This window comes from Dendronephthya gigantea, unplaced genomic scaffold (genome assembly GCF_004324835.1).
Source record: "Dendronephthya gigantea isolate DGI-Jeju-01 unplaced genomic scaffold, DenGig_1.0 000060F, whole genome shotgun sequence".
NCBI classification, from domain to species: domain Eukaryota; kingdom Metazoa; phylum Cnidaria; class Anthozoa; order Malacalcyonacea; family Nephtheidae; genus Dendronephthya; species Dendronephthya gigantea.
In genome coordinates, this window is record NW_021163070.1 from 143,517 (window position 1) to 215,605 (window position 72,089).

Sequence of the window (72,089 nt, forward strand, 5' to 3'; positions counted from 1 at the left end):
TTAACTCTGCAAGTCAATTTCTATGGAGAGGTAAGGTAACAGTACTGTATATAACTTGAATTTGAATAATATTATTATAGTTATGAATAAACGGAATATGTATGAACAAAATATGTTGTTGTTGTTGCATGTTGTTTATTAATTCTTGAATTTATTAAAGGATTGGTGTCGACCCCTAGTATAGCGAGGTCAGTGTTTTTTTTTTACGTGTTGAAATTGGGGGCGTAATATGGCCGCAAAAATGATAAAATATGAATACAAAGAACAAACTTGCATCAAGAAATATACTAATTTTCTAAAAGACGTTAATCGATTAAGAAAGATTGTAAAATCTATTTTGCTCAGTGATTTTGCTGGCTTGTAAAATAGCCACCAGAAGCAATATGCGCCCGCAATACTAGGGGTTGACACTAATCCTTTAAATTAGTTATCAACAAAACAATTACAGTGACAACAGGAGAAAGAAATAGGGCAAAGCCCCAATTGACAATGTTGTCGTTGTTGTTGTTGTTGTTGTTGTTGTTGTTGTTGTTGTTGTTGTTGTTGTTGTTCCACTCCTTTTTATGGTTGTACTAATAGAAGCATTCCAACAAAAACTGTGGATCAGTTCATATCCTACCTTAAAGGAACACCTCTAAACTATTCCTTAAAATTTTGAAGTTTCTTAAAAACTCCCTAACTTCCTTTTTTTACTGTTTTGATCATACAAATCTTTTATTTTATTTTTGAGCAATCTGATTGGTCAATAAAATAGGAAGTTTGGAACTTTTCATGGAACTTTAGGGAACTTTTATTTCAGAGGTGTTCCTTCAAGTCAGGAAATGAAACAATGTTTCTAATGATGCGACTAACAGGTTGCTGGGGTAGCCATTTAAAGTAACACCTCCACTATTTGCTATGAGCATTTTGTGAAAAATTTAGTGTGCAGAAGACTATGGCGGGCCACGCAAAGAATTTTTTCGCCTGGTTCTGAATGCCATTAAGAGCAAGTATTTCAACAATGGTTTGAAAAGCCACATATCAGAAGATTATGAAGTTGTTGGCACCATCATGGGTTAGTTAGGTCTATAATAAGTACTTTGAGTGACATACAGTATTAGTGGCCAGATTTAAATATAAATTCTGATGCCAATTTTTGATTATGTATTGACATGGTTTGTAGACAGTTATATATTTATGGATACATGACTTACAATACGTATGTACTTAACATTAATAGAGTTTAGTAGTATAATTACATGTGTGAAAATTTTGTTCCCTGATTTGTTGTTATTCAGAAAATTATAATGGGATAATCACCCGAGCTATTTTCCAAATAGCATTCAATCAAAGCCGTTTTAGCAATTAGATGACAAAGAAATCTGTATTTTTTCTAAATAATCACTTATGAAATCATGCTCACACAATTTTATCCACCGATAACCACCTTCGGCAAATAATTGTTAATTAATTTTTGTAGGTCTTAGCATTCTCCAAAATGGGAAAATTCCAACATTTCTCAGTGATGAGGTGCTCGATGAATTATTTGGCAGCCAAGATCCACAACCATGTATTAAACACATGAGAGAAGGATTATCTAAATTGGGATTGGTTCAGGTTATCTTATTATGCACATTTTTAGCCACAGTTCATATTATGCAGCTGAAGATGAACTTAGAAATCATTCCAGGCCACAAAGGGTTTACCCTCACTAGTTACTACCACTGCTAATATGAGCCACAATCTAAGAGCATATATGGCATTCCATACTGTAGTTTTAAATCTTTATTTGCATAATGCACACACTTGTCATTGCATTTAGATTGTACAGCAGCTACCTATTATGAAAAACCTGTTCCATCACAAGGAAGAAGTGTTAACAGTGAAAAGACTAATCAATCTGTTTAAACCAACATTCAGTGAGGAAGGATCAAATAATCGTATACTGGAGAAATCTATATATGCAGTCTTTTTGAAGTACATTCGAGAAGTTGCAAGTAAGATATTAGGGTTTCGTAAATTATATCTGGGAGGAGATAATTGTCATATATTAAATGCAAAAAATGGCAAGAACAAATTTCGTAGACTTGTATATCTTATAGTATGTCGAAATTTTGGCAAGCAGAAGAAATGGAGGCACGTTTTACCATTTATTTATGTAGAGCAATTAGCACCCTGTACTATGCCTTTACTTAATTTATCTCTTTTAATTTCGTTCTTTCAGTAGGGGTACTGTACAGCACACATGTATATTTTTTACATGTGCGCTGTACGTTATCCCTACTAAAAACAACAAAGGAAAAACAACACTTATAATTATCGGCTTCTTTTTATTTTCTAAATTTTAGGTGGCAGACGAGGCAGGTTGTCTCTTTCAAATATATTAGAGTTTGGTACTTGTGCTGATCAGGAGCCTATACTTGGTTTTTGTTTGCATCCGACATTGAAATTTTTTGAAGTTACCACTACTTTCATCCCAACTGCCAATACATGTACCAATTGTATTAACCTCCCACGACCAACCGTAAATATACCACTTCCTGGTTCTGAGGAACTGTTCAATCTGTTTGATTATGCTTTTATGAACACATATTTTGGAAATATGTAGGTTCTTAATGTTCTTTGTTATACATATTGAATGATAAACCGATTGAATGAACAGAGGGCATTTGATGTTTGCGTTTTGTTACGAAACTTTAAATATACACCCTGTTGAGTAATTTTGTTTTGTTAAAGAAAACATTCCATGTTGCGTTGTGGATTATTGAAAAAACGCAGCATAAGTAAATATTTGAATGTGCGAAAATATGACCATGGTGAATAGATGTATTTTAAATGTCGGAATGGTAATGAGAGCATACAGTATTTATTTGTAATAGATCAAGATATAAAAACAAAAAAAAATCAATGTGTTTTTCTCAAAATACGTATTTTTCAGTAGGGTCCTGCAAAACTATGTTTTGAGTTTTAAAATTTAAACTAGCTTTAAAATTTAAACTAGCTGTGCAATCAAATGACAAGCAGCATTCATTCATTCCACATATTGCTAACAAAGAATCTATGTACACAACAATAGACCATACCCATTATGACGTTTCATGGCATAATTTAACTACTAAGACCAGGATGCTTTGCAAGCTTTTTCAGGCTTTTTAACTAAGAAACTAGCAAAGCATTCTGGTCTTAGTAGTTAAATTTTGCCATGAAACGTCATAATGGGTATGGTCTATTGACCTATAATGCTATTTGTAAGTTAGCCTTACTCAACGGCCATCTGAATAGTGCTGAATTATATCAATAGCTCTTAAGTATAAATCAATGCCATGGTTAGCTGATGGGGCTAGATCTGGAATGTCTCTTGCTAGCTCGGATAGGCAATTTTCACTCAACTCTATTTGTGGAGGATCCAAAATAGGCCTTTCATTATCTTCTGTTTCAAACAAAATTCCTTCTACACCATAGTTAGTTGCATCATCTTCAGTGGCTGTTTCGGAAAGGCCGACAGGATTTTGCATCTGGCTTGACAGCCACAAACGCATAGGGCTTGTTTTTGTCGTGCGCATTCTATGATTTGCCCATGCTGTCTTCCATAAGTCCAACTTTTCATTGATTCTTGGTAGAAATACATGGTGTAAAGCTGCAATGCAGATCGGGTTAAGTGGGTCCACAACGTTCTCATCCTCAAGAAAATGAAACAGTTCATAATAATATGACAGTACACCGGTAAACACATCTCGCCATAAGCGTTCAATTCGTTGGTTATGGGTGCTCTTTCCGGTTATCATACTACATCGGTCAGCTCCCCTTTTCTCGATCATGTAGTCAGCAATGAGCACGTTTTCCAACCCCTTATCCGACCGGACTCTGCTTGGAAGACCAAACTCTTTTACAGCTCCTGTGAAGTAATGAAGCAATGTTGTAGCTTTATTATTGTTAGAACAAGACAGTGCAACAGGCAATCGGCTAAAGCCATCGATGGCCCCAAAAACCACCATGTGCCAACGAATCAGCTTGTGGTTTGTATCGACATGCCATAAATGATTTGCCCCTTTCACATTATAGACACGCCGATGCAAACGACCCTCGATCTGTTAATAATTCCAGCTTCGTCAACTCTATGGAGGCTTTCGCGAAGGCGAAATCTTTGAACTATAACATCTTTACCACGTAACATTTGGCCTATCATATTCTCACCACAATTAGGAAAATCTTTAGTCAACTGTCCAACTATTTCGTCTAGTGCCTGATCGCTGATTGTCGAAAATATGTGCTTTCTTAAACCGTATGAAGCCATACGACGGTATACAGTTCTTTCGGAGACAGACAATAATAAAGATATTTCCTTGATAGAAAACCCATCCAGCAAAAGTTCCTCAATTACATTTTTGGGTAGGTTGTATTTCGGTGCTCCAGCTTCATTGTATATCTTGGTTGGAGATTGGCCGCCATAATTTACACATTCATTTCTCAACATCATCATCTCATTCGTGCATGTTACACACAAGCATTGCAAGTCATGTGAAGACAGCATTCCCACGATATTTGGGGTTATTTTCTCTCGAATAAAATTTTCCACAAGATATCCCATATTCAATTTCTTGAGAATGTTCGACATATCAGAATCTGTCGCCATTTTTTATTTGGACATTTGGGATTTGGCGCCAAATTTGTTTCGCGCTTGTTATATACAATACTTCGTGTAAGTAACGTTGAATGAACAACTAAGCACTTTACAACGACGTACTGTATCTAAGCACCACGCAACCAAGTAAGCACTACACAACGAAATAAGCACTACACAACGAAGTAAGCACCACACAATAAAATAAGCACCACACAATAAAATAAGCACCACACAACGAAGTAAGCACCACACAACAAAGTAAGCACCACACAACGAGGTAAGCACCACACAACGAAGTAAGCACCACACAACGAAGTAAGCACCACACAATAAAGTAAGCACCACACAATAAAGTAAGCACCACACAACGAAGTAAGCACCACACAACGAAGTAAGCACCACACAACGACATAAGCATCACACAACGAAGTAAGCACTACATATAATGACATAAGCACCACATATCAAGACAGAAGCGCCGCATATAATTATATAAGCACCACATATAAGAATAAAAACACCGCATATAATTATATAAGCACCAAATATAAGTATAGAAATACCACATATAATAATATATACACCACATATAATGATAGAAGCACCGCATATAACAAACAATGCACCACATATAATGATAAAAATACCGCATATAATGATATATACACCGCATATAAATAATATCAACGACTTAAGGCAGTCATGGCATTCCATAGATTATAACATCTTGAATTTGATTTGTGATATCGCTTATACTCCCCATCATAAAATATAAATAAATAATATCAGTTTTTCAAATTTTATATATAATTTTAAAAACACATACTAACATGACCCCATAATATTTCTACAGGTGTTTTATTATATAATTCATTCATAATTAGCCATATTTAGATAGTATTACGTCATAATTAGTCATACATGAATTATGAAATGTGACGTCATCCCACTGTAAAAATGCTTATGTCAGCAAAAAATTCCACTATAGGCAAGCTCATTGCGGTAGTATGAGGCGCCAAATGTGACAAAATATGTTATAGTAGTGTGTTATATATTATTTGAAATATACAGGTTACTCCTTTGTATATATGTATTAAAGATGCGTGATATATGTTACAAATTAAAACCTGCAACATGTATCACTATCTGTCATATATATCGTAATTACTGATATATATCACACCGTGTAATATATGTTACGCCACTCGTGATATATATTACGAAAAAACTCGTGATATATCATAGAAGTCGAAACATCGTGATATATATCACACGAACATCGAAATACTTCATCTTATCCCGTGTATTAGGTGCCAGCCAAGTTTGTGTTGGGTGCCTTAAGACAACGGAATATTCGGATTCAGCGATGGAGAGTGCGAAATGCAATAAGCATTGTGGATCCATTAAGTCGTGCCATGAGGCGAAGTGTAGCTATTCTACGTCGAGTTTACAGTGTCCCATGTCCCAATGCATTGTGGTGAGTTTATTTTAACAACTTTGTAAACGTGAGTTACATTTAACCCAGACTGCAGAGTGTGGCAACTGCGCACCCAATTTTTTTTTTCTGGAGCAAATTAGCGCACCAGGCAACAATAAGGGAAAAATTTCGCGCACCTTGTACTTCTAATTCTAAGTTTTATCACATATAATTCAATTTTTTTGGAGCAGCTTTTAAAATTCTGAGTCACTGATAATTTGTTATTGATAACAATTTATAAAAATATTATGGCGCCATGGCGCACCTAAGCATTTTAAAATTATTTGGCGCACCTGAGAAATTTTCATGGTGCACCTGAGAAGTTTTTGCGCACCCGCACCTAAATTCTGGTCGCTTGGCGCACCCAAGATCTTGACGAAAACTGCCACACTCTTCAGTCTGGCATTTAACATTGTAACCCCACAGCAAACCATATTCTGGCTTAAGAAATTGGCCTAACAATTTTTCCAAAGGGTGTATGGTGTGATAACTTTACAAAGATGCTCTGTATTTAATGAAGTATCTAGATTGTATTTCAGTACTCATAGAAAATTCTCTCTTTTTATGCTTAGGCATATTGATGGACACCACAAAATGATTCGTTGGCGTTTGGTGGTACATGGAGGGATAGATGGTTTCAGCAGGAGCATAGTATACTTAAAATGCTCCCCCAACAATTATGCAGCTACTGTCCTTGAATTATTTCAAGACGCAGTTCAGAGATTTGGCCTTCCATCACGGGTTCGTTCCGATTTTGGTACGGAAAATTTTGATGTTGGCAGGTTCATGTTACATCATCCTCAGCGAGGACCAAACAGGGGCAGCATGATAACCGGGAGAAGTGTTCACAACCAACGAATTGAACGACTCTGGGCTGACCTTAGAAGAGTAGTTGTTGCCTACTATATGAGATTGTTTTCCCATTTGGAAAATGTGGGTGCTTTAGATGCCCTCAATGAATACAATTTGCTTGCACTACACTATATATATATACCAAGAATTAACAGAGCACTCAATGAATTTGTAGAGGACTGGAACAATCACCCACTAAGTACAGAAGGAAACCGCACTCCTCTCTCAATATGGCATTCAGGTGTAACCTCTCTTCTCAACTCACAATATAGTGCAATTGAAAATATTACTCAGGGTAATATAAACTGGCACAACTTTGGGATTGATGAGGATGGACCTGTTCCAGACACCAGCACCGACAATGATATACAAATTCCAGAATTTCAGACAAACCTTACACATGAACAGTGGCAACATATAGGGAATATGGTAAATCCTCTAGCTAATGATGGAAACCATAACTGTAACCTATATTTAGAAACTTTGAATTTTATAAGTGAGTTTGTAAATAATTAATAGTTCAATTTTAAGAAACTACAATTCTTAACATTCCATTTTATTCAAGATATCCTAAAATTTTGTATCTAACACAGGAATAATGGTATATATACAATAACACAAAATATGAAATCAATGACAAAATGAACTATAGTGTAAGACATGCAAATAAACTATGATTGTAAAGAAAGTATTGCCTCTTAGTTGTCATTGCATAAAAGAATTTTAACTAAATAACAAACAAACAGTTAACCAAGTAACAATTTCTTAACTTTAAATGTGAGTATGAATTTGCTTATTAAAATTTGCCAAATGCAACTTTTCCATTAGCAATGGAAATATCCATTTTCTTCACAAACTCCTTGTACTCTTTGTGCACAGTGGGGATGGAGAGTTTATTAAAGCATGTGTCTGCCATTGCTAAATCATTGTGCGAGTCATTTAGTAAAAATCCAACTTTCATCTCATCTTTCAACATTGGTAGCAAAGGCCAGCCGGTCCAAAACTGCACAAGATCCTTTAGTGTTTCCTCCTCTAATGAAATTTAATTGCATGTAAATAGATGCCTGCTTTAGACACAATCACAATTTCACATAATTATTGACAATAAGACTTCCATTGCATCTTATACTGCACGTATAAGTTTTCAAGTTATATGTAAACAACGAGTTTGAGTGTTTCATCAGGGGAACTAAACACGAGAAAACAGTATGAAACACGAGCGCGCGAAGCGCGAGTGTTTTATTGTTTTCGATTGTACCAGTTAAGGAACCCAAATCTATACAATAGTATAGCCCATACTGTACATGAAATAATGTTTCTCTTACTTTGAGCTTTTTCTCGAGTATGAAGTTCCTTTAAATATCTTTCCATGAGCATTTTGGAATGCACTTTATCATCATCGTCAGCTACATCATACTTGAGGAGGTGCTGCATATCCTCCAAATCAATGGAACCATCTGCTTCTGGGAAGATTAACTTTTGCACTTCTTGGTGTAAAATGGCGACATCGAGTATAGTTGACACAATATCGTTTTCTGACTTCAAGCCACAACGGAGGTCATCAAGAACTGGAATACGTTTGGTGATAACTTCAGATATCAAGACACATTCATGAGCTAGCAACCTTGAATCAGGACGAACTTCAAGATGTGGAAAACCACCTGCTAATAATGCCTCAGATATATTGCTGTATTCATCGGAATTCATGAATTTTTGAAGTTCGCTATCTGGACAATTTAAAAGCTACAAATTTAAGAATACAACATGGATAAGACAAGGTATTATAAAATGACTGTTAAGTAATTGTTAAAATTACCCTGAACACCTGTATATAAATCAGTGTTTATCACCTGACACTCATATGTCGCCAATCATTAGAGAAAAATTCATGCATCCACAGTTGTGAGCAATCATTGTCGCCAATAATTGAGATGTATGAGAAACAGGAAGGGTTAAATGCCTTTTATTGAACCACCTACCTCGTCTAGATTTTGGCGCAAGCAAGGATCTGGAATGTCCTGAAGTGTGAGGTGTTCTAGCACACTATCCCGTCTACCACTGACAATGTAGTTTGAAACTGCTGGTGAAACTCCCTCCAAACCTCTGCATTTATTAAGGAGGGAATGGAGGACCATCTTGCCAACCATTTCAAAGAAATGAGTTGACACCAATTCGTAGTTATTAACTGGAAGCAAATGACCAGGTTCACCTTCAAAAATTCTAATACCGTTGAAATCTCCTCGAACCAGTTCATCCATTAATATGCGAAAGAACTCTCTCCTCGGTCCACCAGCATCAACTCCAGGTTCAAACATGCCTGAGCTTACAAACTGCACATTCAGGGGATTTCGAATTTTGAAAGATGGATTCTTGTACTTCTTCATGATTTGCTCAATCATGCTGCGTTCTCTTGCTATGACAAGGTCCATCTCAGGTGCATGGCTCACATTTACATTATCGATGAATGTATGTAAAGCATCCAGGGGGTTTAGCTTCCTTATTTTTGTGTGGGAGATAGGCATTGTCCATTCATCACTTTCAACACTGTCTATAATGTAAAAATACAGAACTGAAATTTAAAAATCACATTGAAGAAACCTATTAACTGGAAGTACTCCTACAATTCTATGTTAAGTAGTTAAACATTTTACTGTACTCTTCCATGAGTGAAATCCACAAGCATTATACTCATCAGTAGAAGCATGTTGCCTGTTAATGCAGTGCTGAAATATACTGTTCACAACCAGTGTGGTAACGTCGGTTCACATGATCCAATTCACTTCATGATGGAATGTAGTCTGTCATTGATAAAGCATTACTGCATTGCCTTTAGGTGATTTACAGCTCTTATATAAACATGCATCAGAAGTGAATTGGATCTGACTAAATTGTGCACAGACCTTGGCAGTATTTGTTTTTCTTTGTGCACAATCTGTAATTATTTGTATTTTACCTTGTATTTTACCTTATTTTAATGTGTGAGTAGAAATGCTTTTCTACACAATCTTATGATCACTGTCAGCCATTATTTCCCTATGTAATTACCTATGTCATCATTATCTTGGTTATCCAAAAGATAATTGATAGCACTTGTCAAATTTTCCTCTAGGAGGGCACGTTCAATCCGTTTGCTACTTTCATCAGGAAATATATTTTGCAGCTCTTGCTTTTTCCAGTCAGAGGTTTCATTCAAAGCTATCTGATTGATTCCAGGGCTATCTGGTGTATGTGAAAAAATACTCTGGAATCTAGGCTTTTCACTCTCTGCTGACTGTCCTTCCTCATCATTTGCATGCAACCTTGAAGCCTAGGACAAATTAAAATAAAACAGAAAAAAACAGTAAATATTAGTCTGTCACATTGCCACAAGCGCAAATCTACAGGTAGCATATTTTAAAATATCTTACATGAGTTACATCCTTGCTCATTAAAGCATATCAAAACAAATCAATTCCCTAAGTGCTGTAACTGCCATTACTGTATATTTATCTGCAAGTGCTAAATGCTATACTTTGATAGTATATCTCCAAATGTTCTCTGTTATAATATCACCATTTGCCATTAACATAGTATTTCAATAATTTGAAATTCATTTCAAAAGTTTCTAGTAATGCATAATTGCACAACCTCATACTCAGGATGATGCTCCTAGTCTTTTACTGTGGTTATTAGAAGACACAGGTTTGCTCTCTTTTGTATTTTTAAAAGCAAAAAGCAATAACAGTGCCAATGACAGTGCTTTTCACAATCCACAACCTGTATTGACTCCAATTTTTCAATAATCCATACACAAGTTCATGTACTTACCTTTTTCACATGATGTTGGGTGTTGATCATAATTGCACTTGTTCCTGCTTCATCTAAACAATAAACAAAATCATTCTTTTGATAGGCAACCTTAAAATACATGTATACACATTGCCAGCACCCTAAACCTCTTGGTTATTAGATTATAAGTGAAGCTATTGGTAAATAAAGTAATTTATATCAAATCTTCAGTCCAAATGTGCTATCAGCTTTTCAGACCAAATTAAAATAGATGGCCAATAACAATTCTAAAAAAAAATTATTAATGTGGAAAAGTTATTTTTACCTTCATCTGATGATTGACCTGTTTCTTCAGACTCCAAGTGACGCTACAATAATTAGAAATAGTTTGGTGTTGAAATTAAATAACAAGACAGATAATACCTCACAGATGATGGTACATGACAAATTTAGATCTATTTCAATATATTGTTTTAATACCTCGGGTATAAGCCAGACAGTCCTTTGCGTAAACAGCTTTCCCACTCTCTCACCATCTAGACTCTGACCTGGCATCAGGTTAGGAGCGACAAGTTCATTACCAACACCAATTACAATCTTAAAACTTTGATAAACTAATTTTAATATAAAATTTATACTTATGTATATTTAAATAATTATATTCAATTTTCTAGTTCTTTGAAATTGAGGGTTTTATTCACAATATTCATCACCGAGCCTGAGGTGAATAATTGTTTTACTGTAGTATAATTTTATAGGTGATTATTGGAGAAAAATTCATGGAAGAACAATTCATGTTATTATACCTTATAGCTTGAAGTTTGTCTTGGAATGCTGCACGAAGATGCCGATACACATCATCCTCTGTCCAATTTCGGCAAAAATCAAACGAGTTTATGACTTGTCCTTTCCTCATGAGGTCAGCTTTTCTTTTCCCCTTTACAACTGACGAGGCAGTGGGGCTGCTCAACAAAACTACCTCCCTTGTAAATGTCACATTCGCAGCTGGTTTCGACAGTGAACTGGAACTTCTGCGACCTCGGGAGTTATTATTGTTGCGAGATCTTGATCGCGATCGCGCGGTGTAGCTCCCTAAACCAGGCAGAAAACTTGCAACTGTTCCACCACCTTGCTGTTGTTGGCCGGTTGACGCCCCACGTCTAAAAATTGCATTGAACTCCGCGACAGGACTAGCGTAGGATGTTTGGCTACGACTGCTTAGACTCGTACTTCGATTCTGATGAGATTGAGTATTACTTGTAGGGGAAATTGATACCGAGCTTGACGAGGTGCTTGATGCTATCAGTCCTCCATTTGTCGTTGTTTGTCCTCGTGTAGTTGACGGCTGCTGGTTCGAGCTTTCGATCACATCGGTTATTAGCGAACGAAACTGTGGATTGTTAACCACATTCTGGACAATCGAATCTACATCTCTACATTCATCTTTATGCAAATCAGCCATTGTATACGTAATACGCTGACACTAAAGCTACGAAAGCATGCAAGAAAACGGCAAGTCGGCAACACGAGGCAACCCAACACGAGAAAACCACGGAGGCGGGAGACGAGGTTGCATCACGAGTGGGAAAACGGCGCGAATTTGCTTTTACAGGCCAATACTTCATATTGTAGCCTTGTATCTACCATTGAAAATAAATTTATGTCCCCCCCCGGTACCCAGCAATGTTATTTGGCTGGCACCTAATACACGGGATAAGATGAAGTATTTCGATGTTCTTGTGATATATATCACGATGTTTCGACTTCTATGATATATCACGAGTTTATTCGTAATATATATCACGAGTGGCGTAACATATATTACACGGTGTGATATATATCAGTAATTACGATATATATGACAGATAGTGATACATGTTGCAGGTTTTAATTTGTAACATATATCACGCATCTTTAATACATATATACAAAGGAGTAACCTGTATATTTCAAATAATATATAACACACTACTATAACATATTTTGTCACATTTGGCGCCTCATACGGTAGCACTTTTGAGAGCTGCCCAGTTTCCAATTCCCAGAATCTAAAAAAAATCAAGTGTAAAGTATAATTTTCAACCTTTTTTTCTAGGATACAAAATGGATTAACAGAAATGGCTCAACTATTACACTTTTCATACCTGTCTTCTCTCCTCGGCTCGCCAATACGTGAATTTGGCCTTTTCATGCTGCTCTGCCATTGCCATTAGATCCTCCAATTTCAAGCCGTACAGGGAACTGCAAAATTCAAGCGAAGTTGTTCCTAGATGATTAACAAAGACAGTTCATCATGTAAATACTTGCATTACTCTATTCAAAGTTTTTGGAGTTAAGGACTTGCTTTCATTTGCTTTGGAGAATCGACCAAGTATGCTTTCGCAAGTATCTTGTTTACCTTTTCTAGTATTTCCTGTAAAGTATGTTTCTTCACAAGGCAAATGTGTGAGAGTTTCGAGGTAAAAAAGTGAAAGCTAATTTAAATTTTTAAAAGCAATGCCAATGAGTTTAATGAATACCGCATTTTGATATGTGAAACTTTTTGCCCGATAGTTTCTTCACAATTTGTTTAATAGAAGCTTCCATATCCCATATATATATATATAATTGCGTTTTACACAGTATAATTACCTTCAAATAATCCGAGCGTACATTCGTTCAAAAACGTGATATTTGTTTGCTTAAATACAAACGGTCAACATAATATATAGTTCAGTAAAAAATCTATTACCATGCAGGACAATACCAATAGCATTGCTATTACAATAGCAATCCTTACTTTGTCCGCCTTCATTTGGCCATTCCTGACAGGGCGAAATCTCTGATGAGGTATGCAGAAGACACTGATTCGTATATTTATGAGATGCCCCAGTTTAGACTTAATCGAATTTGACCATGCTTATGGACTGTGATTCAATAATTATCAGCAAATTAGCAAATATTATTGCACCAGTAATGGTAAATCGAAACTTGCTTTCGACAAATAGATAGGGACTAAAATGGATGGGCAACGAACACTTCCAAAGCTCCTCAATTTCCCTAGAAGGAAGGACATATTACTTGAACGATATTGTAGAATTCGTGTCCGAACGGAAAATTTGTCAGGGAAAACTAATTAAGTTTTATGCTAAGGTACAGTAGAATGGCAATTTCATCAACGCTCTTGTTATTTTAATTCCATAACAATATTTCTAACTAATAATATATATGCATTTTGTCCATTCCGAATTTACTGTTGTCGGAATTGTTTTTCTCAGGGTAATTCATAATAAAACTGAAACTATAAGCAAGATCAATATTTGCACAAAGAAGAAAGTGGTTATTACTGTATTTGCCCAGATGTAATAATTGACAGGTCAGCAACGGCTATACAACAAGATGAAAATCAAACCTCTTCAAATTAAATACAAATATGTCAACAACCAACCTATTGAGGTGTCTGAACAGGTAACAGATAAACCGTAATAAAAATTTTGTCTTTCGATTACCTAAAAAAATTCTACAAAATATATTTACATCGTCATCAAACACACGAAAATTGCACATTACGAACTGTTATCTTTTTTTATCGGAAGCAACACAATTCCTTGCACCCCATAGAGACAAGGTTCTTACAAATGGCCAAAAACCAACAGCTATGGTCCCCTTGCTTGTATTCAGTGATGAAACCAGTGGGAATACCCCTGTTGCGTCCCAGGGAGGGAACAAAGTGTCAACCAAGGAAAACACGAGATAAAAAATAAGCTTTAATTCGTAAAAACCAAGGTGAAAACTATACAAAGAATGGAAACGAATATCGTAAAGAAATTACAAATATTAAACAGTAAGATTAACGATTTACGAACAAATACGACAACATACATACATCTATAGCTTTACTCCACTCCGATGAATAAGCTTTATGAAACGTAGACTTTATAATCTCTAGACTTCAATAAGTTTTAAGTTTACTCCAGCTCCTGCAATTTCAAAATGGTCGCCAAAACAAAATGTGACCTCTTATATCCTAAGGAGGCCTGGGACGAGTTCGACATAACGTTCTTACATCAAGTACATAACACTCCTCGCCCAAGGACGGTGAAACGTCCTTGCTACAATTGTTTAGCATAGAATACTCGACTATTAGGTATGCATTAAAGTAACAAGTTCACTAATTGGTCTGTAGTAGACTTTTTTCTCTCCGTCCTTTGAAATAACGATTTTTGCCTTTCTGACTTTTCCGTCTTCACTCGGTATCGCTTCGACGACTCTGCCAAGAGGCCATTGGTTACGTGGGCTTTGATCCTTCATGATGATGATATCTCCTTCTCTTATATTTGGCTGTTTTTTGTTCCATTTTGTTCTTCTCTGCTGTTCTTGAAGGTATTCTCGTTTCCAACGTATCCAAAACTGATCGGCTAAGTATTGTGATCTTCGCCAATGACGACGTGAATAGACATCCTCTGGTGTGAACACGCCCGGTGGAGGTAGAAGGGGTCGGGTCTTCATAGTCAAAAGTGTACTAGGTGAAAGTGGTTGGGGTTGATCGATATCGGAAGGTACGACGGCGATGGGGCGTGAGTGAATTATGCCAGTAGCTTCGGCCATAAGGGTAACCAGTAGCTTGTGTGTTAGTTGTGGACTTCCAAGTTCCAGGAACATTGCGTCCAGCACACGCCTAACCGTGCCGATTTGTCTCTCCCAAACCCCACCGAAGTGCGAGGCATGGGGAGGGTTAAATTTCCATTTGCAGTTTTGTTCTGAGACGTATTTCTTAATGTCCTTCTGGTTCATGGCGTTTAAGGTTTGATCTAATTCAGACTTTCCCCCAATGAAGTTGGTACCTCGGTCGCATCGCAGAAGAGATGGTGGGCCACGTAAAGCGAAGAATCGCCTAAGGGCACAGATAAACGAGCTCGTCTCCATCGATTCGAACACCTCAATATGGACAGCTCGGTAGTTGAGACACGTGAATATTAGTCCCCAACGTTTTGCGTTAGCTGCTCCTGCTCTTAGTTTCCGGGTCTGTATAGTCCAGGGCCCAAAAACGTCAAAACCTACGTTAGTAAACGGCGGCGGTGTTTCCAATCTATCGCGTGGTAGATTGGCTATGATTTGTGTTAATAGCTTCCCACCCAGTCGTCGACATATGACACAGCGCTTGATTCTCCTTGAAATCGTCCGGTTCGCTCCAATTATCCATATTCCCGCTTGAAGGATTCTTCCATGAGTAATCTGCCTGCCTTGATGATGGACGGTTTCGTGATAGTGGTTGATTATTAAATTTCCCAAGTGAGAATCTCTAGGGATGATAGCTGGATGTTTTTCCTCAAATAGTAATTCAGCATGACGTAGGCGACCATTAACTCGAAGTACCCCGTTGCCGTTGATGAAAGGATCGAGATTGTATAGGCTTGATTTCTTCAACGACTTCGATTGCTGTATACTTCTGATCTCGGGAGTGAAGGCGTCCATTTGCGCAGTTTTAATAATCAGATTTTCAGCCTGTTTCAATTCCATTGCAGATGGGTTTGTCAAGGGATATGTTGGGGTTGGAGGATTCGGTGGATTGCTGCGGGTATGTCTGGTGTTGCCTGTTGGCAAATTTCCTCCTCGCCGTCGGGCTTTGAATTGCTTTACTTTAATCATCAGGTTAACTAGAGCTCTGCAGAGTGTAGACCACTTTGAAAAACGATTAAATCTTTTCGATCCCAGGCATTCTACAAGTTGAACCTCGGATGAATAGGTTAACACGTCGGGGCGATCCTCGGGATCGTCATTTGTAATACCAAGTTCAGGGTCTAGCATGGAAGAGGAATTACCGTTATGCAGAAATTCTGGACCGTTAAACCATGACGATTTTTTGAGCTGTTTCGCTGGTTTACCTCGAGTCGCTATGTCGGCAGGATTATTGGTTGTTTCCACGTATCTCCACTGCGAGGGATCTGAAATATTGCGAATTATCTGAACCCTGTTCGCTACGTAGACGTAGAAGCGTCGGCTTTCATTCTGAATATAGCCTAATACAACTTTGGAATCGGTGTGGAACACAATTTCGTCGATATTTTCTCGCAGTTCGCGAGTTATCCACTTTACAGCTCGGACTGATAACACTGCGGCGCAAAGTTCGAACCTTGGGGTAGTCGTTGCTTGCTTTGGGGATAATCGAGCTTGTGCGAACAGAAGTGAGACATTTACTACTCCCTCATTGTTTTCTGGCTTAAGGTAGATTGCGGTACCGATTGCTTTATGGCTGGCGTCCGAGAATGCGTGGATTTCTGATCTTTTCGTTATGCCAAAGGTTTCGGGACGATAAGATCTTGGAATTCGGATGTCTTCTAAGTCGCGTAACGAATCTCTCCAGCAACTCCATCGATTTTGCAATGGTTGCGGAAGAGGGTCGTCCCATCCGAGAGGTGCTTCGTTACCCCGTTTTTCATTCCCAATTTTGACAAGATCCCGTAGTAATAATCGTCCTTGCAGGGTTACCGGAATCGCGAATCCCAATGGGTCGTATATTGAGTTAACGACAGATAACACGCCTCTACGCATACACGGTTTCTCTGGCAACGTGATTTGGAACGCGAAGGCATCCTTCTCCAAATCCCACATTACTCCTAACGACCGTTGTGAGGGAAGTGGGCCTTGTTCGATATGTAGATCTTTGAGGCCTTCGACTCGGTCTTGGTCTGGAAATGATTTCATGACTTCAATGGAGTTAGAAGCAATCTTATGAAGTCTCAAGTTTGCAGTTTCGAGCATTGCTTGCGTTTTCTTGATGAGAGATACGGTTTCTTCCGCTGTATCGCGTGATGTCAAACTGTCGTCTACGTAGAAATCTTCGACAACAAAGTTTTTAGCGTCTTGACCAAATTCTTTCTCTCCACTCTCTGCCGTTTTTCTGAGGCCGAACGTTGCCACAGCGGGACTTGATGTGTTGCCAAACAAGTGGACTACCATTTGGTAAGCGATGACTTCCTTTTCTCTACTGTTATCAGCGAACCACAAGAACCGTAGTAGATCTCTATGTGGTGGATGGACGTGGAAGTTGTGAAACATTTGTTCTATATCACACATCACACCAACGGCATTTCTTCTGAATCTGATGAGTATTCCCAGAAGACTGTTGTGCATATCTGGACCTGACAAAAGTTCCTTATTGAGAGATGTTCCTTTGAACTCTGCTGAGGAGTCGAATACCACTCGGATCTTATTTGGCTTGCGTGGATGGTATACGTCAAAATGTGGTAGGTACCAGATCTTTCCACTTTCGTTTGGTGGCCACGCTTTGATTGGTATTGGTACAGCGTGACCGCGTTTGAACAATTTTGCCATGAAATCGAAGTAGTCATGCTCCATTTTCGGATTTCTCTTGAATGAACGTAGCAGACTTTTGAGACGAGTTGAAGCTTGACTCCTATTATCAGAGACGTGTATGTCGCTGGATCGAAGGGGCAGTGGCATTTCCCAATGCCCTGTTTGGTTTTTGTGGATTTGGGATTCCATTATTTGGATGAAGCGTTGGTCTTCTATTGACATGGTGGTTTCGTTGTCACGATCCATTGTTTGGTACACGTCAGGGAATTTCTCTTGTATAACATAGTTATTTGGGCAGGGTGACAGCTTATGATATGAAATTTCTCTTGGGGTACTCTTCTCTAGTTTAGGTTTACAATCACATTTTAGAATACTCACTTCCTCTTTTTCGAAATGTGTCTGTGTTGGTGGATGGAAACAGATTGTACGGTGGGTGCTAACGTGGATGGGTTGACAGCAAGTACTTCTCTTTTGGTCCTGACATGCCGAGACCATCAGCCAACTCCGGACTAGTCATAGACGCGTTACTTTGCTCATCTACGATGGCATAGACTCGGAATTTCTTTTGCGCTCTGTCTGGGTGAAACACATCTAGAAGGGTGATCTTGCTGCAAGAAACGTTTCTGTCGGCGTTATAACCAATATTCATTCGCGCGGATTTTATTTCTTCATTGTCAGCTCCTTTGTTGCACTTCTCCTTATGAAGAAGTGTTGGGTGGCGTTCGCTACTACACTTCCCGCATTTCACCTTCGATTTGCATTGATGGGCCATATGCCCAGGGAGTAAGCACCGGAAACATAACTTCCCTTCCTTGATCCATTGCGTTTTCTCCTCGAGGGTTTTTTGAGCAAAGGCTTTACACTCAGACAACGTATGTCCGATGCATTTGTGGAACGGACAGTGCTTTTCTTTATCTTCCTTGTCTTCTGTTTTAGTTTCTCCCGCTAAGACCATATGCAAAGGGTTCTCCGGTGGGATAAATGGTGATGAAGGGGGTTTTCTCCGATCTAGCTTTCCTCGTTTCTCAAAGGCTGTGACGTTTGGGTGATTTTTGAGTAAGGCTTGCTTCTCGATCATGGAGGCGAAGACTGTAAAATCAGGATAAGCGTCTTCGTTTTTCAGAGTGTATTCGATGACTTGCTTGTCCCACCTTTTACGAAGAGATTCTGGTAAGTTGTAAAGAATAGGTCGAATGGTGTTTGGATAGTTGAGGCATACTAAGCCTGGGAGTTGACTGACTTGCGAAACAACGTCCAAGCACAAGTGAGAGAAAGCTTGGAGTTTCTTCTTATCGTTCTCTCCAAATTTAGCTGATTCTCGAAGTCTTGTAAGGAATGCGCTCGTGATTACTGCGACGTTACCAAAACACCTTTCCAATTCAGTCCACAGTTCCTTTAACAATGTCTCGGGGTCTTTATGACGCCTTTTCCGATAACTATTCACCAACTTTCGTGGCTCACCGGTCGTATACATACATAGGTAGTTCATTTTGTTCTCTAGAGTTATGTCGCAACCTTCTATCATTCCTTTAAAGGCACTTTTCCAAGGATGGAACATCGTAGCATCACCGGAAAATACATCTGGGTGGCATTTTGATAAGCTCAACTTCGCCAAACTTGCGGTCAACTTCTCATTCGTCCTAGTTATTGCTCCCATGCATTGTTGCACTGCACCACTAGGTTCCTCTGTTTCGTAAATTTGGTGTTGTTCTGATCGGTATGAGGTCGGATGAGGTAAGTTCTGGTTGAAGTCGTCGTTAGCTTCACGTTTAATCTTTCTCACGACGTCGTCTTCAAAGTGAGGTTGGCTCTCTACCCATGCTTTGGTGCGTTGCGACGGCGCTAAGCTAATTTTCTGGCTTGATTTTCCAGAATAAGATTCGTTTTCTTCCTGAATGATGGATCTTTCAATAGCTTCAAGCTTTGCTTGAGCTACTGCTTCCAATTTCCGAGCTGCGAGGACCGCCATATCGTGTTCGTGTCGGGCTTGTGCTGCTAATCTCTCAAGCTCGTCTTGAGCTTCTCTCTGCTTTCGATCTTTCTCCTTCTTAGCAATTAACATGTCATACTCCGCTTGTTCTTTCGCGGCAGCTGCTTCCGCCAACGCCCTTCGTCTTTCTGAATGAAACGATGAACGCGAAGATCCAGTTTTGTCCGAAGTTCTCGATCGTCTGGACTTTACGGAGGGCGGGTTCTCGATTCCAAATTCGCTACTTTCCAGTTTCTTCGCTGCCTCTTGGGAGACGGAGTCTACTGCTTGTAGGAAACTTTCAAAAGTTTTTCTAATTGTTGGTTCCACTTCGGTTGCTTCGCCCGACTTGTCCTGTGCGAAAAGTCCTTCGAGACCTTTGACAGAAGTTTCGAATGTTCGTTTCTCTTTTTCGAGCAAGTCTAGGGCTTCTTTTATCGCTGAGTTCTCTTCTATTGCCTTGTATACCAAGTCAATCGCTCTTTGTAGTGCTCTTGTTTGTTTATTGAATGCGTTTGTCTGACTTATAAGCGCGTTCTGGAAGCCTTTAAGTGTAAAAGTTCTTGTACGCTTCTCTCCATGTTCAGATACAACTGGGCTAGGTAGACTGTTGCCAGCGTCTTGCGCTATTTTGAGAGTCCACGTCTTTGTAAAGTTCGACCAGTTAATCTCTCTGAAAGAGCCAGATTTTTCACTGTTGCGTCCCAGGGAGGGAACAAAGTGTCAACCAAGGAAAACACAAGATAAAAAATAAGCTTTTATTCGTAAAAACCAAGGTGAAAACTATACAAAGAACGGAAACGAATATCGTAAAGAAATTACAAATATTAAACAGTAAGATTAACGATTTACGAACAAATACGACAACATACATACATCTATAGCTTTACTCTACTCCGATGAATAAGTTTTAGGAAACGTAGACTTTATAATCTCTAGACTTCAATAAGTTTTAAGTTTACTCCAGCTCCTGCAATTTCAAAATGTTCGCCAAAACAAAATGTGACCTCTTATATCCTAAGGAGGCCTGGGACGAGTTCAACATAACGTTCTTACATCAAGTACATAACAACCCCCAAAAAGTGGAACCGCAAAATTCTGGACCCTATAAATTGTAAATCTGGTAGCTAAATATTAACTAGCTAGTGTGAGCAATTAGACTACATTTAAGATTGGGCAAGTACTAATTAACAGCTAAAAGAAAAATAGAGAACATACATTTTCTTGCAACATCAAATATTGTGCCATCCGTACCCATTGGTAAATCTATAGCCAGAGACTTGGAAGGTTAGTGATACACAATCGCAGCATGTTGCTTAAGGTGGTAAAATTAATTGTCATTTATATTTTACAAAAAATATACATTTATAAACAAAGTTTAGTTACTATATGATAATTGCTCTCATTTCAGAAATCGAGGATGGCAAAATGATGTATGATGCACATTTAAATAGCGAGGCACTTGTAAAGGCCCCGGTAATGTGTCTTGGCAGAGAATCCATGTGCATCTGAATTTGAACATCATTTGGGTAGCTGCGCAAACAAGTTCTGTAGAAAATGCAATGTAAGTTATTTTTTTAAAAATTAGTAATGAGAGTAATTATTGCATCTCTTTTCTTTCACTGTATGAGAACAAGAAAAAAAATGAAAAGGTATTTCATCTGAGGCATAGGGAAACGTTAACGGATACTTACTACAGTGCGTAGAGTCAATCAGGGTTTACGTACGCTTCCCTCAGTTCCCTCGTATATGAACAGAATCAAGACTTGATCGGCATTTATTTCATTATATTTTTACACTGTAGGCGACCTTTTTCAATTCTACAGAGATACAATGGCTACGAAGTGATGAATATATTCAACAACAGGTTCAAGTAATACTCGATTGTCCGTAAGTGTATATATTGCCAAGTTAGTATCAAAGGTGGTATACCATAAGTAGATAAGAAATAGACAAATTTAACAATTCTCGATGTTTTGACCTGCAAGCCTTGATCAGGAGGATTAGTAAGTTCATACAAACTATCCTGACGACTATATTTAAATAGCTATGTGTATTCAACAAATATTTACTTTACATGTCTTTATCAATGCAAATATATAGGTCTGAAAAAGAGAAAAAGAAAAAACGAACTGAGTATGGGATAACAGAAATGGGTGGTGCATTTGATAATTTTGGCGGCGCAAAAAGAAGCGATTTCGTTGCAGAAATCGCTGGGAAATCAGCAGCAACAGCGAGACAGGAGACACATGAGAGCTCAAGTCAAGAACCAAGAAATATTTCTACACCAACAGCATCAATGCGGAAAGTTGGTAGTTAAACAGAAGATGAATACCAAGATCAAGGCAGTTCATTTAGCTATAGACTGATTGAAATGTCTAGTTTATTGAGTGCATTTCAACCCTTACATCAGTGTGATGCTGGAGGACAATTGCAGTTGAAAGATGACAAAGCTCGAAGATATGGAAATGGCTCGGTTCTTGAAATAGAGTGCTCCAAATATGACACTAAATTAGAACTTCAAACATCAGGAAACACTAATGAGACATGGACAAACAAAAGTTCAAAAGATGTCAATCGAAGAATGGTGTATGCTGCATCAGAAATGGGAGTTACTAGAGAAGCAATGTCAACAATGTGTGACATCTTCAACATGCCTCCTCCTTGCCTGCGAAATGCGTGGAATAGCCATGTAAATGCCCTGTATTATGCACATAAGAAAGCTGTAACAGAAAATATGCAAAAGGCTAGAGAAAAAGTAATTTCACTTCATCAATCAAATGATGCTGATGTGGTAGAGATTGCCGTCAGTTATGACGGAACATGGTAAAGACGAGGCTTTACAGCAAATTTTGGAATCGGGTTTGTAATAACTGTGGATACTGGTGAGATCCTTGATTTTGACTTTGAGTCAAAACTTTGCAATGAATGCTCATCAGCTAAGAGAGATCTTGGAGAGGATACAGCTGAGTTTGGCATTTGGTTCGCTGGACATAAGGAGAAATGTTCGCAAACTCACATTGGCTCCAGTGGGTAAATGGAGTGTGTTCCATTGCCAAGAAAATCTGAGGACGTTCAAATGAATTCGGTATCAAATACAAGTTTATGATTTTTGATGGAGATAGTAAAGCGTACAACAGCATTTGGGATACCCATGGCTGCTGTGAGTTATGTGAGAAGTGGGAGAATACCAACAAGCGTTCGAAGGAATACAAGAAATGGCTTGATAGTGATGAAGCTGAGTGTGCAAGAGCTATGAAACTAGATTGCACTGGCCATGTGCAAAAGAGGATGGGAACTCATTTGAGGGAACTAAGAAAAAAGGAAAAAAAACTAAAGATGGAAAATCAGTGAAGGGTAGTAACCATAGACTTACAGACAAAGCTATTGATAAGCTAACAACCTATTACGGTAATGCAATTCGGGCAAATGTGAAACCTGGAAAGCTCACAGCACAACAGCAGAAGTGCCAAATAAGCTTGATGCAACAAGCAATAATGGCAGTACTGTACCATTCCTGTGAGCTGAAAGATCCAAACCAGAGGCATCCATTTTGCCCGGATGGTGATAACAGTTGGTGCTCTTATAAGAGGCAGGGCACACTTGAAAGAAAAGATCACCATTTGGATCCTGTGTTCCCTAGATCTGTTGCTCCCAGAGTTCAAGTACCTTAGTCAGTACACCCTATTGCTTTGTTGTCTGCCAGGTTACTCGCAGAATGTCAATGAAAGTCTGAATAGTCTCGTTTGGAACAGAGCTCCAAAACATCGATTCAAAGGTCCAAAATCTGTGGAGATGGCTGCTATGCCAGCAATATTGCAATTTAATTCTGGTGCATCTTCAAGGCATCAAGTGATGGAGGCAGCTGGTATTCCTGCTGGAGAATTTACTTCGCAAGGTAGTGCCAGAAAGGACAACACAAGGATTTTTCATTCCGTCAAGAAAGCCACAACACGTGAAAAAGATAGAAGAAGGAAGATCAGACAAGCTAAATTGGCAGCAGACATGGGAGATGTAGGTAAATGCTCTTGCAGCAGTGGAACGTTCAATGAAGTTGATCCCCTTGCTCAAGTGGGCTTGGAACTCTAGAGTCAGATGACGAAGACAACTATCCTCTTGCTCGGTTGTTACTCAACAAGGATTCAGATAGTTCTGATGAAGATAATGTACCACTGGCTCAGTTACTTCACCAAGAATAGCTAAAATCAACACAGGGTATGACATCTTAGCTGGAAATTCTGTTTTTATGATATTATTCCAGTGACACTGGCGATTTGACTGCCGATTTCTCAAAACCCTGTTTTTCTATAGTGGCCGTCAGATAAAACCTTATAACTTGAGAACCAATGGACCAATTCGGTTAATTTTTTCAGGTTTTGTTCTTGGGTTTGGGTTTGACAAAATAATGATTGCTTTTTCATTTATGTTACAACCCACCTTATTTTTAAGGGAATTGCTATGAAGGAGTATAGCTCCGCAGTACAAATTATTGTTATGGAACCAAAAAGCACAGCTTCAAAAAAAGCATTCATTATTTTGTTGTATAGACTATAATTAATGTGTAGATATCAGTTTGATTCATCCATGATTAATAATTTTCGACTAGATAGCATGAATAGCCGGGGTACCATAAAATGTGTATTATCATGTTTGCAAGCTTTTTATTCCAATATATATAGCCATATCAGTAACTTGTTTGTATGCTATTTGTTTTCACCATCTTATAAGCTTCAAAATGGGTATATGGCATGATAACAACATTACATCAATCCACTAGGTATACCACCATTATTACAAAATACATTCGAAAATTGAGAATTTCAGGTGTGCGGCCCCCTTAAAACCAATCTTCCAATTGAAATGAAAACATCTTGTCAATATTGAAGTAATTGGTAAGACGACTGATGCATATTACTGTATATAATTACCGAATGCTTTCTCCTTATCACTGTCTGACCAAGGGAAATCACCTTTCAAGACTTCTTCAAGTGAAACACTTGATTGACCAAATGCATTTAACTTATCTACGACTTGCTTTCAAATTCTTTCTTTCATTGCTCATTTTCTTTCTCATGCTTGATCTCATTTTAGATCGATCTAATATATTGGTGTACATTTAAAAAGGAAAAGAGAAAGATTATGAAACTGCAACACCACATTCAAAACTACGCTCTGAATCCTAAATCAACTTACCAGCCACTTTCGATATATCACTGTCACGATATTATGAGGTGACGTCACGACGCAATTTTGATGGACAGGTGCAGCAGACGGCGTGTGCGAGACAATTACAAAGGCAGACACAATATAGTATATAGATTGTAAGCATTTTCACGATTTCTCGTTGAGTTTATAAAGTATCGTAATAAACAAACACGTTACATGGTGTCAGGAGTGGGATATTTGAAATAAAACAATGGTCGAGCCTCAAGGAGAAGCCCAAGCGCCACAAATGGCTCAGGCGCCACAAATATATGTAGCGCCATCGAACTTGCCACCGCCGAAATCGCTCATATTCGACGATAATTTGGCAACTACATGGAAGTCGTGGAAGAAATCATGGACACGGTACGAGATTGCAACTGGTGTACACAAACAAGAGGGAATTGTAAGAGTATCAACCTTATTAAGCGTAATCGGCGAGGACGGTGTCAAAGCGTACGACACATTTGCATGGGGAGAAGATGAGAATCAAAATGATGTCGATGTTGTCCTTCAAAAATTTGATGAGTATTGTTCACCGAGAACTCAAATAATCTATGAACGATACCGTTTTAACAATCGAAACCAAGCACCAGGAGAGAACATTGCAACCTACCTAACAGAACTGAGAACAATCGCTAGAAATTGTGCTCATAACACGATTACACCAGACGAAATTTTACGGGATCGGCTTGTTTTAGGCATTCGCGATGATCATGTCCGAGAACGTTTACTAAGGCTAAACGATCTCACCTTACAGAAAGCAGTGGACACTATCAAAGCCGCGGAACAAACACAACAACAAGTCAAGCTAATGAGCACAGGAGAGGATTGTGTAAACATGCTCAGGGGAACACAAGGAAAAGATACTGGTTTAGAAAGTAAACAATCCCGGAAGACAAAACCGCCTAGATATCCAATGCGAAACCGCCAACAGGAAGGATTGCTTAAGGAGTGTGGGAATTGTGGTATGACTCACGACGAACGAAATTGTCCAGCGTTCGGAAGAAAGTGTTTTAACTGTGATAAGATGAATCATTTTGCGCGGAAATGTCGAGGAAAAAATAACAAAGGAGCAGAAATCAACCAAACTAAGGAAGTCGATCAAAAACCCGAAGAAGATCGTTACTGTATCAGCTCTGTTTCGGACGGTGACGAGTCTAAAGCACGCAAAGCTGTGATTAATTTGCAAATTTCGAAGCCAGAGGCGGGAAACTCGGTTCAATTTCAAATAGACACTGGTTCGCAATGTGATATTCTCCCGACAAGCCTATATATACAAGTCACTGGTGACAATCAATTGCAACGCCTAAAACCCTGCAAGAAGGAAATCGTTTCATACACAGGTGAGCACCGTAAGATTACCGGAAGAGCTAAACTGCCTGTATGGTTCGGAGATCAGCAAAGAACCTTGAATTTTAATATTATCAACGGAGATTATCAACCAGTACTATCGTTAGATACAAGCATTGCTCTAGGTGTTGTCAATTTGAGTAAATGTGACATTCTGGCACTGACAATAAAGCATCCAAAGGACAAACCGCATGTTGCAGACGAGTATGCCGACGTTTTTGATGGCCTTGGCGAGATACCAGGAGCGCACACGATAACTATAGAAGACTCGGCGAAGCCAGTTATCCACGCCCCTCGACGAGTTCCAGTCGCATTAAGATCCCAAATCAAAGCCAAACTAGATGAACTAGTCGATCGAGAAGTCATTGTCCCTGTTACAGAACCCACTTGTTGGGTATCCAGCATGTTGGCAGTTGTCAAGCCGAATAAGATCCGCATATGCATCGACCCACGAGACCTTAATCGTGTTATACGACGCGAGCATTATCAACTACCTACAGTGGACGAAGTCACATCAAGATTGGCGGGTGCCAAGAAATTCACACTCTGCGATGCTAAGGACGGATTTCATCAAATCAAACTTGACACAGCCTCAAGTTATCTGACAACCTTCAACTCCCCTTTCGGACGGTACCGTTGGACTCGCATGCCCTTCGGAATCTCGAGTGCACCCGAAGTTTGGCAAAGGCGAATGCACGAGTTTGCTCAAGATCTCAATGGGGTTGAAGTCATAGCAGATGATTTCCTTATCGCGGGATTTGGAGAAACAGATGAGGAGGTCGATCGAAGCTTGGAAGCGAATGAGCGAGCGTTTTTCCAGAAATGTCGTGAGTGGAACCTAAAGCTGAATCAATCGAAGATGAAGAGATCACAGACGGAAGTCCGTTTCATGGGACACCTCATTACCGCTGACGGCCTCAAAGCTGACCCAGCAAAAGTTGAAGCAATCTTAGACATGCCAGCCCCAACTGACGTAAAAGGCCTCAAAAGATTTCTCGGGATGATAAACTATTTGGCCAAATTTTTACCTTTATTGTCGGACATGACCGAACCGCTGAGAAGACTCGAAGATAAAGACGTAGAATGGTGTTGGCTCGAACAACACCAGCAAGCGTATGACACTATCAAGAAATCGCTAGTCAAAACGCCGGTCCTAAGATACTATGATGTCAACAAGGAAGTTACTATCGAATGTGATGCTAGTGACACTGGTCTAGGAGCCGTCTTAATGCAAGACGGACAACCTGTCGTTTTTGCTTCGAGGGCGCTTACAGATACGGAAACTCGATATGCCCAAATCGAAAAAGAGTTACTTGCAATCGTGTGGGCAACAAGTAAATTTGATCAGTATATCTTGGGTCGAGAAGCTGTTACCATAGAATCAGATCATGAACCCCTAAAAGCAGTTTTTACCAAACCTATACATAGCTCACCCAAACGGTTGCAGAGAATGCTGCTGGCCCTCCAAAATTACAATCTCAACGTTCAATACAAAAAAGGCAAACTCATGTGGATATCGGATACACTGAGTCGAGCGTATCGAAACACAACTGAATCTTGGAGTCATGACACAACGGAGGTACGAGCCCTGGAAGAGATCGACCATACAGAGAATCTGTCGATTTCGCCGGATAGACTCGAGCAGTTCAAACGGGAGACAACGTCAGATAAGACCATGCAGAGCATCATCGACGCTGTAAAGAATGGTTGGCCTTTATCCAAGAGACAGTGCAGCCAGGACTTGTCACCCTTCTACGACAAAAGAAGTGAACTTGTAGTAGATAATGGACTAGTTTTCGCTGGAGAACGTTAGTAGTCCCCACATCAATGAGGAAAGCAATGTTGACGCAGATTCACCAATCTCATATTGGAATAGAAGGCTGTCTCCGAAGAGCCCGAGAAGTATTGTATTGGCCCTTAATGAACGCAGAGGTTAAGGATTTGGTTTCAAAATGCCCAACGTGCCAGGCGCATCAACCTGCACAATGTCGTGAAGAATTAAAACCATACCAACTACCATTTCGTCCCTGGGAAACGGTTAGTATGGACCTGTTTGAGCTTGGAAAACAGCACTTTGTCCTTCTCGTGGACCACTGGAGTGGATTCTTCGAGGTCCAAGAACTTACGAGAACTACCGCCGACAAAGTTATAATAGCATGCAAAGTCCAGTTTGCACGACATGGAATCCCGGACACAGTGATAACCGATAACGGACCTCAGTTTTCCGCCGCAGAATTTTCAACATTCGCAAATGATTGGCAGTTCAAACATGTAACGTCGAGCCCTCGCTACCCGCAATCAAATGGCCGGGCAGAGAATGCGGTCAAGACCTGCAAAATCCTGTTGACAAAAGCCAAAGCTGCTGGTCAAGACCCATTGCTGGCGATTTTAGATTGGAGGAATACCCCCACAGAGGGTTTGGGAACATCTCCTGCCCAACGGTTGATGGGGCGGCGTACGCGAACACTACTACCGACTCACAAAAATCTTCTCAAACAGCCAATCAGTGAAAGCACAAGAGATAAACTAGTTGCTCGGAAATCGCGACAAATTCACCATTATAACAAGACACACCAACCTCTTCAACCATTGAAGAAAGGTCAAGCTATCCGAATGAAATTGCCAAACGCAACAAAATGGACGCTTGGAACTTGTACCAGGGTTTTAGACAACAGATCATACGAAGTAGATGTGAGCGGTAGGAAGTACCGCCGAAATCGCCGACAACTACGAGCATCGCAAGAAAGACCTCCAACACCACCTGTTGCTGGGAGTGATCCTGAGTTTGAACCTGAGCAGAGCAGAAGGGAACCAGAGAACCGTTTGGTGGAGAATGAAGCTAACCCCGAACACACACCATCATTAGACAGTGCACCCTCGGCTGAGAACAGCGAAAAACCACCACGACGCTCAGAACGCGTAAGATGCAAACCTGGGTGGCACAAGGAATATGTAATGGAATGAACTGAAAGCATTGGACAATTCGAACTTGAAGTACCTTAGTAAGATTGTATACATATCTATTCCATAATTTATATTTTGTTTTGTTTTGTCGAAAAAGAAAAGGGAAAGATGTCACGATATTATGAGGTGACGTCACGACGCAATTTTGATGGACAGGTGCAGCAGACGGCGTGTGCGAGACAATTACAAAGGCAGACACAATATAGTATATAGATTGTAAGCATTTTCACGATTTCTCGTTGAGTTTATAAAGTATCGTAATAAACAAACACGTTACAATCACATGCTCTCTGCTGTATTGAAAAGTATATCATATCTGCTTTCCTTTGCAATTTTAAGATCGACTTTAGTATCAACTTTTCTTTCCCATTTTCAAGAAGCTTGTCAATGGATACTTGCTGGAACTTTTCTTTTATTTTGCTCAACTCCTGCTGCAACCCATCCAGTTGTGATGACTCCACTGTACTGCGCAATTCAACATTTTCAAGCAAGTGGCATTTTTGTCGATCCCCTCCTTCCATGGATGATTTTAATAATGTTGCATCACAAATTTGAAGATACAGTATAAAATAGTTTTCGGCGTCCCCATATTCTTGTTCGTTTTTACCATCCAGTATGGTAACAGTAGGTATACAATGTTTTTAGTAACAATGAATGGAAAATTGACGCTTAATTAAAATATTTTTGATTGAATATTTCATATCAAAATTTGGTTGCCATAAAGTATATCAGCTACAGGCGATGATATTTTCAACAAAAAAATTTTTCTTTTAAAGAATTTTTGGAGTCGAAGCGCAAAAGTATTACTTAGTAATTATTGGTACATGTTTCACACAAAAGAAGAGTAACTCTGAACACAGTGCTGTAAGTATTTGTTAAGTGTTTCGATGACGACTAAAATTTGATAATATTCGGTCAAAAACACACTAACCTCTTGCAAAGTTTTGAACAGTCGATTTCCACTCTAAAATATATTTTTCTTCCTTTCCCTGTAGGCCAAAATCTACAAGAGTTTCCTGTAATTCTTTTGTTTTTCTTTTAGTGTTTTTGCTGTCTGCATTTTGATGTGAAAAACAAACAACAGAGATTTAAAATGCATACAGGGATCCACCCACAAAAAATCTATTGTGCTATTGGCAGTACAGTACTGTACTTCCTTCACAAGTAACCCCTGACTGGCAAAACTAATTGTATGACATATTCGTCAAATTACACATTCAATCATTGTGACATTCAACTTTTAAACCAAGCTGCTCATGCAGTTTTCGTAGTGTCAACAACGCATTAGCAATACCAAAGTAAGTATAACAATATAAACCTTAACGCAATGCATCCTGAGGTATTTAGGCATGTTCAAGACTTTTCGTTTATCCTATCCCAAAACATGCTCCGTAAGAGCGTCTTCACATCCTACAATATAACAGAATTCTGTACATAATTGGCATTTCAAGGAGAAACAAAAATTTGTTCTGGTTCGTCATTACACAGTACTATTACACAGAGTGTTTTGGTGCAAAAAAGCGATAGACAATTGCTAAACCCATCCGCTGCTAACATCCGCTTCGTAGTAGAGCCAAGGCGAGAAATATAGCTGTTGACTTGCTCAGCTTCTTCTCCAGTACCATTTGCAGCGCCGTCTTGCTACCTGCCACCCCATGTGAACTAAGAATTGATATATTGTACTATAAATGAAAATAGAATAATTTTATTACTCACAATATTTTAAGCAATTACACTTTTTCCATTAACAGCTTAGTTTTGTTTTTGGCAATATGTTTGAGGCTTTTAGTACTAAATTGCAACATACCTAGCAGTTCCAAGAATGAGATTTACCATGCATTACAGATAGTGCAGGTGCCATATCAAGAGCCTTGAGAAGACGACGAGGTGTGTTTGACACTGCTTATGGCCAGTACAGACAAATTACATCTTGCCAAAGAAATTTGACATGCCTTGGTAAAAGGCACTGAGTATGCAAGTAGTGTGCATATCCATATATTTCTCCTCGAAACATATTAACTGCTGCTTGTGCAATACTGTGCCGACAGCAAGCAACCTCTAAACCAGTTTCATCTTGCTTTTACTTACGGCCTTAGCTGCTTTCCAGTGTGAATCTCCTCAGGCGTTGCTTCCAACCTAAACAGAATGAAATATTTGATATCCGAAAACTTTTTTTTCAAAAAAATTATTCCTAAAAATTTATGTTTATTGGAAAATTAATGCCTGCGCCCCTCTTAAACTTTAGGTTAATATGTAAGCACTATAATGCTGCTGCTAATAATATTGCAACCTACAACACCACACACCAGTATCAGTATCGTTATTCATAGAAATTATCCTATTACATAGTTTAAGTATAATAGAAGTATGGATTGTACAACCATTTTCAGTGCTTTTATAATCCATGCTGTGAACAATGCCATTTCCCCAAATTTGTTTGTGATGGCAGTGAAATTGATGCACAATACCTTTCTTTCCAGTGCTATATACTTCAGCAATCTGCATGTCAACATCTGTGTTATTCTTAATGAAGAGATCCCCTATTACCTCTACAAAACATTATTGAAACATTTTTAAAATTAGAAATTTTCACACATTGCTCTGTGCAGGATAGCAGATTTAATAGCATTTACAAGATTGCAATCTTATAAGAATCAATGGAGACTCTATTCTGCAAGTTTTCCATGTCAAAATTTCAAAGAATAACTTGCATTTGTGTAAATCATAATTGATGCACTTTATATAAACCAAAAATTAAACATAGATCAGGGTACAAAATAGTAAGAATTATTGACACACCTTGGTACACTTTTAAAAAGATAAAGCTTCTGATTCCCATCCACATGTGCAGGATGTTGTGATATGGAGCATGGAGGACAATCAATGTAGGTTAATTATACTGTGCAACTTATCTACTTCATACTGACAGATCTCCATTCAGCTGCAGGCCTTTTTGAATGTTGATGCATTAATTATCCCTGCCTGGCAATTAAAGAAAACATATACTAATTACATAATTAATGGCTATCACATCATTTATCAAACTTGGGTGTACTGTACATGTACTGTATGTCAGTTATGCTCTTTTCATTACTGTACAGTACAGCTTATACTATTATTACCATTCAAGAGTCAATTTCGGGATGCATTAATTAAAGTGTTTTTTTAGCTACATCAATATAAATGTATTTCCACAAAAACAATTCTAAAAAATAAATGAATAATTAAATATATGGTGATACTGGACCGATGTGGAATGAAGCCCAACATACGGCGAATATATTAGACAGGAAACGCTTGGAATTTCAGTATTTTAATACAATGTCACACACAATCTGAAACTAAGATGCAGATTATACGATAAATTTATAAGTAAATTATGCGAACTAAACGTTTAAATTATAGTAAAGTTGACTTACATCTGTTCCGAGCAAAGTTTTCCGTTCGTAAACATAAATAATTAATAAACCATACAAAACCTTTAACATAAACCTTCGAAATTGTTTTAGTGCTTTTTGTTTAATCCATGTGGTTCCCATGAAACCTTTCGGCATGTTAATCCCTTTAATTAAACAACATGAAGTACACAGCTTTTTACATCAAAACATTCCCCCGCACAATGGGAGAATCCCATTCATATACACAGTTAATCGTCATAGCCGTCTGCGGGATAGATTACGCGCAGATCTTGCTTACTGGGCGGCTGTAGGTTCCTGCAGCGGTTCTGACTTCGACATTTCGAACCAAGTTGTCATCTCCTGGATAGACTTCAACGATCTTTCCTGTGTTCCATTTCTCACGCACAGCATTTGGATCAGATACTTTCACAAAGTCATCCACCTTCATGTTTCGTCGTTGCACGTTCCATTTTCTGCGTGGGGCTAGCTGTGGTAGGGACGTCTCTTGACCATTTCTTCCAGAAGGCATCCACAATTCTCTGACAATACTCGAAGCAATGGCGTGGATTTCAGGTTTCTCTGAACGGACCTTGGGGAACGGCATTGGTGGCTCTACCCAGCAGGATGTCATTTGGGCATAGGTAGCTTCCGTCATCGGGGTCGTTTGGCACTCTGCCAATTGGCCTTAGATTTACTAAATTCGCCGCTTCTAATACGCACTCGTAGAGCTCGAAAGGATCACCAAAGCATCACCAATTGCTTTCTTTAGTGCATTCTTTATGGTTTTTACCATTGCTTCGGTGCACCTGTTCTGATGTGGAGCCAAAGGCGTAATGAACTTCCACTCAATTTGACGGTCTGCACAAAATTCTTTCAGTTGATTATCGTTCCATCCTTGGATCATGAGCTTGAGTTCGTTGTCTGCTCCAACCATTTGCGTGCCGTTGTCGGATAGGAGTAGCTTCGGATATCCATGATATGAGAAGAATCTCCTCAGGACTTGCAGGAGTTCCATTGCGCTGGCGTCGTTTGCAACTTCACAATGAATTGGTCTGGTATTTAAACATGTGAACACCACACCGTAGTATCTAGCAGTTTTGTTTCTGCCCACTTTTACTTTAATTGGTCCAAAGTAGTCCATCGATGAGTACAGGAACGCCGGCGTGCACGGTTGTAACCGACAAAGAGGAAGCTTAGCCATTAGCTGGGTTTCAATCTTGGCTTCAATTCTTCGACATTTCACACATCGTTGTTTGACAACTTTGGCGATCTTGTGTGCTTTTATAATCCAGTACTTTACACGAACTTTTGCGACCGTCGCAGGTACGCCAGAATGACAGACGTTGTGGGCGTCACTAACAATGAGGTTGGATAAATACTGGTCATATGGCAAAAGTGCAGGGCGTCTATTGTCGTACAATACAAGCGTTGCGTCTACTCGACCACCAACTCTCAGAATATCGTTGTTATCTGTGTATGCGGATAATGCTTTGAACTCGCCTTTTCTCATCCTTGGTAATAAACTTGATTGCATCTGTTTCAACCAATAGTTTTCCGCAGACTCTTTCTCTTGCTGAGTTAGAGGACCTTGCTCGAGCTGAGAATCTGTTTTATTTCCTGCACACTTAATTCTGCAGTTCTGGATAAATCTTTTGATATAACCTGTGACTCTTACCAGTCATTTCCATTTCGAGAATCTCTTGACGTCGAGGATAGGTTTGCACACAGCGACAGGGCAAACAATTTTAACTTGTCATCTTTCTCTTTCTACTTCTTTCTTGTCAGGTAAACCGGTTTCAGCAGGCCATTGCTCTTTTGGTAGCTGTAGAAACTCTGGTCCGTTGAACCATCTGCCATTCACTTCGTCAGCGGGGATACCTTTCGTCAAATCATCGGCTACATTTACATCTGTGGGACAGTGAAACCAGTTGGCTGGCTCTGAATTAGATTGAATTTCACTCACTCGGCAGGACACAAAGGGCTTGTACGATCTTGGTTGACCTTGGATCCAAGCAATCACAACACACGACTGTCCGAGAAGAAGATTATCCGTGCAATCTTCAGTCAGGTTTCTTCGAAGATGGTCTTGGCTAAGCGATTGGATAAAACAGCAGATTGCAGTTCAAGTCTAGGAATAGTGCCTTCTTTCAGAGGCGCCACTCGAGATTTGGCAGCAACAAATCTTACACCAAATGCTCCGTTGTCGAGTTGCCATCTGACATATGCACACGCGCCAAACGCTAACCGAGATGCGTCGCAGAACATAATCAACCATGGATCACTTATGGTGTGAATTGGCGTGAGACATCGTTCAAACTGAACTTGATTTAATGCCGACATTTCATCAAATAGAGCCATCCATTTACTTCTAATATCTGGTGGGACATGGTCATCCGAACCCAGACCACGCTGCCATAACTCTTGCATTGCTATCTTTGCCTTTATTAGGACTGCTACTCCGCCTCCGACAGGATCATATATCCCAGACAGCTTGCTTAAGATCATACGCTTCGTTAATTTTGGGACAGTTCCTAAGATCTTCTGAGTCTCCGTCTCAGAATCTTGACCGATGACAACTTCTTTTTGTTGTCCTCCGTTCAACTGCGCATTCGAGATCCACTCCTTGATGTGGAATCCACCAGCCTCCAGTACTTCATCAATATCGTTCGTTAATTCCTTTGCTGCTTCGACACTGCTTTGAGAATCACAAATGTCGTTGACCTAGGTGTTGTTCTTGATGGCGTTGGCAGCCTTTGGCTTTGATTCTTCCTTGAGCTTAGCAGTTTTTTTTTAAGGCCACAATGGCAATGGTAGGAGAAGGTCGATCTCCAAACATCAAGACTGTCTTGACATACGTATCTGGTTCACGCTCCTTTTCAAGATTCCACCAAAGAAACCGGTTCACATGTTGGTTAGCGGGTGGGATGGAGATCATGTGGTACATCTTTGCAATATCGCCAGCGACAGCAACAGCGCTTTCACAAAATCGTAATATGACACCGAACAGTTTATTCAACAAATCCGGACCTTTGTGCCAATAATCATTTAAACAGTGTCCTTTGAACACGCTGCAGAACTGTTGAAAACAATGCGCACTGGAGTAGACTTCTTCTCTGGTCACACTACCGCATGATGAGCGACGTAATGAACTGGCTTATTACATTCTGCGATTTCCTTCTTGTTTAACTTACGTGCGTTATAATTTTCGGCATGCTCGGGCACTTTAACAAGGCGTCGTTCGGTGCTTTCCAATTTCTTTAGAACTTGAGAATAATTGTTGGGAAGCTGTTCGGGATTCCTTTTCCACGGATAGTTTATAATCCATCGTTTGTCGACTAGCTCACACGACTCTTCGATCATCTTCAACTCCCGTTGTTCTTGCAATGACATTTTAACCTTTGGACACTTACAAGTTGGCGACGACACTCCCATTGATTCCGTTTCCCAAAATTCGGTTAAGTCGACAGGAAAAGGCTAGACGAACGTGTAAGACTTGCTTGTTTTCTTATGCCAACTTCTTCGTCCCAGAACCAAAAATAACCCAACCAAGTGGGCTTTTTCTGGCAGCGAGATTGTTCTTGACTCTGGTTTCACCTGCATGAAATTGAGGGTAATTTATGCCAATTAACAAATCTACTGGGCCATTTTTCCGTTTTACTGCGCCATCTGGAATACCAAGGGCTCTGGAGAGTACATCAAGGTTTTGAATATGACTGTTCTCCGATATTTGTTCTATGCCAACAGCTTGTACTACCTGGATTCACTTGCCTTCGCAGTTGTGTACTGGCACTTTATACTGCTTTGTTGTCAATTCTTCCTCTGCTCCTCCGATCTTGGTAATCACAATACTGATGGGTTTACTTTCTAATGACAACGACTCTGCGTACGAGGTGCGGATCATGCTAATTTGGGCGCCGCTGTTGAAGAACACGTTTGATCAAACCAGTCACCATGGGCAATATGGTTTTGCTGCCACTTTCTAGTGTAGAATTAACAAGAGGCGCTGGTCTTTCTTTAATGTTGTTGTTATGTAAAAGCTTGTGATGATACTTCTTGCATGGACTACCTTTCGCATCAGATTGACCACATTCTTTCTTTCGAGTACAGTTTGCAACCGTGTGATCTTTACCCCTCTTTAAACAAGCGAAACATGCCTTTTGCTCCTTCACAACTTTCCATCTTTCACTGGGGGCATGTCTGGGAACCGTTTACATTGGTCAACATAATGGTTTTCTTGACAAACATAACATTTCTTGAACCTGGCGTCACCAGTCTTGGGATCCTTTAAGCCAAGCATATTAACCTTTTATCTTGATGGGACACTTTTTCGAATTGAGGCTCCAGAACGAATTCGTGCTGCCATCTCTTCCATCCATTCAAGTAGGTTCTTCATTGATGGCTCAAGCCTTTGACTGTTGAGATGCCGAGCCCATACCCGTAGATCATCCATGGTCATTTTTCTTTCAATAAGGGATATGACATCAGTGTTATCTATATCTTGTTGTCTCTTAACCTCCTTTAATATGTTGAATGACCTTCGTACCAAATTCACCATATCACAGAATCTATCATCTTCACCAGGACTTAGAGCATTGAATTTTTCTATATCTGATGTGACAGTGTCCGAGACTACTCGTGGATTGCCATAGTTCTGATCGAGGTATTTCCATGCTGTCTTCAGGTCAGAACTTATCCCTTCAATTAATTTGGCAGGTTGGGTAATCAAACATGACCGAAGAATTGTAAGTGTGTCCCTTTCAGAATAATGTGATTCCACAGCATGCTGAAAGTCAGACTTAAAATGAAATATTGGTGCACATCACCATCAAATTTTGGTAATTTTGGCCTTTCGTGCTTTAATGAAAAAGGGCTTACTGACTTCTCATTTTCGGGTGTGTTACTTTGTTCTTCCACAGGTATGACATCACTTCCAGACAACTCACCCAAACTTTGGATTGCTTGACTCTCATCGTTTACAACTCTAGGCTCACTTGCATTTCCACCGTCCGCATTACTCTTTACATCATCAACTTTGGGCTGTTCCACAACAACACTATCTTCTTTATTCTTGGCATTGGCGCTTACATAATCATTAAACATCACAGAACAACTTATGTACTCACGACTGCAGGCTTGCATCCATTCTTCAGCTTCACCAAAATCTTTATCATTCAACAACATTGTAAATTCGTCATGTTTGACTTCTAGGGACTCATATGCACTCTTTAGACTTTTAAATACATCACTAACTTCGTTCACTGGTCTACTTTGACCTATCAGCTCCTTCAAACCATTAACAGCCCTAGTCAATGTACCTTTCGCTGCTTGTCGCACATTTTTCGCTTTGTCCAAACCTTCCATCGATCACACAACTTCAACCACAATCAGCAAGTCATATAGACACCATAGATTTTCAGATAATGGACCCATGTGGAATGAAGCCCAACATACGGCGAATATATTAGACAGGAAACGCTTGGAATTTCAGTATTTTAATATAATGTCACACACAATCTGAAACTAAGATGCAGATTATACGATAAATTTATAAGTAAAATATGCGAAATAAACGTTTAAATTATAGTAAAGTTGACTTACATCTGTTCCAAGCAAAGTTTTCTGTTCGTAAACATAAATAATTAATAAACCATATAAACATAAAATAACATAAACCTTCGAAATTGTTTTAGTGCTTTTTGTTTAATCCACATGGTTCCCATGAAACCTTTCGGCATGTTAATCCCTTTAATTAAACAACATGAAGTACACAGCTATTTACATCAAAACAGATACAGCTCTGCATTTGTATACTGTACAATAGCTTTACTGTACAATGGCAATCCTGGTTTTAAGATGCTTCCTTTTTTAAACTTACCCGGCCTTTAACTGCAGAAATATCCTGCTAGGCTTTTATAAATGCAGACTTCGATGATACAGGCATTCACATTTTGAAGGTTTTCCATAGCTACATAATTATTCTTTTAATAAGGATAATGAAGCCTGCCAAGAACTACCAATTAATTATGTTATGGGGGCTGCTATAAAACAATTATGAACTAAACCAAGTCTCTTGACAATTAGAAAGCAGTCTCATTGAAAACCTAAGGTACATTAGGTGCTATACTGACTCACTAGGCCCATGGTTGAATTTGTAGAAATCAGAATAATGCTGTTATTATAGCAAATACCATTTACCATAATCATTCCTTCTCTTGACACACTTTCTGTAGGTTTCAGATAATGATAAAAACCATTAAGCCATTCTTGCCTATCATGCATGGAGTTAAGTAACTTCAGCTGTTTCATTACCACATGCCATACGTATTAATTCATCCTCAGGAATGACACAGGAGTTAAGAAGAGATGAGAACAGGTTATCTCTTCAATTTTTCCAGTTTGCATCACTAGATGTGGTTCTCTTTCGCCACTGAGACATGGGTTCTGGTTCCTGGGACTCTCTGTACATTTCACTACATATTTCGTCACAATCATCAAGAATTCTAGCCAGTTGTCCTGAAATTTCATCAATAAAATTGGGAATATTTTAAATGTTGATGAATGCAGAAATGTGACTTAACCATCTAGGCTAACATGCAGAAAAAGGTGGATACCAGATAATAATATGTATCATACAATCCACAAATAAGAAAGTTAAGGCAAATTCAGGGCCATTGCTTGTACTGGCAGATAGTAGTCTTATAAACTTATCAAATTGCAGTATCTTCCACTGACAATTTAAATGATGTAATGCTAGACAAAGTAAGGTATGAGAGTAGGTACATTCATGCCTATTGCTAGATAATGGATAAACACCTTGATAATTTATTTCTTTGTTAGAGGGTTCCACTACTGTGGGTGATGGTAAGTCATCCATATCATCTGCCATGCTGGTGCTTTCCACAACAGCTTTCATCCAACTTGATCCTTTCAAAATAATTAAAAATTCTCCATGCTACTGTGCCTTTAATTAAATTAGCAAACATGCACTTTTTCAATCAAGTCACAAAATAGCTTCCAAACCATTCAGCAACAAAATATGACAAGTGAAAAGCTGATTAACCCTTCAGGAGGCTCCAGCACTCTTCCCTTGAAGTTTGTTCTCCCCTTGACGAGTAAAATTGTCTGGCGTTACACAATTTAGAGTAAATACTAAAGTACGGCACATTTGGACACAATGCGGCTCAGTGGGTTAATATATACATACAAAAAGGTTAAAAAGGTAATATACATACATAGTATTCAGTATTGCAATGTTTGTATGGCAATTTGAGGTTCATACAGCATATATCTAGATTTCTTATCAAGTATTTAATAATTTTAAAGTGCAAACATTGCTTATTACTTAATTACCAATTTTTTCATAAAATGCAGTGTTGTTTCACTGTAACCAAAAATGTTTCTTTCAACAAAACACATTCATCAAAATTATATGTCTCCCAAAAAATTGTTTTCTAAAATCAGTGCAGTAAACCAATCTGAATATACTGGTAATTTTTAAAAAGCTAGGGTTAAATAGTATATAGGGAAAATACTTTCCGATATAATGTTTTTATATAACTAGCTATAGGCCTGAGACTTCCTACCAAGTGAATTAAAGAATGAGACTCATTAATAATGCCAAGATTTTATAAAATTGATGATTGATTAAAAATGTATTATATATACATATATATATAATATTATTGAAAATAATATTATTCAAATAGTATTGAAACCATTATATATATATATAATATTATTGAAAATAATATTATTCAAATAGTATTGAAACCATTATCACAATGCTTTTGCTTAAATGGATTATATTAAAAGTTACATTAGCAGCATTTTCTATGAAATTAAAAAGGTGTTTGCCACTTTGAATGCTTCAATATTTTTAATGAGAGAGATGTTCTCTCCACGACAGTCAAAGAGTCTATGAGGTAGCGCGTGGAATTATTTGCATTTGAACCCATGATGCTTTGCAGCCCGCTTGTCCAACCTCATCTGGATTATCGATATTCAAACTATCTCGCCGCTTTTCAGCCACAATATCACCCATTGAAACCAGGACAGTTTAATTTCGTAGCTTACCCAATTAACGTGTTTTAAATCATCAACAATTGTTATTCGAAATAAAATTTTAAAGTGCTGCTTCTTCCACCATTACAAAACAAACAGGGGCGCCGGAATATCGATAATAACGAGGGCAGATATTCATATATTTGTGTTCGCAGATCGTAAAAACAATCGATTTCAAAAGGAGTTAATAATGCAGAACACAAATATATGAATATCTGCCCCTGTTATTATAAATATTCCGGCACCCCTGGAAACAAGGCGCACGGTCAAAAACCTCTTGTGGTTTTGCCATTAGAAAATGAATTAATTATAAAATAATAACTATGAATAATTAAGATGATCACCTATGAATAATTAGCATGATCATTTTTGAATAATTTTGCCTCATTAAAAAATTATCTCATTATTATGCACATAAAAGGGTGTATTAAGCCCATGATATTACTACTCTCACAGTTTTTAGGTAAATATTACCCACTTTTTTTTACCACACCGACTTGGGTAATATTTACTCCAATATGTGGTAATTTTTACCCCTTGAAATTTGCTATGAAGGGTACGTGTTTACTTTGTTTATTTCCTATTTGTTTTGCGTAAGGATGAGCTGTATTTGTATAATTTTCAGCTTTGTATGCCGTTTATTTGTTTAATTTTCAGCTTTGTATAATTTTCAGCTTTTTATGCGAAAGCATAAACCAACATTGAAGGGCTATTACATTATTAAAGTGCCTATATCACTTGTGGGATCTTTACGGATTTGAATAGAGCTTGAAAAATTAGTTTATAAGTTCTACAACCTTTTTTGGTATAATTAAATAGTTTCGAAAATACATCGGTTTAGGGGGGACTGGGACTCAGGAATGATTTGCAAACACGCCGTCTTTTAAAATGTAAACATGAAAAGTTTCACTGGCGATATAGTTTGCGCTTTTGAAGAAAAAAATGCGGGAACGGTGCGTTGTGTATGGCTGTAGCAACTGGGTGAGTTTTTCTCAAAATATTTTACGTTATCGGAAGATCAAAGTAAAATTACAATTGATTATATTATGTTTGACAAGAACTTGGTTCCTGAGTCCCAGGCCCCTGAGCACGACGGAAATTTAGGCAAATCATCATGTGTAGATGTAAATATTTCCAAAACTATTTAACTATATCAAAAAGGGTTGTAGAACTTATAAACTAATTTTTCAAGCTCTATTCAAATCTGTAAAGATCCCACAAGTGACATAGGCACTTTAACTTTAAAAAGTTTTTGAAAATGTAATTTGAATTTTGATATCACAAATACACACTGTAAGTATAAAACGTTTAGCCGTCGACTGCAGTTTTAACAGAATAAACTTGAGTAACAGAATAATTTTAGTTTTTTTCTTTGTCTGAAACCATTTCATATTTGCTGCCATAGCATAATGCATCAAAATTGAATGGCCATTGTTTACATTATAGCTTTATGATTATTTTTGTGAAGATCCAGCTAAATTTTTAGAAGTCACAGAGGAACGTGTTTAAAAGGTTAACTCTAGTAAGGCCTGTGGGCCAGACCAAATACCTAACTGGCTCTTGAAGGAATATTATTAATATTGTTGTGTGCGAAGATGTTCTTTATTGAGAAATATATTGAGAAAATTCTTGTACATTAATATAAAGAACCCGTGTTAAAATAATGTCAACATGTCAGTCCTCTCGCTTGAGTTCACGGAGCTCTCTCAAGCCCATAAGTTTTCTTGCTTTTCTCATCATGCTGACGGTACTTCTTGTGGTCAATGGTCACTGATGTTGAGGTGAGGAATGAAAGTTTGTCTTAAATCCTGCGTCCAAACATGACGTCTGCCGGTGGCTGTCCAGTAACCGTGTGAGGAGTGGTATGGTACACCTGTAGCCAGTCATTGATAGCTTTCCTCCAGTCACGGGATTCGGCGACTGCCGTCTTAACTACTTTGTTGATGCTGCAGTTTAGCCTTTCTGCTTCTCCCTTGGCGCGCGGGTAACGAGGGGTTATCTTTCGGTGTTTGATTACGAATTCTCCCATGAGGTTGGCGAATTGGGAGGAGCAGAAGGTTTTGACATTGTCCGTCCGTGACTATCTCTTGGGGGAACCCGTACCGTGCGAATATGCGTCGAAGAGGTGGTTCCAGTGCCGTTGCTGTGATGTTTTTCATGATCTCTATCTCCGGGTACCGACTAATAATAGTCCACCAAGACGAGTAGATTTTCTCTGACCTGCAACAGAAGTAAAAAAATGTAGAACAAGAAAAGGACAGTATAATCACCGCCATGCGTCTGCTAATTGCTGAAACTAATAACGTAGTAGAAAACAATGTCATTGAACAAAAATCGTGTAATGAAGTGGATGAGTGCCCCCAGACAAAAGAGATCTTAAACCCGAATATTAAATTAAAGAATAAATTTTCGGTCCTGGAAAACGAGCAGGCAGACGACTGCGAATCAACCACAATATCAAACCAGAAAACTGAGAAAGATCAAGTACAACAAAATACAAAAAGGAAATCTAAGACAAAGAAAAAGATAGCTAAAGACGGTGTATCACCTAAACCGCAGGAAGTAGATCAGGAAAAAGATGAACAACAAGAAAAACAGCCTCAACACAAAGGAAAACTGATGTTGTGGCAGGAGATTCTATAATAAAATACGCGAAGCGATGGGAACTATCTAGTACCGAGCAAAATTTCACAGTCCTTTTCAGGAGCCACCGTAGAGGATATGAATGACTTTCTCAGGCCAACAATTCGAAGGCAACCTGACAAATTGATTATACATGTTGGCACAAATAATTTACGAAGTTTAACGCCGCAGAATATCGCTGACGAAGTTACTAAAGTGTCACACCAGTTCAAAAAAAACAATCGAAAAAAATAAAAGTCATTATTATTTCATCTTTGATCACCAGAAGTGACAATCCCGAATTTGCAAATAAGGTAAAATTGTAATGTTGTTTTGAAATTGTGTGTGTAGAGAGCAATTGGTCGTTCGTAGATAATAGTAAGATAAATAGTTTATGAGAACAATTGGTCGTTCCTAGATGAAATTCGCCTGTTACTACATAATAAAAATTGTATATCTTGGCACTAAATGAAACCTGTCTTGACTCCTTTATTTCGGACGACCTTATGAGTATTGAGGGTGACAATATACAGCGTAATGGCGGGGGAGTATGTATATATATCAGGTGTCACGTAAACTACGAAAACCGAACTGATATCGCTAATCTCGCTGACCTTGCGCGACGCTCATGTTATCTGAACAGTCTTATATTATGACAAGGTAGGCAACTCTCACACCAAATAAGCTAAAAACGCACAACGGTTAAGTCGAACACCTTCACAAAACCGCAAATATTTCATAAAAATATGGCAAATAAGAAAAAAAAAGTACAACACAATAAACTTGAATAATTTTACTACATTTATACTATATTTTTAGCATTCAAATGTATTCCTATGCATGTATAAAATGTGAATGTTTTTTAAGTTTGTGGCAAATATATTTAAAAACCAATGCTGGGGACACCTTGCCTATACCTTCATCATATTTTTAAATTGAAAATAGAAAGCTGATTGGCTCTTTTTAAACGACAGCACATCTTAGATAAACATCTTAGATATATGTACCAAAATTATGGTATTTTAGCACAATCTTATCTGAAAGAAGGGACTCATACAGATCATCCTTATCTTCCCCACTCTCTGCATATAGAGTCCTCTTGAATAGGGAAAACAGGTGAGGCCTGTCATCCATGGAAATTGCGTTCTTCTTTTCATGAAGCCAACGCCACACCTAGACAAAATATCCTTTTAATTGAAAGCTGATGTAGAAAAAAAAACATTACATAACCCCATCACCCACAATGTCAGCTTGTTTTTATATTCATTTGAATGTTCAAATCAGGGATGGATTTACGGGAGGAAAAGAATAGAGAAGAGGAAGAGAAGGTGATTCGAACATATTAATATAAAGCGTGCAAGTGCAACATCAAGATCTATAGCAATTTGTTCATTTGAGATATTCCTGGTTTCAAGATGTTTACATCTTTCCATAAAACAGGAACATATAAAGTTTGATAGAAATAATATTGTTTCATTCTCATTTGATTTCATTATTTCTATCGGAAAATTCTTGTTTCTTTAATATGTTATTTTGGGAGAGTTGGAATTGTTAAATTTTTCAAAAAAATTATATAATTTTGTTTTATTTCTGTACCATATTTGGCCGAGCAACCCCCCCTAAGCAAATCATGCTGGATCCATCCCTGGTTCAAATATTCAAATGAAAGTTGCAAACTGGCACTAGGCAGGGTAAATAGAGAATAGAAACTAAAAATTAGCAAAACTATTGACAACTATACTGTACCTGTTGAAGAATATGAAAAATACATAAAACCGTTGTTGCTTTTGGCCAGACTACATTCAAGGCTTCTGGTAGCTCATAGCAATTGTCAGTCATGAATACTTGTGGGCCAGATGCTGTAGCTCCATAAAAACCAAAATCGGATGTTGCGGATTGGTATAATTCTAAGGCATCTACAAGAGTTGGTTTCTTTTCTTCACTGGTTACAATGATCTCCAACGGAAGGGCACCACAAACACTGTGGGTTACCATGATGAACACACAGAGGTTGTACTCTTTCATGTTTGATGAAGAGTCAAGAAAAACTAAATCTTTAGACTGTGCAACCTGTTTGAAAAAGGAAATAGTGTAAAGTAATAAGTTCGTTCTAAGTACCGAGGGTGTATTTTGTTATTGTGGTAAATTATGATATATTCCCATTTTCACTCAGGCAATATTTTTTAGCAACAAGAAATGTTTGAATTAAGAGCTGGCATAACCTAACTTTCCAGGGTCGTTATAAATGTTTTTAGAAAGAGGTTCACTCATGACACTAGAAACCATTGGAGGGGGAGGGGGCAGAAATCCTTGCCCAAGTGAATTCACCTAGATGTTTCTTAGGAGTCACAGGTTACATAGCTCTGCCTTAAAGCAAGACAGTTCTAAAAAATTGTCTAAGTGGAAATCAGTCTTTACTCATTTTAGGCTGGAGCTTCTCTCTGACAAGGAAAGGTTAAAAATTTTATTAATTGTTAAATATTACCAATTTGTTAACTCTTTTCATCAGTGGAGTAATAATAACCAGGATAAACAGCTGCTCAATGGTTTCATCAAACTTTTGAAATTTCAATACATAGTCCTCATCTTTTTGCTCTAGGTTCTTTATTCTCTCCTCAAGTGCTGAAAACATAGTCGATAGGCTTCCACATCCAAATTGCTCTTTCTTAAACTCTGTGTAAATATCGTTGAAGTCTTTTCATCTTGGCGCTTGTGAACGATCAAAAAATCTCTTGTGATACTCAAAATCATCCTTGCTTTAACTCTTGAGCTGCCTCAACAACTCTTGATAGGCTGCAGCTGGTAACAGGCCACAAGCAAACATCTCTTTGATTTGTTTTATCATTGAGTCTGGTATATCTCTGAAGCTCAATGAGTGCAGTGAATCAACCGAGTGGTTATGGCTCCATTCTATATCAATAGATGAAGAAAAATCTTTATACTCTGTATTTTGGCAAATTCGCACAATCAAAGAGAAAGGGCAATTGGTATTCTTATTAACGAGGTGCTCGACTGTCGGCAGATTCGAAATTTGCGGCGCAGTATTTGGTCAAAGTTGGGATTTTACGTTGTTGATGGTTAAACAATTGAAATCTACTTGAAAACTTCTTGAAATGCGTCCATTTGCAGAAAGTGAGTAAATTTCAAATTAATATATATCTGTCACAAAATGGTAACTTTTTTACACCAAAAATTATTATTATTATTATTATTATTTAAGAGTATTTAGAGACAGTAACCTTTCACTTACGTGATTTTCAAAGGGCCGTGTGTTTAAAAGTATCTAGTGATAACTAATACAATACATTACAAACAGACGATTACAACAGATTAATATAACTAGTAGAACAATAATTAAAATGGGGCAAGACTAGCGAGTTGTAAATTTTGACCAACTCCTGTTGTGGGACAAATTCTTTTGGTTTTCATAAAAGAGCTATGGTTTTTGAATTTTTTTTGCATTGTTCTTCGTTGTGCTTGTTCCATTTTAATTGGTCATCAATGGTGAGTCCAAGCACAGTTTTCTCCCTTACCGGTTTTATTTCATATTCACCATATTTTATCTTTGGTCTTTCTAGAATTTTTTGGAGGTTATTTGGTGATCCAATAAGCATGTACTCGGTTTTCTTAAGATTTAATGTTAATTTGTTACTAATTAGCCATTTGTGGATATTTTTTAAGTCACAGTTTAGTTTTGATTTCCCCTCACAAGAAAGGTTGGTGTTGTCCGCAAACATTGAGGCCTTAGTAGTTTGAAGACATTTTGGAAGGTTGTTAATGTATAGATTGAATAATAAAGGGCCTAATGTAGAACCCTGTGGAACGCCACTAAATATTTCAGATATGTCTGATTCGGCATTAGCCTGAGTAGACAGACGTCCTTTCACTCCTGCCTGAGGAGGAGGGAGCGAAAGAAACGTCTGAGCAACGACAGCAGAAATTCCATACTGATGACGTCTATCTAACGAGATTTCGGTAGTTGTTCTGATTGGTTGAAACAGTGGAAATATTGCATAATTATTATACATCCCGTAGGGCATAATTACCGCAAAAAGTTATAAAGTACCTGGAATATTGCGGGTTTCATTTGAGTGGTATCATGAATATTCAGTGCGTTGTATGCTTAAATGACATTAAAAAAACTAAATTTAAAAAACTCAAAAAAGAGCCGCACCAAAGCTTGCAGATTAATCGAAAATTTGCCTTACGAAATTAACTCAAACCAAACTTTAAACAAAAAGTTGTATGTTTGCAAGAAATGCTTTCGTGGGCTGAATAAGAGAGGTCTTATCCGAAATCTACAAGTTTGTGAAGAACAACTAAGTTTTGCAACAGGATGTAAGAAAAGAAAAGTTTCAAGCTGTGAATCTGCCAACGCGGGTGACAGCGAGAGATCAAATTACATAAGTACACCAACGAAAGATCATGCGACCAAGAAATTGTGCTCCGGTTTGTCGCCCATATCCAAACCTGTAATGTCTACAAGTACAGCAACCACAGATCAATCACAGACTGGAGTCAGGGTAAGATACATTATTTTAGGGATAATGTGCATTCAGAGATTCAACATGAACTGATGTAAATTGTATTTCATGTACTATGTTATAAATGATAGCTTCAGGTTTCAATTTATACATATGAACTTTGTATTTAATTCCTTTTTATATGCTCACCACGAATTGACTTTAACACATATCTATTTACCTTGAACATCTCGAGGTTACATGGCCTTCTCAGACAAAACAACGAACTCTACAGCCAGCATTACAATTGCTTGGAAAAGCACTACAAGGAACATGGGATGATATAGCTTCTGCAGCATTTAAAGTGAAAGAATTGAAAGGAAAACTATTTAAGTTTGCTGTGTGTGAAGTGGCTAAAGAATGCAATTCGTTATGTTCCTCCAAAAACCCATCTGTGTTACAGAAATTATTGCTGTTTTATCACTAGAGGTAATATGCAATGAGTTGAAGGAAAGGGCTCCTTTACTCTTTAGTATATTAATGACTGTTGGAATACCATCTCGTTCTGTCAAGAAGGATATCCAGTGGATGCCAAGTGTTGCAGCTGCCGCTTCAATTCTTTTGAAGGAGAGATGTCGAAATATGAATGGCTTTCAAATCCTCTTCACAATCTGCATGAAACATACAGGATTCAGGGCTATGTCTAATATTATGTCATCATTGAAAGTTGGTGTATCTTCAACATATTATAATAAGAAATGCAATTGTTATGGGGATAGTTTTGATGCCAATCTCAAAACTATCAAGAAAAAGGATGAACCAATCCTTTCTATTAATGCTACTAAACAGGATACAAAACTAGGCAATGATGACTTGGAAAAAGACACTCATTCATTATCATCAGGTTATAAATTTCCTTTTGATAATTTTGACATATTCCAAAAGGTACGGGACATGACAGAGGACAATCAGAATAAAGATATACATTGGGTAAATCACAATGCTGTGAAGAATAGAGTTTCTGGTAATCATCTGCCTGATGATGTCCCAAGTTGTGATCTGACTGAGCTCAACAATAAAAAACTCTTGCCCAACTCTATTGATCATGTCATACAGATGTCAAACTATATTGAACTTGTTGAGAGGGTGTTGACAGATGAAATCCCATACCTAGAATTTTGTAGGCCTGTGGTTAGAAAGCACATCCCACATTCCCATTCATATGAAATGGCAAAGAAGACTGAGAAGGTGTGTTATTGACTACATTATTAAAACATACATGGTATTGAGTAGGACATTGTATCGTATGAACATGGAAAATATGCTTGTTGTTTTAATTCCCTTTCATCCAAGATTAATTTAGTATATTACAGTAGTTACTAAGCCTTAATAAATCATTAAGCAGCAGTGTGGCATATTATACCCTACTTTGTTATTTTACTGTCTAATCTCAAACAATTTTACCGTCTAATTTCAAACAATTTTACTTCTCAAGATTTTAGATAGTGTAAAATAAAAAATAGTGAACACTAGTATGTACACTGCGTGTACGTCCATTTTAAAAGGAGTAGTTCATTTACCTTTTGAATATTACTAAATTACAAAACAAGTTGCTACAACTTGTCGAAAACCACGTTTATAGGGTGCAGCACAACATTGTTCAGCCCTGTTTTTACCAACCTGGAACAACTTGTGTGTTTTTATCTGTGTACACCATTAATTATCCACTAATTTATAGGAATGCCTTGGGATTATTTTCAGGAATGAAAATACAACTGAAGGAATGATTGATGTTGTTCCGATACTTCGGCCTTCATCGAATGAGGTCCTTCATCGGCAGCTTAACCAAAACACAGATAAATTTATAGTTTTTTATTGTGAATATATGCACGGTAAAAGGAAAATGCCTATTCACCGCCTACAACAGAAAAATATAACAAACAAGACATTCCCCATGCTAGGGATTAGCCAAAACGGCGCGAAAAGTATAGTGAGCAAGGCCGGGGGGCCAGAACAGATGTTCTTCGCCATTTGCACACATATATACCAAAAGGTTCAAATGGTTTTTATCATAAAACTGGAATAGTTACAGTCCAACTTACTGTTGAGCATACAGTCAACTCTCAACTATCTGTAACAAATGGGTTCACCTCAGATGATTGGCTGAAAGGAATGCATGTTGAAATAGCAGATTGGCATGCTGAGATGAATTTTCTTGATGTAAGTTATGAATCTAATTAACCACAATTATTTTTAATCGAGTCTAATGCTTTAAGACACTTTCAATCATTAATTCAATTAGAGTTTTACTTGACATTTGAAAACTAATTCAGATTCCCATTGCACGCATAAATGTGATGGATAGATCGCGGCTCTCCAAAACACTGACCCTGGCTACGCCGCTGCCTAAACTCGGCAAAACAATTTCCCTTTCCGATTACGTGCTTCGCTATGAGTGGAAATCAACTTATCAAATTGCCTAAATAATGTGAAGGCTGTTAAAGTTTTGTAATAGTACCCAAGCAGGAAATGGTATTTCAGCGTTTGTACATTCCAAAATACCGGGGGAGCAGACCCCTGGACCAGCCTTGTTTTTCTCTGTCTTCGGTGCTCATCGGGCATAATATCCCCCGCCCCCCCCAAATTTCTAGGCCCGTACGCCTATGACAGGTAACAACACATCTCTTGATCCAGGCGGTGTGCGCATTGGGGTCGCAAAGCATTGCGGGGAAAAAATAAAATATGCTCATTTGCATTCTGACTCGACTGCGCAACGAGCAGGAAACTTAATCCGGATTCAAATTTAAAAAAAAGACAAAGAGTATTGATTGTTTCATTTGAATATGGGAATCAGCGGGTTGTTGCCTTTCATTAAAAGATTTGGTAACCAATACAACCTACGCACGTTTTCGGGTCAAAAGGTCGCCATTGACGCATCTTGTTGGATTCACAAAGGCCTATATATTTCGATTAACCGGAGTGGAAACCGCGAAGGGTAAGTATATTAAACTCGCAATTGAATTTGGGTCTCATACTGTATATAATTGTATATAAATTGTATATAAATTCCATAGATGTACCAATGTTTTCAAACGACATTTAAAAATTGTTATGGATACTGGCGTTATTCCGATCGTTGTGTTCGATGGTTTGCCTTTGAAAGCAAAGGCTATGGAGCATCAACGTAGACAAAGGTATAAAGAAAAACACATTGATACTATAAATGTAACTTACGTATTTGGCCTGGTATAAATATTTGTTATATAATGTTATAAGTTCAGATATTCTTGTAAATTTTGACACAGCCAAAGAGAAGACTTCTTAAAAAGGGCGGCTGAGCCGAATATTTCAGAAGAGCAAGCCAGGAAATTAAGAAGTCAAGCTGTGTCTATTATACATGAAGACGTCCAGAACTGCATAAACGTTAGTATTATTGGAGAAAAATACAATTTGGATTATTTGGAATGATTATATATTTTATATGAAGATTTGTTTTAATGAAATAACAAATATTATATTGATTTTTTGGCTTTAAGGTCTGCAAAAGTGAGAATGTGAAGTACCTTGTCTCGCCATACGAGTCTGATGCCCAAATCACTCACCTGGTGAATAAGGGGCATGCGGATTTTGCTCTTACTGAGGATTCAGATCTGTTGGCATATGGCTGCAATAAGGTTTGTATTATGGTCTGCCATTAAAGCTGCATGCTCAACAAGGAGGGATTCTTGTTTACAGGACAACAAATGGGAGGGAGGGGTTCTTGTTTACAGGACAACAAATGCAAGATAAAATGATGCAAAAAATCTGAGCTCTCTGTTTTGAATGCCTCCTTAAGTAGTCTATGCTACCATTCCACCTTAGTCGAAGCATAGATACAAGAAATTTAGCTGCATATGCTGTGCCAATTAATTTATACTGTTAACATGATAATGCTTAATGTTTCTCTCACCCACCTAATAGGTTTAGAGAGATTTATTAGCAGCAGACTGCTACTAATAAATCTCTCTAGCAATGTACACTGTCATGCTTATATTAAGCATGTTTCATATGGGATGTAACCAGCTATGCACAAGCAATGAGTTAATTGATAGATAGCTGCAGCAGCTCACAGCAATGTGTGGAAAAAGTAATATAAATTGAATGGCATAAATATATATTGCACTGTTATATCTAAGGTTATGGTGAAGGTGTCACTGAATGGTGATGGCACTCTTTTTATATTGGATGAGGTGATTGATGGGCTACAGTTGACATTCCCTGTGTTCCAAAATATGTGTGTTGCTGCAGGGTGTGATTACCTCAAAAACATCAAAGGCTTTGGCATAAATAAATCTTATGTGTTAAGCAAGAAACAAGGATCCAATTTCTTGCAAGTCCTATCAAATGTAAAAGGTGCACCAGCAAATTATGTTACCGACTTTGAGAATGCTCAGGCAGTTTTCAGACACCAAACAGTCTTTGACATTGAATCCTGTAAGACTGTTCCATTGCAAGAATGTTTGGTTGACCTTTCTTTAGATGCAAAATTTCTATGTGGAAAGTATCCTTTTCAACAACTGTGAACAGTATTTACTCTGTCTAAAGCTGGTTTTATACCAGGGAATTATTTCCAACATTAATACCAGACAATTTTATTTGCCAGTGAGAGTACTGCCAGTATATGGGTTAAAAATTTATCATCGTAAGAAATATTTTATGAATTGATCCTTAACTTTCTACTGTAGTATTCTTGAAACTTCTTATGCCAATGACATTGCTGTTGGTAACATCAACCTGTCTACAGGAGAAAAAGTTGATAATAATGTGCATTTTTGGAATACTAGTACCCTAAATGGTGTGTCGACAGGTCAATAGACAAAGTCAAATGTTATAAACCAGTTTTTTTAGCAATATAGTCTTTCTTCAGTCATACATGTCAATTAGCCCCCTTTAGTTACAGTACAACTTCCAGCAATTGGTCCTACAGTAACTACTACACAGAAAGTGTAATGCTAATTTTTTTACCTGAAGGTACATGTGATCACCAAGAAGAATTTGTTTGTGATATTGTGTCAATGGAAAAATCTTCCTTCCATTGGAGAATTCCACAGTTTCCTGTTATGTGCTTGGAATTTAGTCATGTAACCTTCCAAAAAGACATGTCCCAGACTTATGATGGTGTTGTCCAAACATGTGAACTCACAAACATTTGCTTAGGCAAATTTAAGTGCATGTCTCACTGCGAAATAAACATAAATGGTAAAGTGTACACAGTACTTTGGAAATTAGAAAGGATAGATGTCACACCAGTAGAATCTGATGCAACAGGTATTGATGAACAGCATGATGTTCTCTCAGATGAAGAAACAACAGAAACCACCCATTGTTTACCATTTAAAGTGCTTGGTACCTGCCACTCTACTAGCAGACAAAATACCCTTGAACAGGCCTTTACGTACCTGGAGGAGCACAACCGACCAGTGTTTGCAAAAATTGAATCCGAACCAGACAACATCCATGACAAGCATGCCATTGCTGTTTATGTAATGTCATCATCAGATTATGAAAAAGATGGATACATCCCAAGTGAACTTACAAAATATATTCATCCTATCATCAGTGATCCAGACTTAGATGTTTCAATACACAAAATTAGGTTTTCTACAACATTTCAAAAGATTGGATTCTATCTTACTATTAACATAACCAAAAAAGGATTGTGGGACAATGCTGTTATAAAAGCTAGTAAAAATGTTGTGTAAATTGTCCATACCTTAGTGTTGATTAAACAAACTATTTACATCATTATTTATAAAAAAATAAGAATGTTAATGAACATAGGTCAATGTAAATTATATAATATACAGCTACGCAGCTAGCTTGTGTCATTTGATTAATCGCTTTCAGGGGGTGGCAATTGTATGGGTTCTCTGTGAAATTTCGCTCGGGCTGTAAGTTGTCCCTTCTGTGGCAACGATGCCCTATTAGCAACAAATGCTCCTGGATCCCCGCGTTTTGACAACCTTACTTTTTCTAGGCGCTCTTGTTTTCTTGAAGGATGGCAATTCAAATTCCGAATAACGTTCCTTAGCACCTGTCCAGTAATAATATCCGAGATCAGGATCAATTCTCTTACTGAATTCACTCAGGATTTTTGGCTGTGCTTCTAAGAACTGTTTGACATCAAATATGTTGCCCAACATATCATGCATCATCCCGATCATGCCCTCTACATCATCTGTCGCAGAAGCTCTGGGATGTTCGGGTGGCAATCCTCTGCTCTCGTTCTCCAATCGCCGAAGTTCTCTACTCTCTAAATTGGCCATGAGGCGATGATCGTTTCTCGAGTAAGACCACAGATGTTATTTAGTCGTCTAATAAAAAATGTACACGTAAATAAGTTAGATAGTCAAATGTTAGCAAAATCTTAATATTGCATGACATACCGATTTACATCAATTGTACGATAATCAGGCATGTAATTGAACCAAGGCATCCAATCAGTCAATATCCAATTCTTCATTTCTGTGTAATAATTTGATCTTTGGGTTTCTGACAAACCTCGCCCGTCTGCGGCTTTGTGCCAGTTATGTAATATTTCAATGACTCTGCTTGAACTTTCGTGACGCATCCGACGTAAGTAGTTTACCACACCACGACCAACGAGTCTCTCACAATCAGGAACCGACTGCTTATTTTTTCCGGTTAATGCCTCATATGTCAATCCGGTCGTGGGGTCGTGGAGAGCATCTCGTAAATGTCGCAAATCGATACCTGGAATATGACCCTGGCGAAGACGCGAACATATGCGTTTAAGAAGGTGGTTGTGGTCTTCGCGGTGATGTACTCTCTCCCCATCCATATTTTTCTCAGGCTGGTACAAATGGCTGACGAAATCTGCAGGGTCACTTGCATAATTTCGAAGGTCATCTATCTTCTTTCGATACAGAAATATCGCCATAATTGATTTTAAAACTTCACCATTAGTTTCTGCTCTTCCTAATAAAAAAGAGGGGTTAATTCAAGTGAATCTCCTGAGTTGATTGTGAATTGTGATGTTACTCTGAGTGTGTGTAACCCACACCGGACAAGCTTGAAAAAGATGATTTACCACAATGAGGCTCGAACCTACGACTGTAACTAGTCCAACGCTAGGCCAACTGCGCTACGCGGTCAAGTCGGTTCGTTACTTAAAGGTTCATTACTGATTTGAAAGTTACAAATTTTCCTACCGTTTATCCACGGGTGTGGATTGTGTTCGAATGGAAACTGTTTCCGTCGAAGCATCAACAGTCCATTTCTAAACGACTCTGGGTCGTTAATACTTGTGATAAAGTCGTTCAGCCATTCAACTTCTTCCAATGGGACAGCTGGGTGTTCTTTCACTGGATTTCCTAACAAAATACAGTTCCATGTTTTAAACATACGCTTTAAAAACGACGAAAACGGTGAAATCAAAGAAGGATATTTGGAAAGAAAAACGATACACAGTTCCAGGCCTGCCCTATACTTGAACTCTGTTAATGCTTGGTTATACATTTCTTTCTGTTTCATTCAAAGACTACAACACTACATTGCCGTTATAATACATACCATGTTCGTTCAATATAAACATTGAGGTGATAGTCTTCGTATGCATACCAGTAGCTTCTTTCTTAGCATTTTTTATCAGCTCAACAACTGATATTGGTCGAACCAGGCCAGCCGTTCTCAAAGAATTAAACTCTCCATCGGTTGTAAAACCTAAAATAAAGGCATAAAAGATGTTACCATTTTTAGGTTATTGTGTATAGTTTGTGGCCTGTCCTATGTTTACAATTTAAATTTGTGTTCACTGCCTACCCACAACAGTCATTCCATTTGCTCTCATGACGTCTTCTAACTCCAACTCAAGTTGCCTTAGTTTTCCATCAGTAATGGACTTATAAGGCATAAAACAGGGATGGCATACGGCTTGCGGTTTCGTAACTTGTCTGCAATCATGAAGACCAAAATGTGGGTGGCTGCAATACGTTTTTTGGAATACAATCCCTTCAAATAATCAAGGATGTTGGACTTAATGGTTTGCATGTCTAGATGGTTACCATCAGAGATAAAAGCATTCAAATCACTTTGTATTTGAATTGCTTTTTTTAATAGTTCCTCAAAACCAATCACATCCCAGGCGAGTTCCATCTTTGATTGCTCAGAGGAAGCACCACCATCAAGCAATTTTTTGTATGCTTCCTTTGCTGATATTTCATCAGATTTTAAGGAAGCTAAATTCTCTTTTACTAACGCTAACATTTTCTTTACATCCACATTGATGAACTTGTGTCTATCTGGAGAGCCAATCCTCTTCACAAATGCGCATCTCTCCTTATATTCGTTGTACAGTATCTGCAAGGACCCATCACCAAGATCTTCATCACCAGCCCATATACCCCTTACACTTTCTCTAAGACCATGCCGCACATCACAGGCATCAGCCTTTATCCACCACCTCCCAGACAGATTGTTCTCTTTAGCTTTCTCAAGTGCTTTTACCTATAACGAAAACTTACAAATGTGATTCCCTGTGAAAACAGTGACATATTTTTAATATTATCTATTTAAGGCTTTTTGAGTTTTGTCGAATAAATGGTGTCATCAACAATGTATTGTTTCAGCATACCTGCACATCAACTGATCTTGAAAACCCAGAGGCAGCAACCCGCTTTTGTAGTTGTCTAGCTCCCAAACTTGCAATGTTTATTTTCCCCTGTAAGGACAAATATAATCAATGCTTAGAATTTCAAATTTTATACACCACTATATTTAAATTTACGGAAGCATTAGCAGTTGGTACCTTGAGTGGATTAAATGTATGAGGATTTCGATTTGAGGCAGGATTGGCTTTCGGCACAACGTTGTGAAACTGGTCCATTTGGTTAGGTGAAACAAGACCAAGTTCTATTTCTTGCTTTTCAATTCTTGAAACTGATGTCCATAATTGTGATACTGGTGCACCATCTGGAAAGTTGTGATTACAATCCTGTGGAGGATGAGTATCAGATGTAGGGTTGGGTTCATTTCGACCATTATCCTGCACTGGGGTAGAAGTTATAGGTACTTCATCATCATTATCATCATCAGCAGCCAGAGACAGATTACACATAGTGATATTCATGTCTTCTAAAATGTTATTGTCCACTTCTTCCAAATCAATTGCAGAAAATTGTAATGCTTCTTCAATAATACTGCTGCTGGCATTCACACTGTCATCTTGATTATTTGGCTGTTCTGAGCCTTGCTGGCCTGAGTTCCACTCATACTGCCATGTTGGTCCCCGATGCAAACATAGCCATTTATGCCCAAAATGAGCGAACATTGTCTGAAGCCAAGAGATGTAATGATCTTCAGCTGTAAGGTTTACAGAGCTATCACTGGAAAAGAATTTGATGTTGTAATCCAGCAAACCAAAGGGCATCCTATCTAAAGGCATACGAGGTATTGGACCCTCAAAGCATTTGCTCAATTTTAAGATAATATTTTCCTTCTTTGCATCAAACAATGTTTTCATCCCACTTATGCTGATGTTAGAAACGTATCTGAAACAAATCCATAGAAACTGATAGTACCAGTTCCAATGACATACTTCTTGAAAATATCCTCCAATATTTGCTTTCTAAGTTCCAATGACATATTATCATAATTTGCCAGAAGTGTCTCTGCGAGAATTTCAGTGTCAGTTAAATCATATTTGGTTGCAGAGCTTCTTGGATGGAAACCACACGTGGAGTTGTCTTCATTCAATGCTTTGGAATTTACATAGTCAATATCGAAAGCTGCCTCAGCTTCTGATAAAGTCTTGAACTTTTTTGATAAATGCTTTATCACCTTAGTACGACAAGCAGCACCTATGATAGAGTGGTAAGTATATTAGACAAAATAAAAACAAAATTTTGTACTGCAAGAAATATGTATGGTACATACATGTCATATCCAGGATGTAAGAAGCAAATAAAATTACGGGGGAGGGGACAGGCTTGGAGAGGCTGACCTTCTATACTGGTATGCAGGAATTTAAGTGATTGTATTGATTACATCAAATTTCACACCCCTCCCCCCTTCTTTGTCAATATTGTCAAAAAATTTCCAGAATTTTTCTCTGAATAACTGTGTTGTGATATTGCTATACTTTATTAAATGATATAAATGATCTCCATCTAAGTTTCTAATGCAGAATAACAAATAATATACAAGACGCCATCTTTTTATACTCTTTACCCTCGGCCCAGGCCCCCACCGCATGACACGGCACATTGTCCTATGACATCCCCCTTATTACAAAACAAAATTAAAAAAAAAAAAATTATTGTAACATAATTTAAACCTATATAAAATAACCTTTTATCCTATCATGCAAACAGTTAACTCCGACTATTATACTATACAGAACATGCATCATTGTCCAGCTTGCAATTAAAATGTTCAGTTCTTCAGACGTGCAGGTACACGTGTCATTCTTCCAGATCTAGTTGTCTGACTTCTCAGTTGAAATGAATGTCCCCTTTTGGCAACACCAACTGCTCTCTCGTTTGTTTTTTCTTCACCTACATACTTAACAGGAGTCGGCGCTGTCTCAGTAACACTAGGTGTCACAGTTTTGGTTGGCACAGGTGTTGGAATAACCATTGCAGATGCCACGGAATGGTTTGTCTTCTTTGGTGTTGTAGGTGGAGGTGGATTTGATTCTTTCTGATCATTGGTGCTGATTTCAAGGGGAATTGTCGGCAACAGACCCTGGGTCTCCTCTGCGGTGCTAATTTGCCGGGGTCGAATATGCTCCCTCGTCCTTTGGTACAGCTTGTGATTCTTCTCAACAATGTATGTTCTCGGTTCTCTTTTGGGATTAGGTCGGCCGAAAATCACTCCTGGTTCCCAGATACGCTTAAGGGTGTTCCAAACATACACGGGTTCAGCTTTTTCTAGGATTTGCTTATCATGACTGGCCCTCTTGTTATAGGACTCTGCCTGCTTCGTCTGGCGCTGTGTGTTGAACTCTTGATGGACATCGTTACTGGAATGCCTTGATTGTAAGGCAGACCTCCCACTCGGTAACAGCGATCTAGGTTTACGGCCGAAAAGGAGCTCGTAAGGCGATGGCAACTGACTATCGAGAGGGGTAATTCGGTACATCCACACAGCTGCATAAGGACACTGTTTAGTCTCCAACGCCTTCTTCCAGAGTGATTTACAAATGCCAACACTTTTTTCGGCCAAGCTATTGGTTTGATGGTGATATGGCGAACTAAAGGTCAAGGTTATATTGCTTCGTTTACATTTTTCCCTGAACTTCTTGCTGACAAACTGACTTCCAAAATCAACCATTATCATCGATGGTAGGCCATACTCTGCAAGAATGCTGGTGAAATGACTGGAAATCGTAGATGCGGACATGTCACTCAAAAGACGTATGACCATGAATCTTGAATAATAATCAACAACCATTAAATACTTTGCTTTGTTGAATTCAAAGATGTCTGCGCCCAACTTTTCCCAAGGTGATGCCGGCAAATCTGGTTGCATCAGTGGTAATTTCATTGGCGCTGATTGGTGTTTATTGCAGGACTCGCATCTTTTAACCATTTGGCGGATGTCGCTTGATATGCCTGGCCAAAAGACTGCTTGCCTAGCAAGAAGGAGACATTTGGTTTCACCTTGATGACCACCATGGATTGTTTCAACACCTGGACTCGAAGTGATTCAGGGATTACTACTTTATCTCCTTTCAGGATTATACCGTCCTCCAAAACTAGATCACATCTAAAATTCCAAAAATCCCATAGCTCTTGTGGACATTGCTTTCTGTAATTGGGCCACCCATTGTAAATAGTATCCTTCAAAAGAAGCATTGTTGGATCTGCCTCGATTGCTGACTTAACTTGACTTACATCAACAGGATGGAAATCATCCATCATAAAGTGAATAACATGTACTTCATTCTCGCTATCTTGGGTTGCATTCTGTTTGGGTGATGCTACTTTCTTTATACATACTCGCGACAAGGCATCAGCAACTGGAATGTCTTCTCCACGTCTATACTGGACTTTGATGTCATACTTTAAACATCTTAGCAGCATTCTCTGCAACCGAGCTGGAGCCTCCGCAATGTTCTTTTTGAAGATCTGCTCGAGTGGGGAATGGTCAGTTTCGACCAGAGTGTGTCTTCCGAGTAGATAATAGTTGAACTTCTCTAGCCCAAACATCACAGCTAGACATTCTCTTTCAATATTAGAATATTTTGCTTCAGCATCATTAAGAGACCTTGAAGCCATGGCCACTATCCTCTCATTACCACCAGAATCGACCTGTCTCAACCAAGCGCCCAAGCCTTGCTGGCTGGCGTCACACTGCAGGATTGTTCTAATGGCTGGATCAGGATCATAATACGAGACAACTTGTGCTGACTGAAGCTCTACTTTTACCGCATCAAGTGCGAGCTGATGGTGATGCTCCCAATTGAAATGTACATCTTTCTTCACCAATTCTCGAAGGGGGGCCGTTAACTTGGCAAGCTTTGTAGAGAAACGATTAAGATAAGTGATTAACCCAAGGATGGACAACAATTCTTTGGTAGAGGTTGGAGCGGTAATGTTCCTAATTGCTTCCAACTTATTTTCCGCTGGAAGAATGCCTTCCTGAGACAGTACATAACCATAGAAGTTAACGCTTGCTTGTTTAAACTGTAATTTCTCAGAGTTTAGGCTCACATTGTTCACTCGACTGGCTTCAAGCATTTTAACGAATGCCTGATCGTGCTCTTCTTGGGTACTACCAGAAATGATAATATCATCTGCTATCCCTGTGATATTGGGAATATCCCGATAAATGCCATCTAGCCTTTGTTGGAATATGTCCTGGGACACAGCTACACCAAAGGGCAGACGCTTGAACCGATATCGACCGAAGGGTGTATTGAAGGTACACAGCATGCTTGACTCGTGGTCCAGCTCAATGTGCCAATACCCTTTCTTGGTATCGATCACTGAAAAGTACTTCTTGCCATGAAATAATGGTAGAAGTTCATCGATGGTTCTACTGTAGTAGTGTTGGCGACGAATGTTCTTATTCAAGTCTTTTGGATCTAAGCAAAGCCTTACTTTCTTCCTTCCATCCGATTCTCTGATATTACAGACAATAGAATTCACCCAATCAGTAGGTTCGGTTACCTCAACGATGATATCATCTTCGATCATCTTCTCCAACTCTTGCTTATACAATGGTAGAATATGGACAGGAACAGTGCGTGGCGGATGGATTACAGGCAAGGGGTTATCAATTAACTGGATATGGTATTTCTCCCCTGGAAAGCGCCCAACTTTATCAAAACAATCTTGATAATGACTCAACACCAATGGTTTTGTCAAATTACCCTTCCGAGCTACATCTTGTACCTGGTCACTCGTGAATTCGTCAATGTTATTGACTGTAATAATGCCCAACTCTTGAGCTTGTTGACATCCTATCATGGAAGGATGGCCAGGGGCATGAACAATATTAAATTTGGCATAAGTAGATTTTTCATTGTATGCCAAATGAAGAGGTGTGGACCCATAGTTCTCAATGGTATTACCTCCATATGCTTTGAGGGTATTACCACAAGGCTGAATATCAATAGGAGACTTTAAGTTTTGTAAATCTTCAGTAGTTAATACACAGGTATCTGCACCAGTGTCTACCTTCATTTCAAGATGGGACTCACTGTTAACGACAACTTTGGAATAAATCTTATTGGGATAATTGCTTATACTGTCAATGGAATTTTCCAGATGATATACAACCCAAGACCACTGTAATGGTCTCAGATTCACCGTTTGAGTCTTCGCTTTCGCTAGCACTACTTGACGATTCACCGGTTAGACTATCTTCCTCACTGTCAGCAAGGTGAATGTCCTGACCTTGTGAATTATGTATGATTTCGTTAACTTGTTTGAGTCGTTTCTTCATGCACACTCTCTGGAAATGCCCAATTTTACGACAGTAGTTACATTTTGCCTGTGCAGCAGGACAAGAAGCATTTCTACCATGGCTATTCCCACATTTAAAGCATCCCTTACGTTTAAACTTTATTTTCGGTTTGGTTATACCTGTTGCTTGAGAAAAATTGCTTCTATCTGCTTGTGTACTTGAAGGGCTTCTTTGTTGATATTTATCCTGGCCTTTTGATCTTGTTTTACTTCGAACAGAATACAATGCAGTACCAAGCTCTCCTTGACCTTGAGTAATAACTTGCATCTGAGCTCTAGTACTTTCCTCAGTTTTAGCTAGTTCATAAACTTGTTGAAAGTAAGTGAATTCCCTTTGGCTATAGCTTCCTTTCTCACTCTGTCTGATTTTAGACCAAAAACCATAGTATCTCGAAGGGTTTCTTCCTTGAATGAGGGATGATATCCACTATCATCGACAAGTACACGGGCTTTTGTCAAAATTCTTCCAGACACATATCACCCTGTTTAGGCATCTCAACTGATATCTAGACAATATATGATTACTTTGTGGTTTTGTATAAGCTTCAAACTTTTCAAATATTGGCACAAGCTTAAGATGATCGTTCTCCTCCGACCATGTCGCAGTATTATAAATTTCTAACCCTTTATCACCGACCCATAACAGAAGTAATCTTGCTTTTTTACTTTCTGACTCATCTGCTAAAGGTCCTTCAAATATAAGGTTACATTTTTGTTTGAATACCTTGAATCTTTTATGAAGGTCCCCAGGACTAACCCAGTCCATCGCAGGAGGTTTAAATCTATCCATGGCGTTATTAACGTTCAATGTGTCAATGTTTCAAGTTGATGCCAGTTGAACTTTATAATATTTATTTCATCATTTCTTCAGACAGCGTAGTCGATGTATAAACTATATTCGGAGATCATTGACAGTACATCACGTCGTCAATCGAAATCCCACACCTGACACCATGTTGTGATATTGCTATACTTTATTAAATGATATAAATGATCTCCATCTAAGTTTCTAATGCAGAATAACAAATAATATACAAGACGCCATCTTTTTATACTCTTTACCCTCGGCCCAGGCCCCCACCGCATGACACGGCACATTGTCCTATGACAAACTGCAACCAAATTTTCTTTCTTTTTTTTTGCCTTGCATCGATCTTTCAATCAATGTACCTATAGTGTTGGTAAAAAGGGCATTTCCATCTCCAAAAAGAGCACTTCCCGTCCTTTGCATTTTTGCAATGATATGAAATATAGTGAACTAGAAAGCACTAACCTGTTCGAGACGAATTACAACATTTGGTAACCGACTCAGCACAAGCTTCCCAAAATTTTGGGTCTTTTAACATAGACCACTTGTCGGTATTTGCTTCGTCCCAAAATAAGCAAATATGTTGAACCAAAGCAGCAAGTTCCTCATCAGTCCATTCTGTTCGATTTGGACGGACATTCTGATATTGTGACTCCTCAAAAAAAAGTGTTTTCCTTGATCCTTGTTTTCCTCGAGTGTTTGCTGCTTGACGTTTATTTATGGGCTTTCCAGGAGTATTGCCTTCCTCAGTGACACGCCTTTTCGATGCCATTGTCAATAAATTGTAGCTATTAACTGTCTGTGCAAGGTGACAATATCAATATGTTTAACTAGTTATAAGTACATGTTGTGTTTGGGAGCATTGGGGAGCGTTTACATTTCTATAAGGAACAGGTATTAAAAAGTCATTTTCACTCATTTTAGCAAAATATTATGGTACAGATAACTCACAAAATGCAAACAAATCAAACCGTTAAATTCACCCGTAAAAAAGTGGGCAAAAATATATCAGTTTATTTAAACACATGTGTCGAATTAACCAAAAAGGAAGCTCGAGGAATCTTGATTAAACCATACAAATTCATCACTTGTATAGAAATTGACAAAATAGTTGATATTAATATTATAAATGTCCACAGAAGCTTACCTTTATTTGAACACAACAACGCCATTTTGAAAAAGCTTCGACCATAGTGCTTTGCGACCCCAATGCGCACACCGCCTGCTCTTGATCTTAACCTTGAGCATAGTAAAAACTACCTCAAGGCAGCACTCAGGAAGCTCGGCCCCAATCTAACAAAATCAGCTGTTTCAAGATGTGGAAAAATTCTGCAATTTGCAAGAAACAAAGTTGAAGATATCACAAGAGAGTGTTCTGTGATGAAGCGGTCAGGCAAGCATTTTGTAAGAGCACCAAGCAGGATATGGCGAACCTGGTTCATAATCTAATTGAAAAAGATGCTCTTGTCAAACAGGCTGGTAGACAATACAAGTATTTTGCCAACATAGGACCACATCCTCTGCATAAGGAAACTCTATCTGGACTGTGCATGTGGATTAACAACCACAAGCAAGGAATTATTACTGGTAGAAAGGCTCAATAACTATTGTATCTTATTCATACATATTTTGTACATAGAAAAATTTGTAATGCATTTTTCATGTGTTTAACATAAAACAAAATGTCCGACAAGAAGCATGATCGAAAGCAATGGTTTACAGGAAGCTGATTAAATAGCTTTGGTATATATTTTTCTATTTAATTACAAAATTTTTCATGTCCAAAATTAAGTATGAATAACATCAATTTACTGTTTCGGGATCATTCCAAGTATGTTATGTTATATATATAATGAAATATAAATTCTTAACTATATGGTATCTGTACTGTATGCAACCTTTATAGTATATCAAACCTATATGTTAGACAAGGCTTTTAGGCAGAAAGGTGTTTGGACATTCTGGAAAAATAGTTCTTAGCTATGTAACATCAAAAGATGTTCGACTTTGTCTTGAAGTTGTGCTTAAAGTGAACAAAACATTCATTCATGTAATTCAATATTTTTGCTCAGGTTGATCATACAGTATGTATTGCCACATTTCTCAGATGCCCTCTTTGTATTCTGGCCAAAATCCTGTTTAATTAAGGTTGCACTACTTAAATATTATACATACAGTTATGCATAGTAGATATGTAACTTGCCTTAAGAAGTTTATACTTCCATAAAATGAGTTTCCATGATGACATTAACAGTGTCAGCTATGTTGTTTGTCATATCTGCACTGTCAGACATTTCATTATCTGTCTCATTTAATGAGCTGAAGGAGTCTGCATTCCATTCTGACATATCAAGTAGGCTAAGAAAGGATTTGTCATTAATGATATCATTCCACAATACATGATCAGCAGGCATTCGTCCTCTGATTCTGAGTCACTAATGGATTCCATTGTGTGGTCTTCAATGTCATGAAACAAACCTCTATAATTTTTAATACAGAAACTGCATGCCTTTTGCAGGACTTGCTTTATCTGGTATTCACCAAACTGCATCAAGGTAGTTGGTTATGTTACATGGCTCATTCCTTGCATACTCTCTGCAACAACAATTGCCTTTTTGCATTTGCCACAGTTTTGTCTTAAATTGTTTTATTTGTTTGTCGTAACAAGTCTTGGAGTCGTAACATCCATACTATTGCAAATTTCACCAACTGGTAAAAAGATATCCACATCACAGTATGTGCTTTTACACGTACATGTTTCTGCACACCTGTCGCAACACATATGGCCAGATGGTGTTGTGGAAACATCACCATCAAAATGTTTTAACAGGGCTTCTCTTTTACAAGAATAACTGCCATTAATATATTCCTTTACACAATCATCAGATGCACGGATTGTTATGCCGTTGTGAAGAAGAATAGCATAACTTTCCTCTCCATCTCGACCACATCTCACACTTTCTTGTATATAGGCTTCGATTGTTTTCGATGGGCCAAAATGTATTACTCTACGATCTCCTTGGCAATTAACCCCCATGCCAAAAGCTATGGTTGCAATTAAAATTCGTAAATGTCCATCTCTCTGACTGAACTGTTGCAAAATATGATCTTTCACATAATGAGCTGTCTGTGCATGCATCATTTCAAGAAGTCTTTCCTGAGGTTTCTGTTCATTGGTTAAGTACAAATCATTACCAAGCTGTTTCATCATTAAATGGACAACATAGAATTGTACAACATTGTAGTATTGTTTGACAATAAATGATGGTACGAATGCAATGTCTACCTTTCAGTTGTATTTCAGATATGATACAATGAAAATGATCAATTAAGCTACAGTTGTTTTTCATCTTTTGGACCACAAACGATATGTTATTTCTCTCTGGACTAGTGACAATTTCATATGGATTTTTCATTTCAAGAAGATTAAATATTTTTCTCTTCGTTACAGTTGTTGCTGTGGCAGTAAGAGCCATAAACGGTACTCCATCTGTTATAGACCTCAATTCATGAAGTCTGCTATACCACTTTCTGAATGCCAGTCATTCGTGATTAGTGTTCGACTGACCCCATTGGGTCACACAGTGCACTTCATCCACTAATCCAAATAGTGAATTGGTATATATTGGGTTTGAAACCATCGCTCTTCATCTTTCGTTGTCAAGAGTAGATTCGGGAGACATAAACACTAAATTATACTCTCCATTCTCGATCTTGTTCAGCACCGATTCACATTGGTCTGATCCAACCTAAGCGGCACTTAAACTCAACGCTTTCAAACAATTCACTTGATCTTTCATAAGTGCAACTAAAGGGCATATGACAATAAGAATAGGGTTGCTTTTCCAAATATTCTTCTGCTCACACTTTGCCAAAGCCATTACGGCAAACGGGGCCATTTGGAAAATGATCGATTTACCGGAGCCGGTTTGTTTGTTTACAAAAACATCTCGTCCACAAATGAAGCTAGGAAGTGCATTAAATTGGTCAGGATGTAAATCAGGAATGTTGAATCGTTTACAAAGAGGTACCACAATTTTCTTTAAAGCATGCAGTGATAAATTACTCTTTTCATCTGCAATCTTGAAAATTATACATGCACTGGAGCAATAATTATACCTAATTTATGCACCAAAATCTCGGTAGATAGACGTCATCAGTATGGAATTTCTGTGATCGTTGTTCAGACGTTTCTTTCGCTCCCCCCCCTCCTCAGGCAGGAGTGAAAGGACGTCTGTCTACTCAGGCTAATTTGGCATTATTGATTTTATAAATTTGTTTTCTTTTGTGTAAGTAAGATTTGAAACCAATGGACGACTTGCGCTTTAGACTAATTTCTTACCTCGGCAATAAAAAGGACATTTTCTGAAAGATCTTACTTAAATTAGTGCAAATGCAAAGTTTGGCTGCGAAATTTTGTAAAATACGGAAAATATAGTTATGCGAAGTTGTCGATTTTTGTATACTTTTGTATTGCGTGCGGAAATGTGTAACTAAATTAGTTACACACTTCCGGTCGTAATACAAAAGTATACAAAATTTGCCAACTTCGCGTGGCTATATTTTCCGTATTTTACAACATTTCGCAGCCAAACTTTGCATTTGCACTAATTTAAGTAAGATCTTTCTAGCTGTCATGATTTATTTTCTTCTAGTTACTTCGATCAAAAATTTGTCTAAAGCGCAAGTCGTCCATTAAGGGAAGTTTCTCTTAGGGGGCATCCATTTAGTATGTACGCAAACTTTTCTGAGTATTTAACACCCCCCTCCCCTTTGTACGCAACTGTACGCTTTTCTAAGTGTGGTTAAATGTAAATAGCTCATTTTTGCACAAATGTCGAGTTCAGAAGTTCAGCGAGGTTTCTGATTAATGGCATGCAGTTTGGCTCGCTTTCAACAATATCGCTAGAAATTGCCATTGCACGAGAGGCGCGCTGGATGTGCTGTCATTGTCGTCTTCTATAATATTGTCTTCCTCGTCATTCTGGACTACTGCATTGTCATCATAAATTCTTTTGTCTTGGCGGGTAGCTCCTAAACAACTAATCTTTTCTCTAAATGAGCGAAAGTGAATTTTTTTGGATTTTTGAAGTATTCCAATGGCCCAACAGCTTTAAGTCTTTTCGTTGTGTATTCATACACTGCAGGAGGAGGAAGAAACCTTTCCAGGAAAACATCTAGCCAATTTGTTGCAAACGATTCACAACAACTCGGGTTCATGGTGCATTTTACAATTTGAAGAGAATACCTTGCTTGTTGTACATGATTTGCAACCCAGCTTAGATTAGGATCATCTCGAACAAATTCCTTTCCAATTGGCACTGCTGAGCAGTCGACCTTATCGTTATCGATCATGGTGTTAGACCACACTTCGGATAAAGTGTGTGCTGCTGTGAGAAAATTCTTTTTCTCCAATTCTTCATCTGTTGTATTCCCACTTGAATTTAGGTGAGTACCAAAGTGGTCATGAGATAATATAAGACCAGCAATATCATGTGACAACAGTGCCATTCGTCGTTCGACTGGATTGAAAGCCGATAACCCAGAAGCATTGACAACGTGAATTTGCACATCAAACTTCATTTCTTTGAAGAGACTGACTGCTGTACTGAGAGGTTTGGGAAAACGTGGAGCTTCATCTTGAGCACCATCGGCCTCCATCAGTAGAATTGGTTTTTGAGGGACACTTTCTTTCATAAAAAGCTCATGTAAATCCTAAGCATGAATAAACGCAATTGAAGAATCATGTTTTCCACTTCTGACTCTTATAAACGTATTCCCAGAGTACGCTAACTCGCCGTTTGGTCTTATTTCGCACACAGCGTATCTGATGGTATAACCGTGTGCCGAGGACCAACTACAAAAGAATGATCATTCAGTCGCACTTTATAATCCAAATGCATCAGAATAGGAGCCTGGAGGTTTGGAGGCACAAGACTAACGGGTACGCAAGCCTTGTCATCATTGGAGAGAAACAGTACCGCTTCTGGCCCAAACAACGAACAGATTCTTTGCACGTCATCCACGAATGATTTTGCAAACATACGTTCCATATTTGCTTTCCTGAGAGTGTTTTCTGGTCGAAGCAATTTAACGGGTACAGTTTTCACATGACATTTTCCTTCTATGGTATCTTGTCGTCGCGGTAAAAGGCGAAGATACGTCGCTGCTTGGCTAATCTTGAATCCAAGATTAAAAAGTTCCTTGTTCAAATCATCTAACGTTGTAACGTGCGTAACAACTCACATCTTCGTCTATCGGCAGACGCTAAAGAACACTGCATGATATCGACGATCATATTTAACAGATTTGGCTGGTCAACCTCACGTCTTGGGCGACCTAAACCATCTGGCGAAACAGATCGGAAGATTTCAGCGGCATCTTGATGTTTCTCACTTATGACCCTAATACTTTCTTTCAACTTTGCTCGTCGTTTCCTATGTCTTGTTGCTTCATTCACTCGTCTAGAAATTTGTAAACTTAGGCATTATGACCACTGAGCTATATTAAATTCCTGGAGGACCGGCCAAAAGTTGAAGCCACTAAATCTTTAATCTTTATCTTTAATCTTTAATCAAATTTCCAAATATACATCAAATTATATTACAAATTGCATATAATTCTAATGCAATTTGAGGTGAGCTTAAAACAGAACTCGAGGTTCCCTAACATAAGCCACCTAATATAAATAACCTATTAGCCTACAATAGTAATACATGATAGAATACATATATATATATATTAAAAGTGCATATATAATCTAAATACAATATATTTGGAGCCTAACTACTAATCGACTCCATCCTACTCAGTCACTATTAACATTCATTATTTATATACTAATTAATTATTATTGCAACAGGAGGGTTTCAGAAAATTTATCCTTATAAAATTGAAATAACCTATTACGAAAGATGACTAAGTTATTAGATTCTCTTATCGCAAGGGGTAAGTCATTCCAAAGACGGCAAATACGTACAAAGTATGAGTTTTTAAAAGTCTCGGTCCTGCTAAAAGGGATCACAAGAGTTAGATAGTCCACATTTCTAAGTGGCTTGCAACAGGAACGAAAAGAAACATACTGAGATATATCAACTGCATAGATATTCTTTAAGCATTTGAAGAAGAAAATGATGTCATTTATTTCTCTTCGATATTGTAAGGGAAGTAAATTCAACTTCCTTAAAGGTTCATATTCAGAGTAATCACTGCCAATAATAAATCTGGTGGCTCTCCTCTGCACTTTCTCTAAACTTGATATATTTCTCTTGGTATGAGGAGACCATACAACAGAAGCATAATGGTGGATTTTGAACTTTGCTGCCGCCACTTGGTTCCTTTTGCTCATGGTAGTTAGCAATGACATACCATGATACAAGGTGAAAAACTGTTTCCGTCACCCTCCCGATTTTTACGAAAATATTTTCATTTTTCCGTATATATATATATTTTTTCATATAAAATGGATAAAAGTGTATCTCTTTTTCCCTGTTCAACAAATGGAAAGGACACGTAGCTTCGTGCTCTGCGTCTGACTTTGTGAATGGCTTAATTCACTTATCGGTAGGATGAATTTTCTCATTTTGCTCTTATTTTATATCCAGGTAAGCCGTTTTTCAACTTTTTTTACTGTAAACAATTTCGTTTTTGGCCTTTTGAGTTTGGACTATAGTATAAACTGATTACCAAAGCCTCTGAGCCAATAAATCCATTAAAATGTGTGGTACAAACAGCAAAGATACTATTTTTTTCATTGTTTCGTCTCCTGGCAGTGTCAATCTTTTGAGTTTGGTCTATGTTGTTTTCATGATAGCAAACATCAATGTTAATAGGTAAACCATTCCCCCCAGTGAGTCACCATAGTCACTCTTCTATTGATCCCACCCAACATTAATTAACATGATCTGAGGGTGCTGATACAAAATAATAAGATGCTGTAAACAGTGTAAATTAATTCCAACCTCTGATAGTGAGCCCTGTTAAAGCCTAGTTAATATATCATCTTGTTGACTTTGTCAAATCAAAGTGAAATGATCAATTATCACAGCTTTTAATTTATTTTTTAGCTTCTTGCACCTTGTGAATAAATCTTGCTCATATCTCCATTTTTATTTTTCAGGATGAAGTTCATGCATTTTATGATGGTGCATTGTTATTCTTCATTTCCATGTTATCTGATTTTGTTGTTGGCTGGTGTTTTTATACCATTTGTCATATTTATTAATTAATGAAATAAATATAAAGATGCATTGACTGAGCAGTGTGTCTTCAAACTGCAGCAACTTTTATAATTTTCTGTTTATGGTATCAACCTCCAAAGGGGTTATATTCATTAGGCTAATCAGTGGAGCCTATGGAGATAAATGGTATTCTTTACTATGACCAGGAGTCTAGGGATGCAATTAGGGAATGCTGAAAACTTTTAAAGCCTATTAAGGTTTATTAAGGTACAAGTTGATGACTTGAATGAAAGGTATATTATGCAATCCGCAAAATGTAAGTTCCTTTACCTTGCCTTGCATTCTTTGCACCATTATTTATATTTGTAGCTGGCTTTCTGGACAAACATCCAGATTTGCAGCGCTATACCGCCTTTTGCTTAATAGTTTTTAAGTTACTTTGCATATTTGTTTCGGCCCATTAATCTGTTGTCCTGTTTCCGTAGCCGTATTTTGCTGCATGCAGTTTATTTTACGCCAATAATTTAGTTCCTCTGTCCGATTCTTGGTTTGCTTTATCGTGCAGGTAGCAAGGGTACTCTTTCTGCGCTTAGCTCTGTCTACAAACTACCACATTGGTTTTCTATCATATTTAATTGTGATCTACCATGTATTTTTGTTGTAAATTTTGTTAACCAAATTTTGTGTACTCGCCCACGCCCATCATGCACTCATGCGCTTATGCTTTGGGGAATCTGTACACTTCATTATACTCGGATTACGCTACAAATAAGCATGTGATTGCACAATCCAACATCTACTTGGTACGTTCACCATGTAGTATATTATATTGTTCAGGAGATAATGCTACGTGTTACTTGTGACACTTGTGTTTCTTCACTTTCGTATTCTTATTTCTTATAATTTCTACGCAATCTTTTTTGGGATGTTAGCTTTGAAAAGGGAGTCTAATTTCCTAGTCAGATTACTGACACTTCATTGCTTTCATTCCCGGAGCTTCCATAGTCTTCCTCATTTGTTACTCCATTCATGTCATGCATTATTTAATTCTGGAATTTTGGAGGCTTCGAGAATGTGAGCTTTGATGAATTCACATGTCTCGG

The 72,089-nt window shown here is 38.2% G+C and overlaps 3 protein-coding genes, 1 long non-coding RNA gene and 1 pseudogene across 4 annotated transcripts in view; 2 read left to right on the top strand and 3 right to left on the bottom strand.

Moving 5' to 3' along the window:
* LOC114530124 overlaps positions 1-3,031 on the top strand; it is a 4,279-nt gene extending 1,248 nt beyond the window's left edge. Inside the window, exons 1-5 of the mRNA XM_028551714.1 lie at positions 1-30; positions 922-1,054; positions 1,460-1,596; positions 1,802-1,976; positions 2,328-3,031. The exon at positions 1-30 is cut by the window's left edge and continues 1,248 nt beyond it. Coding sequence (XP_028407515.1) covers positions 1-30; positions 922-1,054; positions 1,460-1,596; positions 1,802-1,976; positions 2,328-2,587 — 735 coding nt within the window. The 3' untranslated portion in view covers positions 2,588-3,031. The remainder of the gene's footprint in view (positions 31-921; positions 1,055-1,459; positions 1,597-1,801; positions 1,977-2,327) is intronic.
* A 7,729-nt stretch (positions 3,032-10,760) lies between these two features.
* LOC114530182 lies at positions 10,761-11,268 on the bottom strand. Its single transcript, XR_003687747.1, has 3 exons — positions 11,181-11,268; positions 11,026-11,068; positions 10,761-10,792 (listed from the first exon to the last, which is right to left on the bottom strand). It is a non-coding gene; the product is annotated as an uncharacterized LOC114530182 (long non-coding RNA).
* A 3,554-nt stretch (positions 11,269-14,822) lies between these two features.
* Positions 14,823-17,639, bottom strand: LOC114530125. Its single transcript, XM_028551715.1, has one exon. The coding sequence runs from the start codon at positions 17,637-17,639 to the stop codon at positions 14,823-14,825; it is 2,817 nt and encodes a 938-aa protein (XP_028407516.1).
* A 10,924-nt stretch (positions 17,640-28,563) lies between these two features.
* On the top strand, positions 28,564-29,484 carry LOC114530127 (uncharacterized protein K02A2.6-like). Its single transcript, XM_028551716.1, has one exon. The coding sequence runs from the start codon at positions 28,564-28,566 to the stop codon at positions 29,482-29,484; it is 921 nt and encodes a 306-aa protein (XP_028407517.1).
* A 9,780-nt stretch (positions 29,485-39,264) lies between these two features.
* LOC114530128 lies at positions 39,265-57,356 on the bottom strand (annotated as a pseudogene).
* Positions 57,357-72,089: the final 14,733 nt, after the last annotated feature.

Coding starts and splice junctions, on each gene's coding strand:
- LOC114530125 (XM_028551715.1), bottom strand. CDS start 17,639: ATGGTAGTCCACTTGTTTGGCAACACATCAAGTCCCGCTGTGGCAACG.
- LOC114530127 (XM_028551716.1), top strand. CDS start 28,564: ATGGACCTGTTTGAGCTTGGAAAACAGCACTTTGTCCTTCTCGTGGAC.